The sequence below is a fragment of the Sycon ciliatum genome, chromosome 7, assembly GCF_964019385.1.
Source record: "Sycon ciliatum chromosome 7, ocSycCili1.1, whole genome shotgun sequence".
In the NCBI taxonomy this organism is placed as follows: domain Eukaryota; kingdom Metazoa; phylum Porifera; class Calcarea; order Leucosolenida; family Sycettidae; genus Sycon; species Sycon ciliatum.
Window position 1 is genome coordinate 28,752,915 of NC_088649.1, and position 72,089 is coordinate 28,825,003.

The window sequence follows — 72,089 nt, forward strand, 5'->3', positions numbered from 1 at the left end:
TCTCCACAGGCGAATTGTATCATATTTATCAATGAAAAATATCAATTGTGCACTCATAACCATGTATAGAAAAGCAACATTAAACGCAATGCACCTACAAACATAACGCTTGCGAAGCACATTATTCAGACATTCAGTCTGATCGTGAGTGTATCTCCGTTTAAAGTAGTTAAATAACCGACGAGGACGGGCAAGCGTTATGTTTGTAGGTGCATTGCGTTTAATGTTGCTTTTCTATACATGGTTATGAGTGCACAATTGATATTTTTCATTGCTATTTTACGACTGTTGTCTCCTCGTCGGTTATTTAAATGTATCATATTTGTTTATGAATGGCTGTTACGAGTAGATCTACTAACGGTTACATGTGTTTTTGTCCTAGTACTATTTTCGAGTGCTGGCTTCAGTGCTTCAACAGTGTTCACGCCCCAGTTTGCTTGCAAGCGGAAGTTGCCTGGTAACTTTGTGTAGTCTAATTTCTCTATCTCCACTGCTCATTGCGTAACCAAACCGTGTATTTCCTCTGTTTCACGCCATGTTGCGTGTATGCGGTGGCTGCTGCAGCGTGCAAGTGTTTGAACCAGGGTCAGTGTGACGACAAAGGCAAATGCATCTGCCCGAAGGGATTCACTGGAGACAATTGCCAGAAGGGTAAGTAGAAGCAGGCGTCCATAACCCCAAGAGTTTGCAACTCTGTACATGGGGTCCGCGCGGCGGAATTCCAACATTACGTACACGTTCGTTGCGCTTGTACTACTCCCTGGTGCCAAACAAAAAATCCAAGCACCGCGGAATGCAGAGTTTTGTCCTCTGTCCCTCAGTGGCATGACGTTATGTTGGAATTTCGCCACGCAGTGGGCCTGCAGCAGCCAGACAACCAGTTGCACACCCTTGGGGTTATGGACTCTTGGTAGAAGTGAATTTCCTTACCGATCTGAACACTTCTTCTTCTTCTTTTAACATGTACGCTTCACATTCACATCAAGTTCTCTCGCATGTTTGTCACTATTGTAATAATGCATGGTTAGTACTCTTGGTTGCCATATTAAAGTTGCTGTCTCCGAAATGCTTGTTTGAATTTGTTTACTTCAAGTGTTTCCTTTACATTGCATGCAATTCTCAAAGTATACCTTTCGTGTGAACATGGCCTCCCCTGACTGTGTGTAGGCTTTGGAGTTGTTCCGGTTGGCCCTGATTATGTAGTCCTTGTTCTAGTTTCTATTTTGAGTGAAAGTCGACAGAAGAAGTATACCGGTTCATCAAGCTCTTGCTAGGAATAAGAACACAGAACACATGTGCATCAGCAAACCTGCTATTTTTGTGCGGTCAAAATGCTCATCCGTCCGCAATGTGTTACATCTCCCTGGTCAATTGTCCAGTCTCTTGCCTCTTGGAGCTGCATGGGAGCCTTGACCCTTGAGGGGTGGGGTATTCCTATAGATGTGGAAAACTCGGCCTGCAGCCGAGTGGCACGCAAACTGTGCATGTTTTTCCTCTTATACTAGTAAAATAAAGAATTTGATAACCGCAATCAGTAATACAAGCTGGATGGACATTTGTGTACACTTTGTTCATGTAATGTAAAACTGTGGAGACAATGTGCAATAAAACGATGAAAATGTGAAGAAATTGTGTAGAGGAAAAAACGAAAGGGACTCAAACAAGTTTTCGTACAACACTCATCAGGAATCTTCGTTGTACTAAAGGACACTGAAAACTGCATTGAACTATTATAGAAAATGTAAGTTAGAGAAATAACACTAAGAACAACAGCAGTGAATTTTACAAACACAACAAAGACCGAAGCGAGGGCGACCTAGAAAACAACCGTTACCTACACAACTTGCGGATCCTGGCTCACAGACTGTGCTTGCTCCGCCGTCGCTGGTGGCTGTGGTGGAGGAGGGTGGTCGTGGTGGCTCATCGGGCCGGCTTGTGTCGCCGCCTTTGCTACTGCCGTCGGTGGTTCCTTCACTGGTGCACCCGGCTGCTTTGGCTGGGGTGGTGCCGCTTGCGGTCCCGGTCCCACTGCCTCCTCCTGATCCTCCGCCGTCGGCTCTTGCTGCGGTGGAGCTTGCCAGTGACAGACCGCGAGCAACACCGGCAGTGGCGTTACCACTACAATTGCCTACCCAAAAAGACCCACCTTGCGTATCAGCAGCTCCCACACCATCACCAACAATGCAATCTACAGCAACCACAACTAATCCACCATCCAAGCCCACTATTGAAAGACCAAGACGATCAACAGCCAACTACAACAGAAGCTACGCACTCAACGGACAAGGGCGTAAGGAGGGACGTGACAGCAGGGTGACGGCCGAGTCACGTTCAATGGACCAAGTCAGGCGGGATAACAGAGAGAGCGCAGAGAAAGCGGATGATGGGACGGACGGTGAAGGGAGCAGAGAGTCGGAGAGCGACGATTGTACTGATCGTGAGAGTGCCGGTGAGAATGTTAGTGTTGTGCGTAGGTTTCGTGGTAGCAAGTCTTCAATGTACAATCATCTGTTGGCTAGTCCTGATTGTTGCAATTCGTATTCCGACTCTTCTTTCACTTTATTGTTCCGTGGTCGTCATGGTTATAGATTACAGTTAAAAGTTTTTAGAAGCCATCTGTCAGCGTCTGTATAAGCCTAATTTGTGTGTACAGAAAGATAGTATAATTGGGTTGAAATTGTTCAAGTAAAGTGTCATGTTTGGTGCGGCCAAGCTTGGCCGTTAATGTTCTAGGTGTAATGTACTGCTGTTATTTGTTATCACTTTGTCCTTCATTCTTTCTTTCTCTTCTTTTTTTCGTATTTCAGTTGCAAGTTTAGTGTTGGTACACACATTCGTTATTGCTCTCGCTTTCATTGTTAAAATTCACTCTTGTAAATTTCACTGCTGTTGTTCTTAGTGTTATTTCTCTAACTTAGATTTTCTATAATAGTTCAATTTTGTTTTCAGTGTCCTTTAGTACAACGAAGATTCCTGATGAGTGTTGTACGAACACTTGTTTGAATCCCTTTCCTTTTTTTTTCTCTACACAATTTCTTCACATTTTCATCGTTTTATTGCACATTGTCTCCACAGTTTTACATTACATGAATAAAGTGTACACAAATGTTGATCCAGCCTTGTATTACTGATTGCGGTTATCAAATTGTTGTCTCCTCGCCGTTTGTTCAAAATAAATAATAATAAATTATTTTTCCCTCTGTCTACTTGTCTGTCCTTCTTGTGTCTGGCTAATCTCTGGCTGTTCTCCCTCTTTCTTGTGATATGCGATGCAGTTGTGTGCACACATCCCTGGGTGAAAAAGAACAAAGTATGCGAATGTAAACCCAGACTAAATGGACCTAACTGCACAGAAGGTAAGGGCTGAAGAAAGCTGCTGTAATATATTATGTGCCGGCGTGTCAAAGAATGTATGACCCATGGGAACATACATGCCGTTATATTGTATTTGAAGCCAAAGATACACTTCCGAGTTTGTATGCCGGATTGCCCAACGTACTGTGACCGTAAAAGTGGCTGGAATTTTGTTCTATCCACGTGCAATACATGATACAGTCATGTGGGCATCGGTTGGATATACGTGGGAGTGTTGTAATCTGGCTGTTCATGTAGCTATGTACTGGTGGGTACAGTGTCATGATGATCAAGATACATGTAACAATGTCTCGAGAATCCCATATGCTATGTTGTTCTGCCACTATTCGTTTGTTTTTGGAAAATATGTGCATCCAATCACTGCTGCAGCATGCAATTGCCTGAATAATGGTCAGTGTACTGAAGACGGCATCTGCGTCTGTCCGACCGGATTCCGCGGAGAACAATGTCAGGACAGTAAGTGTCTCTGTTTGGTTTTGATTAGCTATATTTTTCTTCACCAGAAGCACAGGCAAAATCTGCCTTCTCACTGGGCGTGTTGCCACAGTTGCAAAATGATGAAGATAGTGATACTGATAAGAAAAAGAGAAAGAGGAAAATGCAATCATGAACAAAGCCCAAAGAGAAGACGGAAACAAATCAATGAGGGTATCTGCAATGTGAAGTGAGTATGTAACACCACACCTGCATACATTCACTTAAAAACACACACACATACACACACACACACGCACACACACACACACACACACACACACACACACACACACGCACGCACACACGCACACACACACACACAAATACACACCGGCATTTGCACAATTACTCTACCCGAGCAGAGCAGTAGTGCTGGACTACAAGTATTGCTTTTCAGCAAACTCACAGTCAAAGCCGTTTTCTATTTTTTAAGAAGAACAATGGCTTTGCCACCTCTCTGTAGATGCTTGGAGCAAAAGGTTCCTTCCTAAGGGCATGCAGACTCCATTGTAGGCACTTCATATTTCACACAGTTAGTATTATAGAGTTATGCTAAAATGATGTGACGTTATTGGACTCATTTACCCACTTACCTACTGTTTACACAAAAATGGGATTAACTGATTCCAGTGCATTTGTCTCCACAGCATTTGATCATAGTGGTCCGGAATTCCAGAAAGAGAATTGATATGTACTCACCGTAGTGTCGTGTATTACCGCCGAGCGTATTCCTGTGGAAGCCGATTTCAGGGCTAGGCTTCTATTCAGTATTCATATCAAGCTTCTATTCAAACCAGGTATTTATATGTGCATCAAACACTAAAACCAGGCTTGTGTGCCAAAAGTGTTTTCTGAAAATCAGACCTCTATTCACAACAGGCTTCTATAATTATGATAACCGCTATCAATAAAATTAGCTGAACCGACATTTGTGTGTTTTATTCATGCAATGTAAAAAATACGGTGGAGACGATGTGCAATAAAACGATGAAAATATGAAGAAATGGTGAGGAGAAAAAAATCGATTCAAACAAGTTTTCGTACAACACTCATCAGGATTCGTCGTTGTACTAAAGGACACTGAAACAAAATTGAACTATTATAGAAAATCTAGGTTAGAGAAATAACACTAGGAACAACAGCAATGAAATTTACAAGTGTGAATTTTAACAATCAAAGCGAGAAATTAACAAACAAGAGAAAGAAAGAAGGAAGGACAAAGTGATAACACATAACAGCAGTACATTTCACCAAGAGTTCATGAAAACCAGAGTGTGCAGCTCGGATGGGTGGCTGTCACTGCAGAATTCCGTGATTACATCATTTTAGTGATGTAGCAGGATTCAAGCAGGTCTCTTTCTGCACAACTGCAGCTCAGTTGTACGCATTTCCCGCCTCAGATCTGGGCTAAATATGATGTAATCACGGAATTTCGCCGTGACAGACATCCATAGCAGAAAAGGCCCCAAGCTGCACACTCTGATTTTCATGTACTCTTGATTTCACTTAGAACATTAACGTCCAAGCTTGGCTGAACCAAACACGACACGTTACTTGAACAATTTCAACCCAATTATACTATCTTTCTGTACACACAAATTTGGCTTATACAGACGCTGATACATAGCTTCCAACACTTGTAACACTTGTAACTAGTTTCAGTGAATAAAATACACAAATGTCGTTTCAGCTAATATTTTTGATTGCGGTTATCAAATTATTTTCTCCTTGCCGTTTGTTTCTATATGAGATAGGCTTTAATACAAGGCACTACGGTATATCATAATTAGTACAAGCCTTCATCCTGTTGGTAAAAAGGCATAAATGAGAATGTGTGTGACTTTCACAGGCCCCAAATATAGAGGATTCGTTACCCACTAGCAAAATAATGGGATTAACAGCTTGTCGTTATAGTGCTTCAACCTTGAAAATTTGAAAAACAGTCGGACAGAAAGGGTTTTTTGGCCATCGTAATATTTTTCTCCTGTACCTGAATCTGTTGTACATGTCTGTGTGCTGTGCTGTGTTCAGATTTCAGGACAAAGTGCCTGGGTACGGACAAGGTGATGTACACCTGGACGGCTCTCGCCGGCTTGCCGTGTTATTCAGGCAGCTGCCCGAAGATAACCAGTTGGACGAAAGCCAGAGACGCATGCAGTGATAGGGGATATCAGCTGGTCGACTTTAAAACCTTCACCTTGCTTGGCTCAAAGCTTGGTGTGCGTGGCTGCGTAAAGTCATTGCTCCACGAGATGATGGTGAACAGTAACAGCAGCCCGATCACGATATGGACATCATCCGAGTACAATCGTCGGCGTATTATTTACAAGCAGGACAAGAACAAATCGAGTGGTGCAATATTTAGTGTTCATGGGTTCGGCCGTCACAATGTCATCTGCGAAGGTAAACAATTGCTTGTTTTAAAGCGATATCATTGGACGGGCAAATGGTGAGAATGCTGAGTAGCACACAGTGCATTATGTCAAATGATAATGACGGGACAAGAAAGTATGAAACAAAGAGACAACAAGAGTGCAACCACCTGGGTTTCTCACATCAATGGCACACCTACCGTTATAGCCAGGGTCAGACCCACACATGCGTAACCAATTGATTTCACCTGCGAAGAAGCATTTCATGCGAATGCTTGTGTCATAACTCGGTGTTATACTACTCCCTTGGTAGAACCGCTGAATGGTTTGCAAATGTGACACGGTACTGCTCTATGAAGTCTGGCGAGCCCCAGGCCTGTGAACATTGAACTACTCACTAGCTCTGGGCACTTCCGTATCCAAGAGATCGGGTGTCATCAAGCACGATATTAAATTCACAATAGCGAGAATTTCAGTTGTCTGAGGATTGCTTTAGGGGGCGTTCGTTTTTGATCTACAGGTTTGGGTAGAAACTACTTCTTTCGGTAGAGTTTTTCGTTTTTGAAAAGAAATTCGACTCAAAAGGGTAAATTCTACTTTCTTCTACCGGCTCTACCGGGAAGAAGTTGGTTGAATCCGGTAGAAGTTGGTAGAGCCACGGGATTTCCAGCAAGATCAAGGATTTGTACACAACTCCATAAAAAAAGAAACATTTCACGTACACATCGTGTAAACTACTAGATCTGGTAGAACAGCGTTCGTACACTTGCCTCTACCATCTACCTCTATGGCCACACATTTTTATTTCTATGTTTCTCGTCACGCACGCGCATACGATTTAGGAGTCTTGAAGAAAAAAAGAAAAAAACTGTGCTGCACTGACTGTGCATGTGGGGACCAGCACACTCATGCACATGTACATGATGTGGCGTGGCCTGTGCGACACACAATGCGAGGTCGGCATTTGTTGTGCGCAATCTAGCTGCACATGCACAGATTGTGATAGAAGCGCCTACCACATACTAGTTGCTAACTATGGATGCTATTTTGCATGGTGTATTGGTGGATTTTAGTGTGAACAAAGGTCTAATAAACTTTTTTTTATTCTTCGGTCATTTTTTTATTTTTCCACCTCTCGCAAACATTTTTAGATTTTCAGGTGACGAGAAAACAAGAAATAGAAACGTGTGGCCTATTGGTAAAGTGACTCTATTCTACTAGGTAGCTAAAAACGAACACAGCTTTGGCCTTGCTATTTGCACGAAACGCAGCGTTAAAGCAATAATGATGCCGCTTGTCTTAGTTCTCTTCCGCCTATTTTTGTTTCTACCCGCAACTGTATATGCCCTTGTGTTGCAGCTCAATGGCTCCATGCAAACGATTCTGTATACGCCGCAGCAACTCCAGCACTCGGACCCAGCGTGACTGAGCAGTGCGCAGAGGACGCATGTCAGCAGTACGGACTTCGCCTCATAACCAAAGACTGGTTACAAGAACATGGCCATGTGTTAAGAGAACGCTGGCTAGAGAGATTGGCTTTAGATAAGTCCGACGGATTAGGTTACCACGTCGCGCCAATCCTGGTCAATGGTCAGTCCCTTTACAGAACAGTAAAATTTAGCAGACAACATGTGACGTTTAAGAACGAAACAAGCCATGAGGATGCAAAGATTCTCTGTGTCAGTAAGTGAGAGAATAATAAGTGACTGTCTTCTGCAATGGCTGTCCATGCACAAGCTATGTTTGGTCCCTGTTTGTGCCGCTAACTTGATGAATATAGTTGTGCGTTTGTTTAAAAGTGTCCCGTCGCTACGTGCACTGTATGAACAGGGCTTATGCCAACAATGTGCCCACTTGCAATGTGCAAACATGTCGTCTCCCAGCATTTCTTGCACCCACGGTGAATCACAACATTGAGAACACTCCGAGAACTGAGATTCAGGCTGTGTTTCTTCGGTGTCTTCCCAGGGTAACTCCGAAGTCATTACAGCATGTTTTGATTCTAAGGATTTGTTTGGCGCAATATCAGTTTGTGGCAGAGACGGGGGAGAATTTACTCCGTGGATTCCAATTGCGAGGAATCAAAATGCATGACAAGCTGAAGTTCGACATGCCACCAGGGTTGAGAGAATTTACAGACAACTTTTTGTTCTTGTCAAGAAACAGGGGGAATTCCCATGACTGTCACCACGTGAGGAGGTGAAAGTTTACTACTTGACGTAAACTCCCCGGCGAGGGCTGAAACCCTACTATTTGCAGACGGAGCTAAGAACTTTCCTAGGCAAATAGACCTTTCGATTGCTCAATTCCATTCAGGGAAAGCCGAGTTCCGAACATTTGAGCATCTGCAGTATGTACTGCACAGTAATACGGATGTATCTATCGTACAGCAAGAGTTCAGAAATCGTGTTGGAAGTGTTATGGTGTCATGCATCCCGTTCTATGGTACCGTGCCTTGCTGCCATGCTTCCCTTCTATGGTACTGTGCCTTGCTGTCATGCATCCCGTTCTATGGTACCGTGCCTTGCTGTTATGCATCCCGGTCTATGGTCTATGGTACCGTGCTTTGCTGTCATGCATCCCGGTCTATGGTACTGTGCCTTGCTGTCATGCATCCCGTTCTATAGTACCGTGCCTTGCTGTCATGCATTCCGTTCTATGGTACCGTGCCTTGCTGTCATGCATCCCGGTCTATGGTACCGTACCTTGCTGTCATGCATCCCGTTCTATGGTACCGTGCCTTGCTGTCATGCATCCCGGTCTACGGTACCGTGGGATCCCGACATGCATCCCGTTCTATGGTACCGTGCCTTGCTGTTATGCATCCCGGTCTATGGTCTATGGTACCGTGCTTTGCTGTCATGCATCCCGGTCTATGGTACTGTGCATTGCTGTCATGCATCCCGTTCTATGGTACCGTGCCTTGCTGTCATGCATTCCGTTCTATGGTACCGTGCCTTGTTGTCATGCATCCCGTTCTATAGTACCGTGCCTTGCTGTCATGCATCCTGATCTATGGTACCGTGGGTGTAAAAGCCCAAGAACAACTCGTCTTGTTAAATACTGCGTGACAGGTTTTTTTTAGATAAGCTGTTATCCCCATTCTAGTGTTATAGCAGGGCTGCCACTTGCTCTGGTATTTTGGAAATCGTCCAATTTTTGATCCCCTGTCGGACAAACCGACCGATTTTATTTTGAGCACATTTTAGTCCAGTTGGCCATTCGGCGCTTCCAGGTCGCGTTTGTCCAGTCATTGTACATGTACATGTACATGTAGCTGTAAAATGTTTGTACCGTTAAAAATGTGTTCTGGGGCCACAACAGCAAGCCATTTTCCTAAATATTTTCAGCCGGGGGACACCCCAGACCACCGTCAGATTTTTCTCCCTCCAAGTGTGGCAGCCCTGTTATAGACTGCATAAGAGTAATCCAATATTGACTTTTATTGTCTTTTTCTGCACAGAGTCCTGTGGGGGCGGTGTTCTTGCACCAAACATGAGTTGTATATGTAACCGCACCATGGCCTACGGTGAAGAATGTGAAAAGGGTAAGACAGTAAGCCATTAGGTTTGTGTGCATGTGTGTGTATATGTGTGTATATGTCTGTATGTGCGCATATGCATATCTGAATGTGCGTGTATGTGCGTGTTTGTGTGTGTATGTGTGTGTAGGTGCGTGTATGTGTGGGTAAGCGATTACAGGGGCAAAGCCACTTGTCCGGTTGGTCCTGCTTTCACCGGACCACTTTTCGGGCCGATGTTTCCTTTTCTCTTTCTAGAGAGCTGATTGGAGTTCAGCGATCGATTGGGCACAGTACCATGTGCATTATGTACACAGCACCGTCTAGGGAGACCTGCATGTACTCTGCTTTATATGTAGGGCTCTCAGGGACAGACTGGCGGCACAGGGTTTTTTTTGCTTCATGTTGATCGAGAGTCGGAGATGGCTGCGAAAAACTTGAAAGCGTCTGTTCCTGAGATTTCTTTTATTCCCATAGCCAGCAATGTTTTTAGTTTCCAAAACAATTGTGCGAGGAAACGAAACCTGTAATGTGCGCTTCTAAGCCCTAATGGTTCACAATCTTGGCTTTCCTGGATTATGATAAGGGTACAGATTCAGTGCTTTGCCACACGACTGTCTATTCTTCCGGCCACAAACTCCACATTAGAGCGGTTATTCCGTGCATTTTGTCACCTGAAGACGTCACAAGGCCATCTCCATCATCATCATCTGATGGTTTTACAGTATCATCAAGACGGACGAGAAAAAAGTACTTTCTCCAAGTTTAGGTCATATCATCTTAACTGCAAGTTAAGGCCACTTACTACACAGGGACCTTCCGTGCATTATTTCTGCGTCACTCACTCCATGCATGTGCTTTTTTCCCTGCCTGTTGCAGCATGCAAGTGCTTGAACCAAGGTGAGTGTGATGCCAAAGGTGAATGCAGCTGCACCAGGGGATTAACGGGCCACCATTGCCAACTCGGTAAGTAGAAGTGAATTCGTTTTACTCATTTCATAATTCATATGGCTGGCGTGGGATTTTCAGAGCGTACATCCATGTAAAAGTGGGCTCCCCTTTACCTTACGTGTACGAGTAGGCTTCGCGGTAGTTTTAACAGGGGTGATAGAGAACTAGGACATGTATACTGGTCTTTTTGAGTACTCGCTTGAAATAAGAGTGTTGGGGTGAAACGAATATTCTAAATCGTACCGAATATTCTGTAAACGAATTGAATAAGTATTGCCGAAGTAGCACCAACCCTGTCTTCAAATTGGATACCGGATATTCTATAGTTTGTTTGTTCTCACATCCCTGAAGAATATGTAGACAGTTCTGTCTGGTTCAGCCTTGTGAGCCATAGTCCTCTTTCCCAGCATGCCAACCACCGCATTCTACTGCCATGTACTTGAGGTCACAAAATTTCAGAAATTTTCGGTGCTCAATATTTTCGGTATGAGGGCAACAGGCTAGGGTAGGTGGACAGAAAATTCGGTACAGAGAAGCAGTTCCCTATTGGATTATGTGTGTTAGTGTTTGTTTAGAGTCTTGAAATTTTACGTATGAAACAGACGCACCGAAAGTACCGAAAATAAAAGTACACAGAAAATTTGTTAAAATAACAGCACCCTAATAGAGAGGTTCGGCACTACGTAAAGCTGAGCAACTTTACGTTAGAGGTACATATTTAGGACTCTCTAGCCAGGTCGACCCGGTCATATACTACTGCGTTCCAAGCTGCCAAGGGCAGGTACGTAATTCGAAAACTCCATAAGGCGGAACACAGGTGCGCATGAAGTGGGACTCTCCATTCATCGACTAATTATGTTGTGCGGAACCTCTCTAATGTTGTAAGCTATAACCTCACACGGACCAAGTCAATGACTGCAATATTAGGCTGCGTTTACATGAAAATGCACGGCCAGTTTTCCATTTTCGGTCCCGCATTTCTTCTTTCGTTTTCGTGCGTTTACATGGTCAAAGCTGATCCGAGGTGGTCTCCGTTTGTATCGTTTTCGCGCGTCTACACGGGAGCAAAGGATCCGCAAACGTCCGTCATGTGCCAAGTGTTGTCGTGGAAGCACCAATCACACTCCAGGAATAGGCCACAAAACAACACTCGTCACATGACGAAAATTGTAAAAACAATTTTTTGGATTGCCAGATCCGTGTAAACGGCCGAAAACAAAACAAACGTGACGGAAAACGAGGCCAGCATACCGTTTCGACTGTTTACACACTCAAATTTATCCTGCAGAACATTTCCGTTTTCAAATTCTTCCACCTTGGCCAGCGCTTTGGTTTTCTTCCATTTTGGTCTACAACTTTTACGTTTTGCTCTTCGTACCGTGTAAATGAACCATGCATCCGAAAGGATTTTGTTGCGTTTTCACGCCCAGCTTTGTCGTGTAAACGCAGCCTTACTTGCACATGCAAAATGTCCAAAACCAAAACACTATGTATTCAGATCTGAACCGAATGCTTCGAATTGTTATCCAAAGGAACAATTCCAGAATATTCAGAATTCGTTTCACTCCTAAATGACACAACAAAAAAGCACGAACAGTTCTCCGGCCACACTCCAAAATAGCAATTTGTGCTACTCCTGAACTGTGAACTGTTCGTGCTGTCGTCTGCAAGTGCTCTGGTTTGGTCTGGTTTTGTCAAAATGAAAAACCTATTACCATCCTCTGTCTTAAGTTGGTCATGTCACGTTGTGCTTCTGTCGTCATTTTGTTTGTTAGCAAAGTTTCAATTGTCTGAGTGTGCCGCAGAGCAGTGATGATAATTGACGCTATATACTGATAGCACTGATTTGTAAACTGCTGCTTGTCATTCCTGCTTTAAGAGTGCTTACCTTCCAGCAGCAATTTTATCTTTTGGACGAAGGCCATTATGATCGAAACTCAGATTTATCCAAGTTTCCCTGGTCCAGCCTCTTTTACTTTATAATTGTCTTTAGTCTGCCTGACTCCGTTTCCGGCTGATTCACTCACTCGTGTTCTTCCTCTTCGGTGTGTGCTATGTGATGAATGCAGTTGTGTGCGAGGAACCCTGGGTGAAAAAGAGCAAAGTGTGTGAATGTCAACCGGGACTAGATGGACCCAACTGCACAGAAGGTAAGGGCTAAAGAAAGCTACTGTAATATGCCTGCGTGTCAAATAATGTATGATCCATGGGTTCATGCATGCTGGAATGTTGTGTTCGGAGTCGAGAAGAAGAAAAAAACTTCCGTGTCCTCATGCCAGTTCCTCCAACCATTTCTACCTCTTTATTCTATTCATGTGGAATAAATAATGCATATTTATGGGGAGTTGGTCACTCTCATGAGTTGAGCTATTTTGTTGTCAAGAGTTAATTTAACATCTCCATGTTATCATGTTCAAGGCCATGTCAAGAACCCGCTTTTCTGTTCCTCTCTTTGTGCTTTTTTGGAAATGCGTGAATATTCCCAATCACTGCTGCAGTATGTAATTGCTTGAATGACGGTCAGTGCACTGACGATGGCAGTTGCAACTGCCGGAACGGTTTCCATGGAGACAAGTGTCAGCATAGTGAGTATTATGCTGTATGAAGTGAATTCCAGTTTGCTGGCATATTTCTGTGAAATGTGGGAATACCTGTACACATTAAAGAGACGTTGGTTTTTTTTATCTACAGGTTTGGGTAGAAACTATTTCTTTCGGTAGAGGCGTTCGTTTCTTCTACTCAAAAGGGTGGGTTCTACTTTCCTCTGCCGGCTCTACAAGGAATTAGTTGGTTGAAGCCGGTAGAAGTTGGTAGAGCTACGTTTGCTGTGCATATTTCTGTGAAATGTGGGAATACCTGTACATATTAACGGGGCGTTCGTTTATTGATCTACATGTTTGGGTAGAAACTATTTCTTTCGGTAGAGGCGTTCGTTCCTTCTACTCAAAACTTCAAGTCAAAAGTGTGGATTCTACTTTCCTTTACCGGCTCTACCAGGAAAAAGTTGGTGGAAACCGGTAGAAGTTGGTAGAGCTACGGGATTTCCGGCAAGATCAAGGATTTGTACACCTCCATACAGAATAGAAACATTTCACGTACATATCGTGTAAACTAATAAATCCGGTAGAATAGCGTTTGTCCACTTACCTCTACCTTCTTCCTCTATGGGTAGAGTGACTCTACTTTACCAGGTAGCTAAAATCGAACGCAGTTTATAGCTGAGAGCTATTAGAATGGATATGCTAAGGTCTGATCCTTCCAACAAGGCCAAGATGATGAAAGGCTATCAAGGTGAAATGAGAGGACAAAATGTAATGTTTCGTCCTGAACTGTGGGTCAAACGATACCGGGAGAGAAAGTGCACTGGAAAGTCAGTTTGCGGGAGGAAATGGAGCTAAATGGGCGAGTGGTATTTGCATAGGTAAATATTTTTCAATTGAACTATGGTACCGCTGCTTAGGAAGTGTACATCTTGTTTATGTGTGCTTTCTACTTCACCTGACTGTGCCTTGCATGTGTACTGTGTTATGTTCAGCTTTCAAGACAAAGTGCCTGGGTACAGATAACGCAACGTACACCTGGATGGCTCTCGCCAGCTTGCCGTGTCATCCACACCTCGACCGTGACAGCTGCCAGAAGAAAACGAACTTGACGCATGCCCGCCAGATGTGCACAAGAAGAGGATACAACGTGGTAGACCATGATTCCTTCACCAATCAGACGCTTGGCGTGCGCGACTGCATGGGAGCATTGCTCAACGAGATGGTGACGAGCGGTTACAGCAACCCTACTTCAATATGGACATCGTTCGTGAAGGATGACCAACATCTCATATACCAGCAGGGCAAGAACAGTTTGACTAAAGAATTGTATGACAGTGATGGAACAAGCCATCATGATGTCATCTGCGAAGGTAGGCTGTAGGATTGTGATCAAATGAACCCGTGAGAGAGATACTCAGTAGCCAGCAACCATGTGATAGAAAGTAATACTATGCATGGTTAGCATTTTACGATTCACGCGATTTGCGACGGTCGACCTGTACCCGTTTGTTGTGTGTGTAGACATTTTTAGCATTTAACCGTTCACTCTAAATCCAACCGTACTCGTACCCAACACCCAAAATACCATTGGTTTGGCACCGTTTCGACGATAGAAAGCTCTGTTTAGCGGAAGAACGAAACGTTAGGATTCCAACTAGGGTACGTCACAAGTCGATCGTTGTGTCAGAAACCGAAATGCTAACCAGTGTCTAGAAATCACACACAAAATGGTACAGGCCGACGTACGGTCGAAGTCAATGTGAATGGTAAAATGCTAACCATGTCTATTGACAGGGCTAGAGGACTGACACAGAGAGGCGATGCCAAGAGTGATTACAACCTTCATTTAGGTTTCCCACTCCTATGGGAAAACCTACCCATCTAGCCGGAGTCGGACCCAGACGCGAGTTACCAATTCACCCCATCTGCTAAGAAACACTTCATGTCTATGCTTGTGTCATAACCCGGCATAACGGTGACAACTGGGACGTTCATGAATTAATCTTTGCATACTTTATTCCATTTGTTCGTTAGAAAAATAACATGTCGTCGTATGCATCTACGCCGGAACTATGTATTGAACGTTTTCGTTCCCTTCTTCTCAAAACACTACAGGATAAGAAGGAAATAAACTAAGGGCATGTTTGATTGGTGAATCCGGATTCAGATTAGAATCACTGGAGCAGTCAGAACACCAGTTACCGATCAAACAGAACGGCGAATATTTTTGCCTGAAATATTGTAGAACTCATGATAGCTCACCATGCCGCGAACTTCAAAATTTACACAGAGTTCAAAGATGTTTACATTGCTCAACATGCGAAGGCAAAACAAACTTGAAAGGCAACTACAACCGGAGAAGAAGCTTCGAAGACAGCCATAAAATCAATCATGGACGTGGGGACCGCCGTGTAATGTGCAAAATCACACTTGGACCTCCATGTACATCACCACGCCCTTTTGTAATCACTGACATGCCAAAATCTATTCGAATCAAAACAAAAAACGAAACTCATTGCGTAGTCCTGTCAGGTTCTCATTGGGCGTTGCAACAAGCTCTGGCTGCTCCAGCCTCTGGGGTCGGAGTGATCAGAACATGTTCTGAACACTCCAAACCTAGAGCAGACCAGTGCAGACCAATCAAACGCCCCTGTTCTGGATCCGACCAATCAAACGCGCCCCAAGAGACTACAACTATAAAGATACAAAGTTAATTTGTTCATCACATTATTATGTCGGCATCGTACGTTTTGTTCTTAGCTTGGTTAAAACTTCTTTCTCGGGGACTGCTTTAAGTGCAGTTGCGCTCGGTGAAAATAGACCCAAAGTGCAAAGCTGGCTGCCCTGGATCAGTTCCGATTACATCATTGTATTGTACATGCGTATGCGGCCGCATTTGTCCCACTTCCACGGCGTCAATGGCCGCGCAAGTTGAAGGCACTAAATCTGCACGCTGGGCCGGGTCTCACCGAGAGCAACTGTACTGGGTAGAACCACCGAGTGGTTTGCAACAGTGACGTACTGCTGGTCACTGAGGTCGGCCCAGCCACATGCAGCTTTAGGTATAGCCAGCATGCTGCTCATCGAGATGTTTGAGTAGCGACAACCTTCATTCTTCGTATGCATGGAACATTTTTTTTCACTTTAACCTCTCGCCCCGGTTTTCGACATCGTTCTCCTTGTGTGTGTGTGTGTGTGTGTGTGTGTGTGTGTGTGTGTGTGTGTGTGTGTGTGTGTGTGTGTGTGTGTGTGTGTGTGTGTGTGTGTGTGTGTGTGTGTGTGTGTGTGTGTGTGTGTGTGTGTGTGTGTGTGTGTGTGTGTGTGTGTGTGTGTGTGTGTGTGTGTGTGTGTGTGTGTGTGTGTGCCCGGCAAATACTCAGGGTAGGGCTGAAACGATCACTGCAAAGCGGTTATCGATTACCTTCTTTTTTTAGTTCATTCCACTGACACTGCCATCAGACAAGGTTTCATTGAGTACGACTATAGAGTCCAGGGCACCCGTTATTCGAGTATATTTCATTACTAATGTACCTATTATCTGCCCACTACTGTATGTGCCCTTGTCCTGCAGCCAAGTGGCTCCATTACAACGACTCGGTATACGCCGCAGCCACGCCATCACTGAAACCCAACGTGACTGAGCAGTTTGCAGAGGAGGCATGTCAGGAGTACGGACTTCACCTCATAACCTATGACTGGCTGCAAGCACATGGCCATGTATTAAGAAACCGCTGGCTAGATAGATTGGCCCTTCGGCACGCACCTTACCACGTCAAACCAATCCGAGTGAATGGCAACTCCCATTACATAACTGTGACGTTTAGAAATCGCAGTAATCCATTTCAAAATTCCACAATCAATCGCCACGCCAAAATCCTCTGTGTCAGTAAGTGATAATTATATTTTAGAGTGGTTTTATCAATGGCTGCCCCTGTGGAAGCAATATTTTATTCATCTGTGTCTGCAACCAGCATAAGGAAATAGCATATAATGTTGGTTGCGGATACAGAGGAATAAAACATTGCTTCATTTGAGCCTTTAATTTGCCTTATAAATGAAAGACCTCATCCCAACAAATGTTTCAAGAAGATTCCCAACCTAAATCACTTTTGCAGAGCGATTTCTTGGGTACTACCGGCCGGTGAGAAGGCATGCAATCTGTCGTTATGAAAATGCCTTGAGTGTCTACAGGTTTCGTCCAAACATATATGTGCCATCGTGACTTATACCAACATGCATTGTGGCAATGCAGATTGGGACAACAGTAATTGTGCCAGTATATCATATGCCAACATCTGCTAGGCCAATGTCTGCTGTGCCGAAATATAACTATAATGTAACACCCACAGCACCACCTACCTCCTCGACCCAGTCACTCAGCGTGGGATTTCTGAATGTGTGTAGTGTTCGGCGGAAGGTAGCAGAAGTTCAAACGTTCATCTCAACACGAGGCATTCACGTTCTCGCGATAGCCGAGACATGGTTGACCCCGGATGTGTCCCATCAGGAGTTGTCCATCCCGCACTTCGAGCTATACAGAAGAGAAATACCTGATCAGCGAGGTGGCGGAGTTGCTGTGTATTATCATGAGTCACTGGCTTTTCGACAACGGGCCGATTTACAGTGCGAGCTAGAGATGCTGTGGCTGGAGATTCTAGCCCCTGGTAGACATGGAACGCTCCTCGGCTGCTGTTATCGGCCACCAAATAGTTTTGCTGCCTACTGGACCACACTGGATCAGAACGTTGAGCAAGCTGTTCATGGATGTCAGCAGTCCACTGTGGTACTTGGCGACTTCAATGTTGATTTTAGCAATCCAACTTCTCCATCTGCATCCCCTTTGTACAACATACTTTCCCACTACAATCTCTGCAATTATGTTACATCTTCAACTCGAGTCACGGCAACATCATCCACGATGCTAGATTTGTTCCTCTCATCCTCCCCATTGGATGGTATCTGTGAAGCAATACACTTAGACATAAGTGATCACTTTGCTGTGCTGGCCCGGTTGAGCATTCACACACACCACCACGTGTCATCGTCAGTAAAAACCACCAGACGTCTCCATCGAGTAAACTGGGACAGTTTCAGTATCGACCTCCAGAGGAAACAGCAGCAAGACTTTGATGCCCACAGCAATATCCATGATATGGTTCATTCTTTCACTTCTTCTATCATGTCCACACTAGACCAGTATGCACCATTGGTACCCCAGCGTAAACGCACACGCCGCCCATGACTGATGAGCTTGTGGGTGCAGTTCGTAAACGTAATCATTTACACCGGCTCCTCATGAGAGATCAAGCGAATGTACAATTGCGTGATCAGCATAGAGAAGCTCGGGCCATGGCCCGTCGACTCGACAGGAAACTGCGCAACCAGTTCTTCACTGAACAATGCCGAACGAGTGACCAGCGCAAACTGTGGAGAGCGTTGAATGTTGTAACTGGCCGTCAAAAGAAAGTCCAGGTCCCATAGGCATCCCTTCAGGATCTCAGTGAAACATCTCGTAGTGTCGTACATGACCCAGCGCGTCCCACCACTCTTCAAGCTCCCTTGGGACCAACCCAACAATGTGGTTTCTCTGCTTTCCAGCCAGTCGCAGTTTCTGCCGTCGAGTCCTGTTTGAGTTCTGTGGACCCAAGTAAGGCGACTGGCAGTGATGGTGTGCCTGGCCTACTTCTACACAAGTTCTCTTCAATATTGGCACCCAATCTCACCAAAATTATCAACTATTCGCTCAGAACAGGCCAACTTCCTTCCACCTTCAAATCCTCACATGTCACCCCTCTGTTTAAGGGTGACGACCCAACCTCACCTACAAACTATCACCCAGTTTCCCTGCTACCCATCATCTCCCGTATTCTGGAGGCATTTGTAAAGAAACAGCTCACCACCTATCTCGAATCAGCCCAGCTTCTACCCACCAGCCAATTTGCCTATCGTAAACAACACTCCACAGAGGATGCACTTGTCCTCGCAGTCAACAGATGGTCTCTAGCCAAATCTCGACGAGAGTACACTGGAGTTGTGTTCGTAGATATGTCGAAAGCGTTAGATCGAGTTCAGCACGAGCGTCTTCTGACTGAACTCTTCTCTCTTGGCATATCTGGTACCCCACTCACTTGGTTTGCCGATTACCTCTCAGGCCGCTTCCAGCAGATCAGAGTTGAAGGGCATCTCTCTTCTGCCGTTTCTTGTTCTCGTGGTATCCCACAGGGCAGCGTTCTTGGTCCCCTGCTATTTGTCTTGTACACTAGCACATTGAGCACGATCCTGCCACCGACGGTAAACCACCAAGAATTTGCGGACGACATTACTCTCGACTGCTCAGACACCGACCCCACTGAAGTATGCCGAACCCTCAGCCACGCCATCACAAGCCTCGCCACGTGGTTAGAAGATATTGGTTTGCTGCTGAATGCAGCAAAAACTCAGCTTCTCTTCATAAAGCCCCGTGGCGCAGATGACACACAGCCTGAGGTGTGCTGCCATGCTGACAAACTTGCTGTCACACCTTCGGCTAAGTATCTCGGGGTAATACTCGATGAGGAGCTGTCCTGGAAGCCCCGCATTGCACACCTGAGCCACAAGACTGCTAGGACCATTGCCCAGCTCTGGAGGCATGGTCAAGGACTCAGTTTGCGCGCAAGACGCACTTGGTTCCTTAGCATGGTCCTCTCTCAGCTATGCTATGGTTCTAATAGCTTTGTTCCTGGGCTTTCTGCCCAGTTGCTTGGACGTCTGGAGAAGAGTTTGAAAGCCGGCATTCGTGCAACCTTGCAACAGCGCTTTCTCACCCCCACCGCACCGCTTCTGGCACTTCTTAGTATTGTCAGCCTGACACAGACATACACTCAGAAAGTTCTAATTTTTGTACACCGCTGTATGAATGGATATTGTAGCCCACTCCTACAGCAACTCTTTACAACGACTGCTCCAAACACTGTGCTAAACGATCAGCGCATCACTAGGGGCCAAGTTTCCAACTCGCTCCAAGTCCCTTTCCTTCGCGGGCCTGCTGGTCGCTCGAGTATGATATTTCACGGCAGTATTGCATGGAACGCCCTCTCGGCTGATGTAAGATCGATAACTGCTGCCGATCAATTCAAGAGAGTTCTATCTGATATTGACGTACTTAACTTGTAAACTCTATGCCAACAGTCCAACACCACTCGCTGTACTTCATGTTCTATGGACTGCTAAAAATTGTCCCCATCCAGCAAAGTCTGGCAATGTTCACACATATATTCTTATGAAATGCTTCCACTACATTTTATTTGTTATCACAATTTAAAAAATTCACATAAATTGAGTGTCAGCATACACACAATGTCATAACAAACATTTCTATAATAATAATTATACCGCTTGCATGTCTTTATCTCTATACATTTCCTCATAATTATAATTGTGATAATACTCATAAAAAGGACACACTTCAGGCTCATTACAAACATCTTGAAAGTTTTTGTCTTCACAAGTATACTTTCAAGCCTTCTCATCAGGTGAAATACAGGCAAGGGAAAAGGAACAGGAACAGTGGATTAAATACAGTAAGAAGGTGGTAAAACAGCGCAAAAAGAAAGAAAGAAAGAAAGAAGATAGCTAAAGTAAACAGCGAAAATTGCAATAATGACACAAAGGTGCAAATGCGAGAAAACTCAATAAGCGCGACATGTAGTGCGACAACAAGAGACAACCACTGGACATACATGTAACTAACGAGGTTTTGACGACCTACCTAACAGCCTAAGTGTGAATTTGATTTGTTTCTGCTTGCAAAGGTTGGGTTTCCTTGTGATGAGAAGGCTTGAAAGTATACTTGTGAAGACAAAAACTTTCAAGATGTTTGTAATGAGCCTGAAGTGTGTACTTTTTATGAGTATTATCGCATTTTTGTCTCAGAGGAAACTGTTCATATAATTGTCTTCATCTTTCTTTGAGAACCGGACCTATAGGCCGGTAAGAAGGCAATCATGCCTGTGCAATTGGTGAAGTAAAATAGAAGTCAACAACAACTGTGCCGACACGGCCTTCACCAACATAATTATCCTGGGTCAACATGTCCAGTCCCCACATGTCCGGTCCCCACATATCCGGTCCCCACATGTCCTGTCCCAACATGTCCTGTCCCAACTTGTCCTGTGCCAACATGTCCTGTGCCAACACGTCCTGTCCCAGCATGTCCTGTGCCAACATGTCCTGTGCAAACATACATGTGCCAACGTGAACTGTGCCACACCCGTTTTCCACAAAAATATATCCGGATAGGCGTGTTCAGAATGTATGTTGCACTCTCTGAATTTATATTAATTTTTATAGTCATGGCATGATTCACTTCTTTGCATTGCATTACACTGTACTCTAGTTTCTGCTGCAGGCATAGTGGGGTGGTCTAAGACCATGATTGAAACAGAGGGTACCAGGTTCAAGTCCTGCTTGGAAGCGGAAGGAATTTTTCCAGCCGTGCTGCTACCCACAGTTAATTGGGAACTGGTGGCCTGGCACGAGGGTAACATGGATGCAGCTAATGGGATTTCGGTCTTTGACCATTTGGTGGTGGGTCTGATCTACTCACCTCCCACCGTTTAGGCGCTGCATCTGCGCCTTTGATCCTAGAGGGTGGTGGCGTTCCCACGGCGGATGCGGAAAACTCGGCTTCCAGCCGAGTCTCACGCGAACCGTGAAATTATTATTAATTATTAGTTTCTGCTGTGTGCGGCACGTGCTAAACGGTTCTTTTCTTGCTCTTATTCGTGTGATGGCACGACACCCGCATCCATGTAATATATGGATGCGGGTGTCGTGATTATATCACGTGTTTTGTTGTACGAGCAGTGTGACCAGCTGATTGCGCATACTCATCTGGCCTGGAAGTTCGGCTTCCGAGCTGAGTCTTTTGCAGAGTTGTTATTCTAATGTAGTATTAATATCCTAAAATATTTTATCAACAAGGGCATGTTCGATTGATGTGATCCGGTTCCCGATCCCGATCTTGGATCACTCGGATCCTCCCAGCTCCAATCGAACGATGGCTAGCACAGTTGGTCGTCATAATGATGACGTACAAAAATGGCGATTGAAAGTTGCCAAGGTTGTCAAGGTACCGATCAATTTTTGTAATATATTTTGAAATTCAAATCTAAAAGCGTGAGCAAGCAGGGTTCTGCGATCATGTTGTCGCCTCCATAATAGGACCATTTCAAGTCCATAAAAAGCCGCTGTTCCACTTCCATTCCATTCCACGTGTAGCTTGTGAAGTTAGCTGTTGTTCTCCTTCCTCGCGAGGTCTTGTGCAGTTCCATTTTTCGGTAGCAAGCATCATGGAAGAAGGAGATAATAAGATTCGCCGACGGAAAATCTGTGTCGTAGTTGGCATTGTAGCTGTGGCAGTTGCCAGAATCCTGCAAAGTGAGGAGATACCGTCTGATTTGTTTGATGAGATTTGTGTACTGTCGCACCAACGTGGCTTCAATGGAGTCCTTGGATTTCGAACACCTCGACGTGTATCGGTTCCGCGGCAGAGGGTCTACGTCGAAGTTGTTGTGCCTCTGCAGTCTGATGCAGATTTTCGTGGACACTTCCGTTTGCACTGTGCAAGAGTAGAAATTGTATGCACGAAGCTATCCCATTCTGTCCACATGGCTGTGCAGGGCAATGGAGGTCGGAAAGCCTATACCCGTGCGCAAGCAGCTTTTGGTTACTCTTTGGTGGCTTGGCAGTAAGAGCACCATCGGAGAGGTGGCAGACAAGTTTGGTCTATCCAAATCGACAGTATGGCACAGCGTACGGCGTTTGTGTTTTGCCTTGCAGGACATGGCTCCGTTATTGATATGTTGGCCCCAGGGGCAAGGTGCAGAGAGGACGCAAGCAGAATTTCATTCAGCTCAGCACATCCACGGCGTCATGGGGGCGATTGATGGTTGCCATATCCCGATTGCAGCACCAAATGATGAGGCACCTGAGACATACCTGAACAGGAAAAATTCCATTCCGTTATTCTACAAGCAGTCTGCGACAGGAACCTGCTATTTACGGATGCGTATTGTGGCTGGCCTGGCTCTGTGCATGATGCCAGAGTATTCGAAAACAGTCCCCTGAAGCAGTTGGTCACTGAAGATGCTCGTCGTTTCTTTTCTGGAGAAGCCTTTATCGTTGGAGATTCTGCGTACCCATTACAGCCGAAGCTGATGACTCCCTTCAGGGATGATGGTCACCTCACAGCAAGTCGGACCAATTATAACTTCAGGCACTCGTCAACACGGATGTGTATTGAAAGAGCTTTCGCATTGCTGAAAGGAAGATGGAGGCAACTCAAGTATCTAAATATTTGTGAATGTTGAGAACGCCACCCATATCACCATTGCCGCCTGTGTGTTGCACAATATGGCCATCATGCACGAAGACGATGTCAGTGACTTTCTTCAAGACCTACCTGAAGGTGATGTACCTAATCCAACGTAGTATTTTCAACCAAACACCGGTGCCGCAGACAAGCGCAACCGAATTGTGGATCTCATTGCTTAACAGAGGAAGGCAGACTTTCACAATTATTGACTTTCTACTACTCACTTCGCATAATTCTGCTGTATTTGAGTAGGGTCCTCATTTCTTTCCACATTCTACCTTCCATGTAACTGTTCTCAAATCAAAGCATGTGTGAAAAGCTTTTGGGTGCCAGCTACTGACTGCAGAGAATGGCAAGGAATAGTGTTGTGCAAGTAGGCAGTAGTGTGTGATTGGTAGTCTTCCCTGCCACCCCATGCTTTAACGCAAACCACGTCACACATACACGCAACCAGAAGATGATACTCGATATTGCGTAGGTAGTACTTTCTCATTATAAGCAGTGAAATAAGCACAAGCTCGAGTATCTTGAATGATACATCATTGAGAGAGGGATACATAATAATTGTAGATGCAAAGACAGTATCATCACCGATTCATTGGTGTGTGTGTGTGTGTGTGTGTGTGTGTGTGTGTGTGTGTGTGTGTGTGTGTGTGTGTGTATGTATGTGCTATTCCCGCGGGTTGGGACCCGCCAAATGTGCAGTTGTCGGGCCAAGAAAGGTTGATTCGCAAAAAAGGATCCGTTGGATCCGGTCAACCCTGCTTCCCGAGGTGGGTTGACCGGATCCAAATCCAAAGGATCCGGATCCGGATTTGACCAATCGAAAGGGTGCGAATCCAGTGGATCCGGTGGATCGGGATCCCGATCCTACCAAACGAACATGCCCTAAGACAGTTTCAAAACTGGTTATCCTCGAAGCCTGTTTTTGTCTTGCTTGTCCGGAGGCATGTAAACTTTCGTATGTGCGTAGAATAGTTGCAAACAAGGCGAGGGAACCGGATAATCGAACACACCTACTGTATGTATGCACTGCATATGCTGTAAATCGGTAACCAACGATTTTCTTCCGGATTGCAAGGGATCCGGATAAAAGAGGACCGGATAAGCGAGGTCTGACTGTCCCAGCAATATATTCAAACTTTGGCACTACTTCATGAAAGGAGATTTAGGTTGTGTTTTTGTTTCTGGGAGAAAACAATTCTGTGCTATTCACCCTGCAGACGTAGAATTATGTGATACTGTGGGGCTCACAGCCTTACCGAGAGTATCATATACATTGGCATCACCTACAGCGCTATCTTAGCAGCAAATGAGTTAGCTTAAATCGACAATGACAAGATAACTCGTCACGCACATGAAGCATGGACCACTGTACAAACTGCTTTACATTCGATGGTGGAAGAAGTGGCAACATATTAATTTTAGTGTCCTTGCCGAACGCTTGCCGAGCTGACTGGGTGCTGACGTTGGATAAGGATTATCCGATTAGCGATGGACCTGCAGCTGCCACTGATATGGACCATTCAAATCAACACCCACAGTCCGATATGCCCTGATATAATTTTTTAACCGGACTTTCCACTCAATTGAGTGTGTTGTGATGCTGCGAACATTCAAGTGTAGCGAACTGTGAGCGAGGGCAATGGAGCCTTTTGTGTTGTCTTTTCTGCGCAGAGCACTGTGCTAATGGCGTTCTGGCCCAGGACCTGAGTTGCAAGTGCAACCGCACTGTCTTCTATGGAGAATACTGTGAAAAGGGTAAGACTGCAGGATAAAACTGTCTAAGTCTGTGTGGATTATACATGTACTACAATGGAAATAACCCGCTGGTGAACGGGGTATACTGATGTCTATATTTCAGGACCAACAAAATCCGCGTGTGGCTTATACTCAAGTGCAGCTTAATTAAGGCCGATTCACAACACCACTTTCTGCGACGCGACTCGCGACAGTTGCGACTAGAAACTGTCTGTCCCGAGCTGTCGCGTACAGTCGCAAGGCACCTGTCGAAGAAGTTGAAGAAAGTTCAACTTTTGCGACATGTGACGTTCGACATGCACAAATAGAGTACAGTTTCTACCCTGGGTGCTCATGCAGTGCACGTGCATAGTACTACTACACGGGTGTTTGCAGTGCATGAAATCTGGCCAGTCGTCCCCGTAAGCAAAATGCGTATGCATTCGGATCTACCGTACATTTTCTCGTGTTTTGGGCGAATCTGAGCGGTACGACGCGGTCGAATTGGGCCTGAATTTAACCTGAACCAGCCGCTATCGAAGTAAAATTAGGCATTTTGAAGGCTACACGGGAACGCTGCGGCCATGTCTTCTTTCCTGCGTCGTTTGTTTGAAAATCGGAGTGTTTTTGAGCTCGTAGTTTCGTCTACGTTGTGGAATGGCCGTGCGTACATTCTCCTTGGAATTACCAATAGACTGTGAGCCAAGTGCATGAATTCATGATTTTCGTTCCCACTTTGGGTGTACCGCGATTTTGTTCTTTTAGCATGTGGAGAGACCTAATAGAAGATCATTTTTGATTGTTGTCAGTTTGGGAAGCTTGCAGGGAAGTCAAAATAAGCAATTATCTTAACATACCCCGTTTCCATAGCAACTACATAGCAACTGACATAGCAACATGCTATTTTGAAGGTGTTTCTTACTTTTTTCAGCAGGCAACGGCACTGGACGAAGAAATGTATATCAAGCGTCATTGCAGCTGGGTTAAAATAACTATACGAGCCAAAAATTATAGAATTACGCATAAGTGCATTGTATAAAGTACGTGCACATTTTAAATATTACTCGAAGTGACGATGCACTGGTAGGTAAGTGCACATGAAATGGTGCCGACAACCACGAAATGCATTTCAGGAATGATAATGTACAGAACAAACAGGTGGCATTCAATATACAAAGCCCAGCAGCAGCGAATTCTCCAGACAACGGTTGGAAAAGACCATCAACAACAGCCAGGAGAATCTGGTTTAATCCGGTGGAATGCTCATTTCACCCTCTACATCTCTATAATATATACATGTACAGTATGGCAGAACAATGTTAAAGAAGTTGCTGGATACATATTTGCACTCATACATGTATAACTGATCAATGTAACGTTACTTCGTAAGTACTGCTGTATTGCTTCCTAACTTATAAGTGCGAAGGGTAGAGCAATGACCGTAACCAGTAACGTTAGAGGACCACAGGGGTATACCGGCAGATACAGATCTGTAGTTTATTTGAACTATAATAATAATTATTTTGAAACATTACCCATTGTATGTACAGAACACAAGCGGAAAGATACATGCATATTCATGTTAATCATAGTCTGAAGCACTTCAGTATAAAAGATCGAAACAGTTATTACTAATATTAGCTCTCCGGAGATAAGGTACATTGTACGTTCTACATGTATTTCTGCTCCAACACTGATTACAAAAACCTTTAGACTTTTAGTTTAGCTTGACTGATCAGCAGCAAGCATGCTAGCACACTGATATGATGGACATGATGATGTTCGTACTGCCACTGCGCTGCACTAGCACTGCACACAATACTATAGAAACCACGAAAAAACATCGTCATGATGCGGCTGGGTTTGCACCACCGTACATTTTTGCGAGGTCAGTGGTGCAACAGAAGACCGCTCCAGCTCTTGTGACCTTGGTTCTTGTCGATGGCGGCTATTGATTTGGCCAAAGTAGTTTCTCCCTTCTATTTGGGCATGTTCGTGCCTGATTTGGAAGTGACAACAAGCTGAATTCGTATCTAGTCGAGTAGATGAAACGAACTGGGGAAAAAAATTGCGGTACGCTCAAGGTCGGAACGAAAAATAATTCTAACAGGATTTTTGGTGCCTGGCTCACAGTCTACAATGTCACACCCCCGTTTATTACATTACTAGCAGTTTTGCTGGCAGCCACAATAGTTTTTATCCCTGGTTCCATATGTCCTTTCATTGAACAGCCAAACGAAACTTTGTGGCGCGGGGGTCTCAAGTTTGTCACTTTGAGTTGTACACAACAACCACATCAACACCTCAAAGAACCAAAAAACCAAGTGAGCAAAGTATTTCAATGTTTCGCTTTTGCCTGGCCTGCTGTGAAGATGGAGACTTCTACTCGGTAGCAGATACTCGTATCAATAAGCTGGGAGGGAGAGCGTGGCCAGTAAAATGTTAGGATAAAAAGAGCCACATTCTCTCTCGGAAAAGGTCGTCGTCCCAACACACTTGCTCTACCAAGATCTGTAGTAGGCTAGATTTTGCATGCATGTGCGAGATTCGCATCCGCCGCGCACATAGCCAGAGTCGAAATTTTTGTACTCTCGGATTTGCCGCCATCTTGACGAGTGGCCTCTGCACACTAGTGCATAAGGATTTCGCATACATGAAAAAAAGATTGTGAACTGTGTGTCGCTGCCACAGCTTGTCGCAGCTCGTCGCAGGTGTCACAAGTCGCATGTCGCGTTGCTAGAAGTTGTATTGTGAATCGGCCTTTATACTCGAGTGTGGATTTTACTCTGGAAAATACTGTACATAACCAGGTGCTGATATCACGACCGTATTTCCACACCCAGATTTTTGCCACGAAATGCAGCTACCTACCCTATAGTTTGGAAGCTTGCACATCATTGTGAACCTGATGAAGACAATTTGCCGAAGTGGAATAATTGTTGTGAAATGAGTTGAACTAATGCAGTGTTAATGGAAGAGAGCGTGTGGGCTCTACTGTCAACTGTTTATGAAAATGCAGGAAGCCTCCCCACTTTTACTACCATATCTATCGCCGTTAATTAATTTGACCATCGCAGAATAGGCCTCACCACTAATTTTTTTGGGTTGAACTAGTGATGTGTGGCTTTTATACTCTGGGAAATCTGGTGCTTGGACAGTCTGGCTCAACCACTGGTAACTTGTTTGTGGTTCAATTGCTCCCTTCATGCTTCTCATTGCATAGCATGCCGTGATGCTTTTCCTTGCCATTCCCTGCTCTTGTTGCGCATGCATGAACATATCGTATCTCTACAGACGACTGCAAGTGCTTGAACCAGGGTCAGTGTGACAACGAGGGTAAATGCATCTGCCCTACAAGATTCTACGGAGAACATTGCCAACTCGGTAGGTAGCAAGATATTCATTTTTGTCAATGCAAACAGTTATTTTCACTCATTGCATATAAGGCTGAGGTTGTGATCGTTTCTTCATACTCTGATCCAGATCCAGACCCACTACTACTATTATCATTCCGTTTGAATGTGGTGGATCTCCCCCAGTGCACCTGGGGTGTTGTGTAATCTGGATGTTTAAAAAAACTGCTTTGACGTGTCGCACCCGATGATGATCATGAATCATGTACTAACCATGCTGTGCTGTTCTGTTGCTATTTTTGTTGTGCACTGAAACAATATGTACGTCATGCACTGCACACAATAACTGCTGCAGAGTGCAGAACATGTCTGAACCAGGGTCGCTGTAATGAAGACGGCACCTGCACCTGCGCTGAAGGATGGACTAGTGACCAGTGCCAGACTCGTAAGTGTCTACTTAATGAAGCGAATACGCTGCATTCCTTCGGCGTGCGTACTGCATGTTGCAGTTACATTTCTTTCGCTTTGTAAATCTATGTCCAGTGAAAGTAATGCCATGTGTTCGGATTACAGTCCGCATTTTAAACACTCCTAATTTACACCCCCAAAAAATAAAAGGTCTGTGCACACTCAAAGTAATACTTTACTACCCACTCTACTCAGTGTCATTACCTTCATTGGCCTTTTATAATTTATTCTCCTTTTTAGTCGATATCATGTAATTAGGCAAATTTGCCTGTTTGTTCTTCGACTCTAAATAAACAAACAAACAAACAAACTCCAGTGGTTAAATACAACACGATGTAAAGGGTGGATGGGTATAATCTGGGCACGGATAATACTCAGGTACGGCGATTACTCTGGAAAGTATGGTACATTGTAGTAGTTGATTTGCCTGTCGTCGGTTGGACTAGTTGAGCCAACTTGCATGCATGAATGGCGGTCATCGGCCCCAGCAATTTCTGGTCTCCTGGCTTGTTGCAAAATGCCCATTTTGTGTCACCCGGGAAACATAAGCGGGACTTGATCCCAGCGGATTTTGAGAAGTGGAGTGTCCCTGTCTCATTAATATCATCAAGAGTCCATAATTCCGCAGAGTGCGCAACTAGGATGGGGTTGTGGGACGGCGTAATTCGTGATTTACGTCATGTTTGGGTCGGACTTGCGTCATTGCGTCGACGCGGTCAACCACGGTTCACACTTTCCCTACTCATGATGTCACACTATGACGTTCAACACGGATTTCGTCTCAGATCTGATCAGTGAAGTTGCGCTCTCTGGAGGATTATGGATTCTTGATATAATGGTTTGACCTTGCTTGCAGCCGCCGTGAATGGTTTGTCGATGATGTAAGCCGAGTAGATTTATGTCAGGGAAACGCAAATTTTCTACTCCACTGGCCGGGTGGAGTGAAGAAATTAAAGGGGCACTCCGGGAATATTTTCGGTGGTTTGTTCTCTTCATGGGTGCCTTGTATGCCCCCAAGGAATGGGGAATCGCGAAAACTAGGCCCAAAAAGTCGATATATGAAGCTAGGGAGGGCCAAGTTTGTCTCCTCTTTTGATGGTTTTGATGACGTCACGTGTGATTAGTATTCAAATTCTCTGCATTTGAAGATCTTAGTGGTTTGAATTTTCTGGTGATGAAGAACGATGTTTGGTCAACATTCCCAAGCTTCACAACTGCGACCATACTCTAAGGAACCTGAAGGACCTCCTGAGGTGCCACTGGTAGAAGCGCAGCCTGATGACGGCCAGGAAATTGGAGCGGACGACTTCACGGGTCGACAAGGAAATAACGATTGGTGTTCCTGCCAGAAATGTGGGGTGATGCAGAGGGCAGTCGATTACCTTCGCTGTCGAGAGAGCGCTGCAGCTGTTAGCATTGACAGCCCTTTGACGTGCGTTACACATCACCCCGACTTCGTGTCAGCTTGTCTAAAAAAAACTGTTCTGACCATATGCCTCACGGCATATAGAGAATTTCGGGATCCTCGTACGCGGACCAGTGAAGTCGTCCGCTCCAATCTCCTGGCCCTCATCAGGCTGCGCTTCAACCAGGGGCACCTCAGAGGGTCCTTCAGGTTCCTTAGAGTGGGTCCGCAGTTGTGAAGCTTGGGAATGTTGACCAAACATCGTTCTTCATCACCAGAAAATTCAAACAACTAAGATCTTCAAATGCAGAGAATTTGAATACTAATCACACGTGACGTCATCAAAACCATCAAAAGGGGAGACAAACTTGGCCCTCCCTGGCTTCATATATCGACTTTTTGGGTCTAGTTTTCGCGATTCCCCATTCCTTGGGGGCATGCAAGGCACCCATGAAGAGAACACTCCACCGAAAATATTCCCGGAGTGCCCCTTTAAGCTTTCCCCAGTGGTCACTAGAACAGGTTGGAACTACAGGCACACTACATCGCCTGATGTGAGTTTTCGCCATCACCAGACCCCATAGAACGGGTAGCCAGGCCGTTGTAGATGTTGGATGGGATGTGTTCTGGTCCAATGGATTGAAATAATCAGCTCCTACTCAAGACCGTCCAGCATCTCGACATAAAGAACAGTATTGGCCGTGGATTTACAAGCCAAAAGTCTGCTCCATCTGTCATGCCGTGCCCCTCAAAGACCGTGAAAGTCCCTAAATAGTACCTCACATCTTTTTTTTCTCAATGTCTGCTGCGGGCATAATTTGCATGCTGCACACGTTTTTCTTTGGGAGGTTTGTAGACTGATTTCTTACTGTTATGCCAATGTCTGGCATACTGACCAATGTAGTTGTTGTGTGTTGGTTTAATGTAGGGTGTGCGGACACGGACCCATGCTGCGTGAACAAGCGCATCGTGACACGCCGGGATCAGGTCTGCCGCGCCGCCACCAGCGACTGTGACGTGGCGGAGTACTGCGACGGCGAGAATGCCACATGTCCACAGGACCTGACCGCACGCAACGGCTGGCCTTGCTCCAATAGTCAAGCATCCTGCTGGAGTGGAGTTTGCCAATCACGAACTGGCCAGTGTCAGAGTGTCTGGAACGATATGGATCAAGGGTCAGCTCCTGAGGATTGCTTCGCGATCATGAACGTATTTGGAGAACGTACGGGTAACTGTGGTTTCAAATCGTCCAATTCCACCCCAGGAACCTATGCAGCCTGTGCGGCTGGAGATGCCCTATGTGGTAGTTTGTTCTGCCTTCCAGTTGCTCGAAAGAACCAACCCAGTAGTGGCGTTCTGTCCCAAACTATTCCCGTACGCGGTGTTGGCGGTGTACTCAGGTGCAATGGTTTGTACGCGTCTCCGCCAAGAAACCATGATGACCCATCGCTCGTGAAGGACGGAACACGCTGTGATGCCAGCGGCGCTAACAAGGACCTTGTGTGCCACAAGCAACGCTGCGTGGACCAGTCTCGAGTCACCAGTCAGTGTTCGGTCGATGCTGACAGCGGCAAAGAGTGTGGTGGAGTCGGTGTCGGTACAAATGTAACAACCTGCCTTTACCCACCCACACCTGGTAAGTTTTTGTTTTCACTGAATACCACAGAACCATCAGATGCTGCACAGCGGGGGCGGTGACATATTGGATGGAAGTGGGGGCGGGGCAAAAGTAACTCCTCCAACCAAAGGTCTCCGAATCATCTTTACTAAGTTATCCTCATAGTGTGCATTTTAAATTCATTTTTAGTTTCTGTACGTCCACGGTGCGTTTGGTTGGTACGATCTAGAACAGGATCGAACAGCTGGTGCACATGGCGCAGCCCCATGCCAAATACACGGTACTCCAGAAACAGAGCACATTTTTGTGAAAAAAAGATGCCAAACTTAGTACATACTTCAAAATGTGTATGTGTCACCATGGTGACTGTGTACAGTACGAAGAGTCCAACTCCAAAGTGTGTGCACGTGATCATTTGGGACCAAAATCGATGTTCCCGCCAGGTTTCACAGTGAAAAAGTGAAACTGCTCGGTTTGCTCCGGCCTCGAGGCCGGAGCAAGCAGAACATGTTCTGGCCGACCCAGAACAGGTTGCAGTGCCAACCAAACGCGCTGTTCTGGTGGATCCTGTTCTAGCTCGTACCAACCAAATGCGCCCCCAGTTGGCATATGGATGCGATGTGCTACAGATCTTGGCTCTCAAGCTATTGCTGCTACATGCAATGTACAAGCAACAAAATAGCCGTCATGCCTTTTTGAGAGCTGCCTTACTGCGTGCGAGCAAAACTCTGTATCCTTCAACCAAAATTTTCATCGGCGCACGTACTCAACGTAGAATGGTCATTCAAAGTCCTCAGATTCCTGAGGCTCAAGCTATTCTGACCTCTACTTTGCACGAGCCATGCAACTATGACCTACAGGGAACGTCCCCTTTCTTGGGCATGCTGTTCACAGACGTGCTCGCCTCACACGCAATTTGTAAAAAAAATGGTCGTATCTGTGGTTCGCTCTTTCGCGCTATTACTGTCCTCGCAATTGGAACAGGCCCGGCCAAAAGCGGTATGGTTGCCAGGTATACTAACCACTGAGCTTTGGATATGGTTACGTGTGGATACACGGAATTCGCAAAACAACTTCGTAGCACGTCCTGTGGTACCGCGCTGTAGGACTGTTTGTCAGGATGGTTCATGTGCAGTGCGAGCGCAGAAGGACCGGAAGTTGTGTGCGGATTGGTTCACGTTTCCCAGTTTGAATTTTCTTCACATTGCTGGGAAGGCAGAAGAACAGAGGTTCGAATATTCAGGGGTTTTCAGCCCTAACGCAAACCCAGATTTTGCAATTTCACGAGAGATTAAAAGCCTCAGTACAGCTCCTGAAAAGAGTTTTTTGAGTAATAATGATAAGGTGGCAAAGACATACCTTTAATACCCAGAGAAATGGTGATAGCTACTAGTTACTAGCAAGTGTAGATAAACAAGAGTGCGCAACTCCGGATGTCTCCTGCACAATCTGCAAATACCCCCGCCCACGGCAGAATTTTTGTGGGCGTCACCTTTTTTCAGAGAAACGCCCATTTTGCCGCAGAGCAGTGCAGAGTAGGCAAAGCCCGCTTTTGCCAGTAAAGCTTCGATATTTTGCCGCAAAATTTTGCTTTCTCATCGTTAATATTAAAATTTTTGCTTTCATTTTGCCAGGCCACTCGATATTTTGCTCCCTTTTTGCCCCCAAAAAACAATTGTGTCACATGTGGGAAAAGTGACCGAAAGTGGGTCAAGTGTTGGCAAAAATGAGAAAAAGCGAGTCACGTGTTGCTGAAACTGTGCGAAATTGAGTCACGTGCACCGTGTAAGTGTATAATCTCCAAATTTCCAGCGGACACACTGATATTTTGCTCCGTTTTGCTAGCAAATTCCCTTTCAGAATTCTTCGATATTTTGCTAGCATAATTGCTAGCAAAATCGGGCTATACCTAGTCTGGGGCACGTGCTGGGCACTGGCCTTGTAGTGTAAGTCCGGCCAAGAGCACGAGGAAAACATTCCGAAGGACTCGCAGCGCGAGAGTTGTCGAAAAGATTACGTCAACAAAAAAATCTGCAATGGGCCTACCCATCCGCGAGTTGCACACGCTTATTAATCAACTCTTGATAGCAAGCGGACCGAGCTCGGGACAACCTTCCGGGTTTTGAGCTGACTGCATAGGCAGGAGCACCGGTGACCTCAGAGTTGAGGAAATTACTAATTTTCGGTGCCATCTGTATCGTAACTTGTTAGGGCACACATGCACTCGGAAGTAGTGGATCCGCTGAAGCGACGTCGCAGGAGCGAACAATACCATGGCAACGGCGAAAAGCAGAACTTCCGCCTCGGTGGAAACTCCAATCCGCTTCCTCCAAAATTTTCCAACCAAGACTGTCGCTTCTGCGGTTTCGCTTCAGCGGAAAGCACCACGGTCTGCAGTATAAGGACTTACTACAAGAAATTTGTATGCGTATGATGCCAAATGCAACAAAAATGCGTGCAAGATGGTCATTGACCTCGTCTATTCTCCGTACCGTATGCACCACAGTCCACTTTATTCTCATTTTCCGCCGAAGTAGGAGTTTGCCTTGTTTGTATGCGTGACCATACACACGTGGTGTCGCTGGAGCGACACCAGGCTCGCTGTCGCAAAACCTCCACGCCGAAGCGAACCCAAGTGCACGTGGGACCGGGCCCTAAGTGTTCCCCTCTCAAATATCACCCTGAGCACTATGAGTTCAGGAGAGCAATATGGAACAAAAAAGTGAAGATCTAAAGTCAAAATGTTGGTGGGTTTCCATAGTAATTTTTGAAATCAGATTTTGCGAAGAGGAGATGGTATGCTGTTGTCTGCTTTGCTGAGATGCTTGTGTGTGTCCTCTCTGTTTCTCCGCAACAGGGAGCAACGAGTCCGCGAACACTACCCAGGCTGCTACACCCACGACCAGTTACTCAATAACCAAACCAACAAGCGACCCAGCCACAACTACTCCAACCGAAGTCGTCTAATAGAGTGATGGTGATGAACAGTGCAGTGCATGAAGTGTCAGTAATTGTAACTAGTTACGCATAAACCGGGGGGAATACTGCCGGCAGGACTGACCTGGTGCCCTTCCACTTACCCACCCATCTTCCATAGCATCCACAATTCGGTCCAGGAAACTCGACAGGCACATGCAGTGTAACTCCAACAGAACGTTTCCAGGACGTGAAGAGCCCCTGCTAACCAAGTGTGTTTCCAGTCCTGATAATTTCCTCCCATTGTAAATTTCAAATCTGCTATTTCAGATCAGTGGAAATCTGAGGCAGACCGATATCCCATAACCCGCTACGGCTGAGTAATTATGTCGTATTTTAATTAGTAATTATGCATCTATTATTTGCAAGATGATGAGGGTTTATCTCGACATAGCATACCTTAACTGGTTTAGTTTTGTTGTTGTGTATTGTACTAGCACATATACATAAGTCGTCTACATTACTTATTTATAAACAGATGTTCTCAGTTGTTACTTAGTCTTTTAATGTGTTCCCCAAGTTCTTTGACTGAAAATCTGGCAGTTTGGGCTCAAGTCATTTGGCTCCATTTTTTTTCTTTTTTCATTTCTAACTCTTGTTTCTAAGTTGAGGAAAAGTTCTCAATCTTCGGACTTTGTGTGGTCACAACTGGTGCGTGTACGCGTGAAACCATGCGTTTGTGCGTATTTTGCTGGCTTTTGGTGCTCCATGCGTACGGAAACGCGCCCAAATGGAAATTCCATTATGTTGGAATTTGCAGCGCGCATCAGGCGCGTACCAGCCTACATGCCATTCACTTTGATTGGCGGGGTCAACAAATTAGTACTCGAAGGTGTCGCACGCGCTAAATACGACACAGATTGCTGTTTGTAACAAAGCTTAGCAAAAGTACATAGCCCCCCCCCCCCCCCCCCCAGAGTGTGCAACGCCTGTTCCAGCCCTGCATAGTCCCTGATACCAACTCTTGCTGATACTGATAGGGTCTTGGTTGAGCCAGGTTTTACAAAATTAGGACAGGTATACCAATGCAAAATGTGTGGAGAAGCAGATCCCAAACCCAGGTTTTGGAGATTTAAAGTGGGTTTTTGATCCTCAATTCGGCCCAAATTGGACTTGCAAAAGCCAGCGGGACTGTTTCCGATGAATGGACTGTAGTACAATCCCTTAATTAATCAGGCTGAGAAAATTTCACCGAAAATGAGACTGATCGAAAAATCGCTACGCTTTTCGCCGATTTTGGAGGGTTCCTTTGACAATCGCCGAAAATCGACCAACTCTTCTAATAATAATTTCACAAATTTTGAGGCCAACATGCCAACAGTTCTTTTAGCCGATTTTCCAATATATTCCAGTTTTGCAGCCGATTGTCAAACAATCAACTGATTTTGCAGTCGAATCTGATGTATTTTTGACCCGAACGAAAAGCCGAACAAGCGGAAAAAACGGGCCGGTTTGGGGAAAGCCTACACAGGGGACCTTTCCGAACCTGAGCTTTCCAAGTTGGAAGGTTGTTGGTTTGCGCCTTGGAGAAGTGTTGGACCCAGGTGTCAGGTCGCTGAATGTCTCAGTACTCCCGGCCTTGTCAGTTTTGTGCCATTTTGTCGCACTCGCTGACTGAAATAAAGATCTGGTTACGTTGGTGGACAGTTATCATAATATAACAAACAAACAAAAAACTAACTAACTAATACTGCGACAAGAATACCATGTAACAGGAGATGAGCCCTTGCCACGGAGAACGGTTTTGGGAAGCAAAGATGCAATGCGCTTGAGAAAAGCCGAAGCCTTGACTCGACCACCCGTGCCAGAAAACAGCAATGGTGCTGGGATTCATGCTGCCATGGAGAATCATAATCAGTAAATTGATGTTGCTGTTTTCTTTTTCTTTTTTTCTTTTTTCTTTTTGGTTTCCCGTTCCCGGGGCCTTCTATTCGCTGCTCTTTGTAGTTGTACTTCTGTACTGTTTCATGTTGAGCTACATGTATCCGAATTCCAATAAACACCAAAAAAAGAACAAAAGAAAGAAAAAAACAGTCACATGTACCCATATATTTGGCGTTCCCCCTGAGCTACCCAAACAAATATTGTGCTTGACCGCATTACGGCACGTTCGGTATCTCCGCCTTCTCCGTTAAATCATATTTAAACAAAACGGTTCTGCGCTCCGGCTCTCCGTCTTCTCCGCGAACACAAGAAAACTAGAGGAAAACAAATTGAAGAAGCAAGAATGACAAGAAGGGCAGAAAGTATGAGAACATTATATTGTTATAAGCCAGCTAAATTTACCCCAGATCTCCAGTTTCAATTTCCAAACAACCCAGCACGGGAGTCTTCTGCAAGCTGCGCACTCTGCTCAAGCACAAGTCTGTGGGCGGGGGTATGCATATCACGAACGGCATACTGAGAGAAGTGGCACCCATGATCATGCAGTCCCTGTGCCAACACTAGTTTCCGGCTCGGGCAGCTACCTAGTGACTGGAAGTTGGCTACAGTCTTACCTATCTACAAAGAGAACGGCAAACATGTGTGGCCAGCTTACTACAGCCTACAGGCCTATCTCTGTATGATGATGTTGTTGTTGTTGCTGCTGCTGCTGGTGCTGCTGCCGTGGCTGTCGTTACAGTCCCTCTCGTTGTCGGGAAATGTTTGCTTGTGCCATTCTTCAACCAACCGACTTCAATTGTCACATGACTGACTCACGGCTGCCATCCAGAGCACACGAGAAGTCCATCGAACCGTCCACTCGGCAAACCTGCAAGAAAGCACCACTTCCTGCTCAATACACAGTGTTTCGGGGAATTCACCCCTCATCAGTTGAGCTTGAGTAGGCTGAGGAAGATTGTGCCTGAAGAGCACCACTTATATAGTGCTCTCTAGGCAAAGACATCACCAGGGATACAAACTTACAGAGACGCTCCGTTTCCAGCGCGAAAAACATCTCGTGAACACCAGATAGCAGCGTGAGTCAGTGTCGCTCGTGGAGGTGCTGAACAGACGCTGAGGACCGTTTGTGCCATTTTGTCGCACTCGCTGACTGTATAAAGATCTGGTTACGTTGGTGGACAGTTATCATAATATAACAAACAAACAAAAAACTAAGAAAGGTTTGCTCCCCACACCGGAGCTCGCGCTATTCCGCCGACTTTACTTGACACTTGACTGACTCACGACTGCCATCCAGAGCACACGAGAAGTCCATCGCACCTTCGACTCGGCAAACCTGCAAGAAAGCACCACTCCCTGCTCAATACACAGTGTTTCGGGGAATTCACCCCTCATCAGTTGAGCTTGAGTAGGCTGAGGAAGATTGTGCCTGAAGAGCACCACTTATATAGTGCTCTCCAGGCACAAACATCACCAGGGATACAAACTTACAGAGACGCTCCGCTTCCAGCGCGACAAACACCTCGTGAACACCAGATAGCAGCGTGAGTCAGTGTCGCTCCTGGACGGTGAGACAGACGTCGAGGACCCTCGGTCATTCGCAACGCTGTCACCTCCAAACCAACTAGTCGCCAGCCCGCGCTGGGCACAACAGTACGAAGTAGTGGTTGCGACTTCGGCGATGATTTTGTAAGAAAGGTTTGCTCCCCACACCGGAGCTCGCGCTATTCCGCCGACTTTACTTGACACTTGACTGACTCACGACTGCCATCCAGAGCACACGAGAAGTCCATCGCACCTTCGACTCGGCAAACCTGCAAGAAAGCACCACTCCCTGCTCAATACACAGTGTTTCGGGGAATTCACCCCTCATCAGTTGAGCTTGAGTAGGCGGAGGAAGATTGTGCCTGAAGAGCACCACTTATATAGTGCTCTCCAGGCACAAACATCACCAGGGATACAAACTTACAGAGACGCTCCGCTTCCAGCGCGACAAACACCTCGTGAACACCAGATAGCAGCGTGAGTCAGTGTCGCTCCTGGACGGCGAGACAGACGTCGAGGACCCTCGGTCATTCGCAACGCTGTCACCTCCAAACCAACTAGTCGCCAGCCCGCGCTGGGCACAACAGTACGAAGTAGTGGTTGCGACTTCGGCGATGATTTTGTAAGAAAGGTTTGCTCCCCACACCGGAGCTCGCGCTATTCCGCCGACTTTACTTGATACTTGACTGACTCACGACTGCCATCCAGAGCACACGAGAAGTCCATCGCACCTTCGACTCGGCAAACCTGCAAGAAAGCACCACTCCCTGCTCAATACACAGTGTTTCGGGGAATTCACCCCTCATCAGTTGAGCTTGAGTAGGCTGAGGAAGATTGTGCCTGAAGAGCACCACTTATATAGTGCTCTCCAGGCACAAACATCACCAGGGATACAAACTTACAGAGACGCTCCGCTTCCAGCGCGACAAACACCTCGTGAACACCAGATAGCAGCGTGAGTCAGTGTCGCTCCTGGACGGTGAGACAGACGTCGAGGACCCTCGGTCATTCGCAACGCTGTCACCTCCAAACCAACTAGTCGCCAGCCCGCGCTGGGCACAACAGTACGAAGTAGTGGTTGCGACTTCGGCGATGATTTTGTAAGAAAGGTTTGCTCCCCACACCGGAGCTCGCGCTATTCCGCCGACTTTACTTGACACTTGACTGACTCACGACTGCCATCCAGAGCACACGAGAAGTCCATCGCACCTTCGACTCGGCAAACCTGCAAGAAAGCACCACTCCCTGCTCAATACACAGTGTTTCGGGGAATTCACCCCTCATCAGTTGAGCTTGAGTAGGCTGAGGAAGATTGTGCCTGAAGAGCACCACTTATATAGTGCTCTCCAGGCACAAACATCACCAGGGATACAAACTTACAGAGACGCTCCGCTTCCAGCGCGACAAACACCTCGTGAACACCAGATAGCAGCGTGAGTCAGTGTCGCTCTTGGAATGACCGAGGGTCCTCGACGTCTGTCTCACCGTCCAGGAGCGACACTGACTCACGCTGCTATCTGGTGTTCACGAGGTGTTTGTCGCGCTGGAAGCGGAGCGTCTCTGTAAGTTTGTATCCCTGGTGATGTTTGTGCCTGGAGAGCACTATATAAGTGGTGCTCTTCAGGCACAATCTTCCTCCGCCTACTCAAGCTCAACTGATGAGGGGTGAATTCCCCGAAACACTGTGTATTGAGCAGGGAGTGGTGCTTTCTTGCAGGTTTGCCGAGTCGAAGGTGCGATGGACTTCTCGTGTGCTCTGGATGGCAGTCGTGAGTCAGTCAAGTGTCAAGTAAAGTCGGCGGAATAGCGCGAGCTCCGGTGTGGGGAGCAAACCTTTCTTACAAAATCATCGCCGAAGTCGCAACCACTACTTCGTACTGTTGTGCCCAGCGCGGGCTGGCGACTAGTTGGTTTGGAGGTGACAGCGTTGCGAATGACCGAGGGTCCTCGACGTCTGTCTCACCGTCCAGGAGCGACACTGACTCACGCTGCTATCTGGTGTTCACGAGGTGTTTGTCGCGCTGGAAGCGGAGCGTCTCTGTAAGTTTGTATCCCTGGTGATGTTTGTGCCTGGAGAGCACTATATAAGTGGTGCTCTTCAGGCACAATCTTCCTCAGCCTACTCAAGCTCAACTGATGAGGGGTGAATTCCCCGAAACACTGTGTATTGAGCAGGGAGTGGTGCTTTCTTGCAGGTTTGCCGAGTCGAAGGTGCGATGGACTTCTCGTGTGCTCTGGATGGCAGTCGTGAGTCAGTCAAGTGTCAAGTAAAGTCGGCGGAATAGCGCGAGCTCCGGTGTGGGGAGCAAACCTTTCTTACAAAATCATCGCCGAAGTCGCAACCACTACTTCAAACAAAAAACTAACTAACTAATACTGCGACAAGAATACCATGTAACAGGAGATGAGCCCTTGCCACGGAGAACGGTTTTGGGAAGCAAAGATGCAATGCGCTTGAGAAAAGCCGAAGCCTTGACTCGACCACCCGTGCCAGAAAACAGCAATGGTGCTGGGATTCATGCTGCCATGGAGAATCATAATCAGTAAATTGATGTTGCTGTTTTCTTTTTCTTTTTTTCTTTTTTCTTTTTGGTTTCCCGTTCCCGGGGCCTTCTATTCGCCGCTCTTTGTAGTTGTACTTCTGTACTGTTTCATGTTGAGCTACATGTATCCGAATTCCAATAAACACCAAAAAAAGAACAAAAGAAAGAAAAAAACAGTCACATGTACCCATATATTTGGCGTTCCCCCTGAGCTACCCAAACAAATATTGTGCTTGACCGCATTACGGCACGTTCGGTATCTCCGCCTTCTCCGTTAAATCATATTTAAACAAAACGGTTCTGCGCTCCGGCTCTCCGTCCTCTCCGCGAACACAAGAAAACTAGAGGAAAACAAATTGAAGAAGCAAGAATGACAAGAAAGGCAGAAAGTATGAGAACATTATATTGTTATAAGCCAGCTAAATTTACCCCAGATCTCCAGTTTCAATTTCCAAACAACCCAGCACGGGAGTCTTCTGCAAGCTGCGCACTCTGCTCAAGCACAAGTCTGTGGGCGGGGGTATGCATATCACGAACGGCATACTGAGAGAAGTGGCACCCATGATCATGCAGTCCCTGTGCCAACACTAGTTTCCGGCTCGGGCAGCTACCTAGTGACTGGAAGTTGGCTACAGTCTTACCTATCTACAAAGAGAACGGCAAACATGTGTGGCCAGCTAACTACAGCCTACAGGCCTATCTCTGTATGATGATGTTGTTGTTGTTGCTGCTGCTGCTGCTGGTGCTGCTGCCGTGGCTGTCGTTACAGTCCCTCTCGTTGTCGGGAAATGTTTGCTTGTGCCATTCTTCAACCAACCGACTTCAATTGTCACATGACTGACTCACGGCTGCCATCCAGAGCACACGAGAAGTCCATCGAACCGTCCACTCGGCAAACCTGCAAGAAAGCACCACTTCCTGCTCAATACACAGTGTTTCGGGGAATTCACCCCTCATCAGTTGAGCTTGAGTAGGCTGAGGAAGATTGTGCCTGAAGAGCACCACTTATATAGTGCTCTCTAGGCAAAGACATCACCAGGGATACAAACTTACAGAGACGCTCCGTTTCCAGCGCGAAAAACATCTCGTGAACACCAGATAGCAGCGTGAGTCAGTGTCGCTCGTGGAGGTGCTGAACAGACGCTGAGGACCGTTTGCCATTCACAACGTTGTTGCCTCCAAACCATCTAATTCGCATGCCCGCGCCGGGGACAACTCTGTGAAGAAGAGGTTGGTGCGACTTCGGCATCCTCACTTGACTGACTCACGACTGCCATCCAGTTAAGAGACACGAGAAATCCATCGAACCGTCCACTAGGAAAATAATGAGGGATGAATTCCCAAAAACACTGTTTTTTGAGCAGGGAGTGGTGCTTTCTTGCAGGTTTGCCAAGTGGGCGGTTCGATGGACTTCTCGTGCGCTCTGCATGGTAGTCGTGAGTTAGTCAAGTGAGAATTCAAGTCGGCAGGAATAGCGCAAGCTCCCACGTATGGAGCAACACACAATTCCCCAATTATCGCCCAGGTAGCACCAACCTCTTCTTCACATTCTTCATCCAGTTGAATTTTTATGGTTTCGTAAGTTCGTATGCGCATTTGTTAATTTTGCTCCTGAAGTGTCCTCCTTGTTACTTTGCAACATTCCTCCTCCTTCCTACACCCCATTAAATATCACATTCGCTTCCATGTAATTGAGCTTGTAGCCCATGTGTACTTGCGAATTCAAATAAAAAATATACAATACAATCTCCCTGCTGCCGGCCGTAGCCAATATTCTGGACGCCATCATCGCCGAGCACCTCACCAGCTTCCTCAATAGGCAGGGATTAATTACCGACCGAAAAATTAATTACCGACCACCAGTATAGCTTTGTCTCCTGCAAGTCAACATTCGATCAGCTAATTGTCCTGTCTTCAAGAGTGGCTAAAGCACTCGACAAGAGCCCTGTCTACCACGCTCTGTTCTTGTATTTTTCGCGAAAGCGTTTGACAAGGCACCGCACCCTGTTCTTCTCCGACAGCTCGCTACTTTAATATCCCCTGAAGCCGTTCCTTGGTTCACCAACTACCTCGGAGACCGGTCCCTCTGTGTTAAAGTTCTCTCTGCCGACCCATCTAATTTCTGCAGGCGTTCCCCCAGAGTCTCACCTTGGCCCCATTGATTCTTTTCATTCTCTATTTAATGCCCTTCCTCGCACCATATCGTCTGATGTCACTACTGACGTGCTCTTATTTGCCGATGACACTGCTCTTGGTAGAGCAGCCTGAGAACCTAACCAACAACAAATGGTCCACCCCTCCAGGCCGCCACTGATGCCGTTCTGCAGTGGGCTGATTCAGTCGGAGGTTGCTTCAACCCCTCGAAGTCTTGCACCATGCAGTTCACTCCTAGAAGTCGTGCACAACATGCCCACCCTACTCCGACTCCGCACCTGAGTATGCAGGGTCCTGGGAGATGACGTGTCTGATGTAGCGACTCACCGACATCTTGGAGTCATCTTGGACTCTAACCTCGACTTCACCAGCCACACTACCATCACGACACAGTCCCGCCAGCGAGTGGTCCTACTGATCCACATGACCAAGCGTATCACTCCGTAATATATACACAGTAGATATCCTTAGCTAAAAAAACGCTAACGTAAACGCAAACCTTTCCGTACTTCGGATCGTTCAAGCTGACTTTTCCCTTAGCACAAAGTACGTTATAGTTGAGACGAAGTAGTCGTGACAACCATGGCGATATGAATTTTCGTGGAAACAGATGCGGGAAATTCAAAATTTTGAACCAGGGATTAGTTTGCTGTCGTTCCGAAAGAATACCTTGGCGAGGTCTTTTAGCAAAAGCACGGCGAACATGAGTTTTCGCTGTTCCCAGGTCCTTGGAAACCCTTTCCTAAACGCAGCACCGAAGACTGTAAGGGTTCTCCAGCTCCAGCACGTCTGGGAGAGGCCGATGAATTTCTTCCTCAGGAGTGCCGCGGAACTGGTCCTTTGTTTCCCAGATGGGATAGAGGGAGAACGGCACGAAGCAGAGGACGCAGAAATTGTCAACTGAAAGGCAAAACTCGCCAAAAAGCTAAGTGTCACAAGAGGAAGCAATCTCGACTCTCGATCTCATCTCGATCTGTACGTCGACGTGCTTTTTATCTCCCGCCAGTTACAAAAAATGCGAGTTTTTGCATTTTTTTGCAGAATTTCCATAACGAACGTCGGCCCGTTATTTTGAGCTCTGTAACGTTTTTCCGTTATCCGATAACGTCTTTTGTCACGGCTGGGAGTGAGTACCGTAAAAGTTAGCGTTATCGTACTTTTGCTAAGGATGTCTAGTAATCCGCAAAGACCGAAATGAGGCAGGAGGTGGTGTTGCTATTTGGGCTAAATCAGAGCTCTAGGTTACTCAGCTCACCCATGTCGCTTGCGGCTCACATGAGGTGCTGTGGGCATCAGTGTCCACGCACGACGGGCGCCGCACTGTCCGTGGTGCTATCTACCGACCAAGATCATGTGCCGAGACTGACACTTCTCTTATGGAGTACCTGGACAGTGTTCTCGACAATGTCCGGCACCTGGGGTCAAACGTAAATCTGGTGGGAGATTTCAATTTGCATAACGCTGGATGGCTGCAGAGCACTAAGACAACTCCTGCTGGAGAGTCACTTGAGGTGCTATGCGCAACCCACCAACTCGCCCAGCATGTGCCACGTGTCACTAGGGGATCAAACACCTTGGACTAATCATTTCAATTTTTCCACCCCAGTGTCTACTTCAATCCATGCTCCCCTCGGGAGTAGTTGTCTCTAACTTCCAAGCTGTAGACCCGAGGCGGGAACCTACCACCTCCCGCAAGGTTTCGCGCTATGCCTATGCCGACTGGAGCCGGCCGAGGGCACACTTCCGTAGGCTAGACTGGCATTCACTGCTATCCGATGACCCCAATCAATCGTGCGAGGGAGTGACTGCTGCCATTCTTTGCGGAATGGAGCAGGTTATTCCCTCCAAGGTACTCGTTACCCGGCCTTCCGACCCGTCTTGGTGGACACCAGAATGCAGCTCCGCTGTCGAGGCCAAGGAGAGATGTTGGAAAGCATGGAGGAGGAACCTTGCCAATAACGTCCTGAAGGCCTCCTTTATTGCCTCTGTCAGCAATGCTGTTCACACCTTGCAGTCAGACCGCACTGCCAGTGACGACCGTGTTCGGCGGCAACTAAGCTCCCGGTCCCTCAGTGACAAGCAATGGTGGTCTAATGCTAAGAAAGCAGCATGAATCTCCCGATCTTCAAACATACCCCTGCTGATCGATAGCGACGGAACATAGTATCACTCAAGCAAGGACAAAGCTAACGGCTTTGCACGATATTTTGCCGACAAATGCAGCCTCGGTCAAACTGATCTACGTCCCGAAGATCTACCTGACATGCAACACCCTGCGTACGAGGCTCTATCCAACATTTGCTCCCGTGTTCCAGAGGTTCGCCGCCGCCACGGCAAGTTGGATACCTCCAAAGCAACGGGCCCAGACGGGATACCAGCTCAAGTCTTGAAGCATTGTTCCATCGAACTGTCATCCATTGTCGCGCAATTGTTCTCACTTTGTTATCGCCATGGTGTCCAACCAACAATCTGGAAGCTACCACACGTTTTCCAGGTTTACAAGAAGGCCGTGCGGTCAGCACCAGCCAACTATCGCCCAGTCTCTCTCTTATCCGTTCTATCCAAGGTAATGGAGGCTATTATCAACAGTCAAATCACCAACTACTTGGAGAGACACTCCGTACTTGCTGACACCCAGTATGGTTTCCGTCCGAACGGGGGCACTGCTGATGTCCTCACGGCGCTGCACAATGAATGGGTCCGCACAGTTGCTGCTGGGGGCCATGCCTATGACCTACAGGGAACGTCCCCTTTCTTGGGCATGCTGTTCACAGACGTGCTCGCCTCACACGCAATTTGTAAAAAAAATGATCGTATCTGTGGTTCGCTCTTTCGCGCTATTACTGTCCTCGCAATTGGAACAGGCCCGGCCAAAAGCGATATGGTTGCCAGGTATACTAACCACTGAGCTTTGGATATGGTTACGTGTGGATACACGGAATTCGCAAAACAACTTCGTAGCACGTCCTGTGGTACCGCGCTGTAGGACTGTTTGTCAGGATGGTTCATGTGCAGTGCGAGCGCAGAAGGACCGGAAGTTGTGTGCGGATTGGATCACGTTTCCCAGTTTGAATTTTCTTCACATTGCTGGGAAGGCAGAAGAACAGAGGTTCGAATATTCAGGGGTTTTCAGCCCTAACGCAAACCCAGATTTTGCAATTTCACGAGAGATTAAAAGCCTCAGTACAGCTCCTGAAAAGAGTTTTTTGAGTAATAATGATAAGGTGGCAAAGACATACCTTTAATACCCAGAGAAATGGTGATAGCTACTAGTTACTAGCAAGAGTAGATAAACAAGAGTGCGCAACTCCGGATGTCTCCTGCACAATCTGCAAATACCCCCGCCCACGGCAGAATTTTTGTGGGCGTCACCTTTTTTCAGAGAAACGCCCATTTTGCCGCAGAGCAGTGCAGAGTAGGCAAAGCCCGCTTTTGCCAGTAAAGCTTCGATATTTTGCCGCAAAATTTTGCTTTCTCATCGTTAATATTAAAATTTTTGCTTTCATTTTGCCAGGCCACTCGATATTTTGCTCCCTTTTTGCCCCCAAAAAACAATTGTGTCACATGTGGGAAAAGTGACCGAAAGTGGGTCAAGTGTTGGCAAAAATGAGAAAAAGCGAGTCACGTGTTGCTGAAACTGTGCGAAATTGAGTCACGTGCACCGTGTAAGTGTATAATCTCCAAATTTCCAGCGGACACACTGATATTTTGCTCCGTTTTGCTAGCAAACTCCCTTTCAGAATTCTTCGATATTTTGCTAGCATAATTGCTACCAAAATCGGGCTATACCTAGTCTGGGGCACGTGCTGGGCACTGGCCTTGTAGTGTAAGTCCGGCCAAGAGCACGAGGAAAACATTCCGAAGGACTCGCAGCGCGAGCGTTGTCGAAAAGATTACGTCAACAAAAAAATCTGCAATGGGCCTACCCATCCGCGAGTTGCACACGCTTATTTATCAACTCTTGATAGCAAGCGGACTGAGCTCGGGACAACCTTCCGGGTTTTGAGCTGACTGCATAGGCAGGAGCACCGGTGACCTCAGAGTTGAGGAAATTACTAATTTTCGGTGCCATCTGTATCGTAACTTGTTGGGGCACACATGCACTCGGAAGTAGTGGATCCGCTGAAGCGACGTCGCAGGAGCGAACAATACCATGGCAACGGCGAAAAGCAGAACTTCCGCCTCGGTGGAAACTCCAATCCGCTTCCTCCAAAATTTTCGAACCAAGACTGTCGCTTCTGCGGTTTCGCTTCAGCGGAAAGCACCACGGTCTGCAGTATAAGGACTTACTACAAGAAATTTGTTTGCGTATGATGCCAAATGCAACAAAAATGCGTGCAAGATGGTCATTGACCTCGTCTTTTCTCCGTACCGTATGCACCACAGTCCACTTTATTCTCATTTTCCGCCGAAGTAGGAGTTTGCCTTGTTTGTATGCGTGACCATACACACGTGGTGTCGCTGGAGCGACACCAGGCTCGTTGTCGCAAAACCTCCACGCCGAAGCGAACCCAAGTGCACGTGGGACCGGGCCCTAAGTGTTCCCCTCTCAAATATCACCCTGAGCACTATGAGTTCAGGAGAGCAATATGGAACAAAAAAGTGAAGATCTAAAGTCAAAATGTTGGTGGGTTTCCATAGTAATTTTTGAAATCAGATTTTGCGAAAAGGAGATGGTATGCTGTTGTCTGCTTTGCTGAGATGCTTGTGTGTGTCCTCTCTGTTTCTCCGCAACAGGGAGCAACGAGTCCGCGAACACTACCCAGGCTGCTACACCCACGACCAGTTACTCAATAACCAAACCAACAAGCGACCCAGCCACAACTACTCCAACCGAAGTCGTCTAATAGAGTGACGGTGATGAACAGTGCAGTGCATGAAGTGTCAGTAATTGTAACTAGTTACTCATAAACTTGGGGGAATACTGCCGACAGGACTGACCTGGTGCCCTTCCACTTACCCACCCATCTTCCATAGCATCCACAATTCGGTCCAGGAAACTCGACAGGCACATGCAGTGTAACTCCAACAGAACGTTTCCAGGACGTGAAGAGCCCCTGCTAACCAAGTGTGTTTCCAGTCCTGATAATTTCCTCCCATTGTAAATTTCAAATCTGCTATTTCAGATCAGTGGAAATCTGAGGCAGACCGATATCCCATAACCCGCTACGGCTGAGTAATTATGTCGTATTTTAATTAGTAATTATGCATCTATTATTTGCAAGATGATGAGGGTTTATCTCGACATAGCATACCTTAACTGGTTTAGTTTTGTTGTTGTGTATTGTACTAGCACATATACATAAGTCGTCTACATTACTTATTTATAAACAGATGTTCTCAGTTGTTACTTAGTCTTTTAATGTGTTCCCCAAGTTCTTTGACTGAAAATCTGGCAGTTTGGGCTCAAGTCATTTGGCTCCATTTTTTTTCTTTTTTCATTTCTAACTCTTGTTTCTAAGTTGAGGAAAAGTTCTCAATCTTCGGACTTTGTGTGGTCACAACTGGTGCGTGTACGCGTGAAACCATGCGTTTGTGCGTATTTTGCTGGCTTTTGGTGCTCCATGCGTACGGAAACGCGCCCAAATGGAAATTCCATTATGTTGGAATTTGCAGCGCGCATCAGGCGCGTACCAGCCTACATGCCATTCACTTTGATTGGCGGGGTCAACAAATTAGTACTCGAAGGTGTCGCACGCGCTAAATACGACACAGATTGCTGTTTGTAACAAAGCTTAGCAAAAGTACATAGCCCCCCCCCCCCCCCCCAGAGTGTGCAACGCCTGTTCCAGCCCTGCATAGTCCCTGATACCAACTCTTGCTGATACTGATAGGGTCTTGGTTGAGCCAGGTTTTACAAAATTAGGACAGGTATACCAATGCAAAATGTGTGGAGAAGCAGATCCCAAACACAGGTTTTGGAGATTTAAAGTGGGTTTTTGATCCTCAATTCGGCCCAAATTGGACTTGCAAAAGCCAGCGGGACTGTTTCCGATGAATGGACTGTAGTACAATCCCTTTTAAATTAATCAGGCTGCGAAAAATTCACCGAAAATGAGACTGATCGAAAAATCGCTACACTTTTCGCCGATTTTGGAGGGTTCCTTTGACAATCGCCGAAAATCGACCAACTCTTCTAATAATAATTTAACAAATTTTGAGGCCAACATGCCAACAGTTCTTTTAGCCGATTTTCCAATATATTCCAGTTTTGCAGCCGATTGTCAAACAATCAACTGATTTTGCAGTCGAATCTGATGTATTTTTGACCCGAACGAAAAGCCGAACAAGCGGAAAAAACGGGCCGGTTTGGGGAAAGCCTACACAGGGGACCTTTCCGAACCTGAGCTTTCCAAGTTGGAAGGTTGTTGGTTTGCGCCTTGGAGAAGTGTTGGACCCAGGTGTCAGGTCGCTGAATGTCTCAGTACTCCCGGCCTTGTCAGTTTTGTGCCATTTTGTCGCACTCGCTGACTGTATAAAGATCTGGTTACGTTGGTGGACAGTTATCATAATATAACAAACAAACAAAAAACTAACTAACTAATACTGCGACAGGAATACCATGTAACAGGGGATGAGCCCTTGCCACGGAGAACGGTTTTGGGAAGCAAAGATGCAATGCGCTTGAGAAAAGCCGAAGCCTTGACTCGACCACCCGTGCCACAAAACAGCAATGGTGCTGGGATTCATGCTGCCATGGAGAATCACAATCAGTAAATTGATGTTGCTGTTTTCTTTTTCTTTTTTTCTTTTTTCTTTTTGGTTTCCCGTTCCCGGGGCCTTCTATTCGCTGCTCTTTGTAGTTGTACTTCTGTACTGTTTCATGTTGAGCTACATGTATCCGAATTCCAATAAACACCAAAAAAAGAACAAAAGAAAGAAAAAAACAGTCACATGTACCCATATATTTGGCGTTCCCCCTGAGCTACCCAAACAAATATTGTGCTTGACCGCATTACGGCACGTTCGGTATCTCCGCCTTCTCCGTTAAATCATATTTAAACAAAACGGTTCTGCGCTCCGGCTCTCCGTCCTCTCCGCGAACACAAGAAAACTAGAGGAAAACAAATTGAAGAAGCAAGAATGACAAGAAAGGCAGAAAGTATGAGAACATTATATTGTTATAAGCCAGCTAAATTTACCCCAGATCTCCAGTTTCAATTTCCAAACAACCCAGCACGGGAGTCTTCTGCAAGCTGCGCACTCTGCTCAAGCACAAGTCTGTGGGCGGGGGTATGCATATCACGAACGGCATACTGAGAGAAGTGGCACCCATGATCATGCAGTCCCTGTGCCAACACTAGTTTCCGGCTCGGGCAGCTACCTAGTGACTGGAAGTTGGCTACAGTCTTACCTATCTACAAAGAGAACGGCAAACATGTGTGGCCAGCTAACTACAGCCTACAGGCCTATCTCTGTATGATGATGTTGTTGTTGTTGCTGCTGCTGCTGGTGCTGCTGCCGTGGCTGTCGTTACAGTCCCTCTCGTTGTCGGGAAATGTTTGCTTGTGCCATTCTTCAACCAACCGACTTCAATTGTCACATGACTGACTCACGGCTGCCATCCAGAGCACACGAGAAGTCCATCGAACCGTCCACTCGGCAAACCTGCAAGAAAGCACCACTTCCTGCTCAATACACAGTGTTTCGGGGAATTCACCCCTCATCAGTTGAGCTTGAGTAGGCTGAGGAAGATTGTGCCTGAAGAGCACCACTTATATAGTGCTCTCTAGGCAAAGACATCACCAGGGATACAAACTTACAGAGACGCTCCGTTTCCAGCGCGAAAAACATCTCGTGAACACCAGATAGCAGCGTGAGTCAGTGTCGCTCGTGGAGGTGCTGAACAGACGCTGAGGACCGTTTGCCATTCACAACGTTGTTGCCTCCAAACCATCTAATTCGCATGCCCGCGCCGGGGACAACTCTGTGAAGAAGAGGTTGGTGCGACTTCGGCATCCTCACTTGACTGACTCACGACTGCCATCCAGTCCAGAGACACGAGAAATCCATCGAACCGTCCACTAGGAAAATAATGAGGGATGAATTCCCCAAAACACTGTTTTTTGAGCAGGGAGTGGTGCTTTCTTGCAGGTTTGCCAAGTGGGCGGTTCGATGGACTTCTCGTGCGCTCTGCATGGTAGTCGTGAGTTAGTCAAGTGAGAATTCAAGTCGGCAGGAATAGCGCAAGCTCCCACGTATGGAGCAACACACAATTCCCCAATTATCGCCCAGGTAGCACCAACCTCTTCTTCACATTCTTCATCCAGTTGAATTTTTATGGTTTCGTAAGTTCGTATGCGCATTTGTTAATTTTGCTCCTGAAGTGTCCTCCTTGTTACTTTGCAACATTCCTCCTCCTTCCTACACCCCATTAAATATCACATTCGCTTCCATGTAATTGAGCTTGTAGCCCATGTGTACTTGCGAATTCAAATAAAAAATATACAATACAATCTCCCTGCTGCCGGCCGTAGCCAATATTCTGGACGCCATCATCGCCGAGCACCTCACCAGCTTCCTCAATAGGCAGGGATTAATTACCGACCGAAAAATTAATTACCGACCACCAGTATAGCTTTGTCTCCTGCAAGTCAACATTCGATCAGCTAATTGTCCTGTCTTCAAGAGTGGCTAAAGCACTCGACAAGAGCCCTGTCTACCACGCTCTGTTCTTGTATTTTTCGCGAAAGCGTTTGACAAGGCACCGCACCCTGTTCTTCTCCGACAGCTCGCTACTTTAATATCCCCTGAAGCCGTTCCTTGGTTCACCAACTACCTCGGAGACCGGTCCTTCTGTGTTAAAGTTCTCTCTGCCGACCCATCTAATTTCTGCAGGCGTTCCCCCAGAGTCTCACCTTGGCCCCATTGATTCTTTTCATTCTCTATTTAATGCCCTTCCTCGCACCATATCGTCTGATGTCACTACTGACGTGCTCTTATTTGCCGATGACACTGCTCTTGGTAGAGCAGCCTGAGAACCTAACCAACAACAAATGGTCCACCCCTCCAGGCCGCCACTGATGCCGTTCTGCAGTGGGCTGATTCAGTCGGAGGTTGCTTCAACCCCTCGAAGTCTTGCACCATGCAGTTCACTCCTAGAAGTCGTGCACAACATGCCCACCCTACTCCGACTCCGCACCTGAGTATGCAGGGTCCTGGGAGATGACGTGTCTGATGTAGCGACTCACCGACATCTTGGAGTCATCTTGGACTCTAACCTCGACTTCACCAGCCACACTACCATCACGACACAGTCCCGCCAGCGAGTGGTCCTACTGATCCACATGACCAAGCGTATCACTCCGTAATATATACACAGTAATCCGCAAAGACCGAAATGAGGCAGGAGGTGGTGTTGCTATTTGGGCTAAATCAGAGCTCTAGGTTACTCAGCTCACCCATGTCGCTTGCGGCTCACATGAGGTGCTGTGGGCATCAGTGTCCACGCACGACGGGCGCCGCACTGTCCGTGGTGCTATCTACCGACCAAGATCATGTGCCGAGACTGACACTTCTCTTATGGAGTACCTGGACAGTGTTCTCGACAATGTCCGGCACCTGGGGTCAAACGTAAATCTGGTGGGAGATTTCAATTTGCATAACGCTGGATGGCTGCAGAGCACTAAGACAACTCCTGCTGGAGAGTCACTTGAGGTGCTATGCGCAACCCACCAACTCGCCCAGCATGTGCCCCCTGGCACTAGGGGATCAAACACCTTGGACTAATCATTTCAATTTTTCCACCCCAGTGTCTACTTCAATCCATGCTCCCCTCGGGAGTAGTTGTCTCTAACTTCCAAGCTGTAGACCCGAGGCGGGAACCTACCACCTCCCGCAAGGTTTCGCGCTATGCCTATGCCGACTGGAGCCGGCCGAGGGCACACTTCCGTAGGCTAGACTGGCATTCACTGCTATCCGATGACCCCAATCAATCGTGCGAGGGAGTGACTGCTGCCATTCTTTGCGGAATGGAGCAGGTTATTCCCTCCAAGGTACTCGTTACCCGGCCTTCCGACCCGTCTTGGTGGACACCAGAATGCAGCTCCGCTGTCGAGGCCAAGGAGAGATGTTGGAAAGCATGGAGGAGGAACCTTGCCAATAACGTCCTGAAGGCCTCCTTTATTGCCTCTGTCGGCAATGCTGTTCACACCTTGCAGTCAGACCGCACTGCCAGTGACGACCGTGTTCGGCGGCAACTAAGCTCCCGGTCCCTCAGTGACAAGCAATGGTGGTCCAATGCTAAGAAAGCAGCATGAATCTCCCGATCTTCAAACATACCCCTGCTGATCGATAGCGACGGAACATAGTATCACTCAAGCAAGGACAAAGCTAACGGCTTTGCAAGATATTTTGCCGACAAATGCAGCCTCGGTCAAACTGATCTACGTCCCGAAGATCTACCTGACATGCAACACCCTGCGTACGAGGCTCTATCCAACATTTGCTCCCGTGTTCCAGAGGTTCGCCGCCGCCACGGCAAGTTGGATACCTCCAAAGCAACGGGCCCAGACGGGATACCAGCTCAAGTCTTGAAGCATTGTTCCATCGAACTGTCATCCATTGTCGCGCAATTGTTCTCACTTTGTTATCGCCATGGTGTCCAACCAACAATCTGGAAGCTACCACACGTTTTCCAGGTTTACAAGAAGGCCGTGCGGTCAGCACCAGCCAACTATCGCCCAGTCTCTCTCTTATCCGTTCTATCCAAGGTAATGGAGGCTATTATCAACAGTCAAATCACCAACTACTTGGAGAGACACTCCGTACTTGCTGACACCCAGTATGGTTTCCGTCCGAACGGGGGCACTGCTGATGTCCTCACGGCGCTGCACAATGAATGGGTCCGCACAGTTGCTGCTGGGGGCCATGCCCAGGTGATAGCAGTGGATATCGCCGGTGCATTTGACCATGTGTCACATGCAGCGGTGTTCCACAAGGCAGCGGAAATTGGCCTTGGAGTGAAATTATTTCAGTGGCTCAAGAACTACCTCTCGAATCACACGCTAAAAGTAGTTATACACGGACAAGCATCAACATCGCTTGCAATCACAGCTGGTGTGCCACAAGGTAGTATACTTGGCCCCACGCTCTTCCTCCTTTGTGCTCCACTCGACTCGGCTTCAGCAGGTCCACCAACATAGGCACCTTGGTGTTACACTCCAAGACGATATGCGATGGGCCCAACACATCATAGAAATAGCCAACAAAACCAAAAAACTACTACAACTCCCCAAGACACGTGCACAATGAACGCTTCCAGGCTATTGCTAATATACACGACCTACATCTGACCCGTTCTCGAGCATGGCAGCCTTTCCCTCTCCAACACCACACAGCTACAGCGGGACACACTGGAGAGAATTCAACGCCGTGCTATACGCATCTGCCTTCGGATTACCCTTTTTGCACCATTTCACCACAGTTCCCTCCTCCCGTCATGCAAAGCTCCCCACCCTTAGCTCACGACTCCTTGTTAAACAAGTCCTACTAGCATGGGACATCCACCACCAAACCTCCCCACCACACCTGCAACAACCACATCTTGCAGCACAACGTTAACACTAACCATGCACCCTTCGACAGACAAGGACCTACTCCATCGGACACGTACACACAAACAGGCGCCGAGATTCCTCCATCAACAGGCTGCCGAGCGGGCGGATTGCAAGTTGCGGCTTCTCGTACACCGCATACTTCACGGCAATGGCAGTTTGCTGTTCAAATCACGCCTGGAATACAGTCCACTGCCCCGATCCACCAGAGGTCAGGATGCCTGCAATCTGACCCTTCCCAACATCCGCAGGACTTCGGGATCTAACAGAACAGTTTTTGCTGCTGCTAAGTTGTGGAATCTTTTGCCCTCGTCCTTAATTAAAGTCATGCCCTACCACATGCCGATTCAAGCGTTTATTGAAAGTTTACTTTCATGGCTAATGCTAGGATGTTCCCTATCCTGAGAGTTCTCCATACTCACTGTTTTCTTTACTCCACCTATCCAGGTTATCTTAGATTTTATCCGTTTGGGGATGATTGCCCTTGGGTTTCCAATGCATTCATAAAACAAACACAGAATGGATGTACTTCGGAATCTCACAGCCTAGCATTCCCCTCTAGTTGGCCTGACCTAGCACATCTCAACTCTCACGTCCATTGAAAGTCTACTTTCATGACCAATGTTGATGATCTAAGGAGAGATTCCTAGACGCACCGTTTTCTTCACTCCCTATAATCCAGGATAACTAACCTTGTTCTTAATCTTTTCTCCCTTTCCATCGTCATCATAACATTGGGCATGATTGCCCGTTTGACTTGCGATGTAAAATAAAAGCAAAACCAAGCAATACAAACAGTGCCCTTACCCTCTACAACTCTCTCCCTATCGACATCACACATCATGCTTTTTTGTAGTAAAGCATCAAACAGGACAATGGCATCATCAACATCAGAATGCCGATGAAGTAATGACCAGTCCAACCTAGACAAGTCTTCATTCACTACCTGCCAGACACGGGTAGGCACTTTTTCATACCTGTACTGAGCCTGGGATGGAGGGACGATTTAGCAGCCGCTTGTGGTACATCCACACAATGTTCACTATCCTGAAGTCGTGCGCAAATATTCAAAATCATTCACCGAACACAGATAGGCGCACATACCGTAAGAGCAACCCACCTTGATTTTGCCGCGACAGATTTTACAGCCAGTGTTGTGAACCCTCTGGTTCTCTAAAGTATCAGGAACGAACGACCCCACACGGCACGAGGACAACTATTTATTCTCAACAGTATATTTCACTTCCATCGACTAATGATAATGAACAATTATTATTATTATTATTATTAGACACAATCTCATAGCATGTGACAAGCATGGCTAATGCAGGGACAGAATCCCCTGAGACAAGGGCGTTGAGCCAGCCACGGCAATAGTAAGCTAGGAAAACAAAGCAAATATGAATTAAAGCAGAAAATGAATGGAAAATTACAAAGAAAAACGATTAACGGAAGTGAGCACTATCAAAATTCATGCATCACCCAGGTATTCGAGAATGTTCTTCGATGATAATTATTGCGTCTAGTTCAGTTGTGATAGTAGATCTTTAAACTGACCAATAGAAGAACAAGTTTTCAGACCGTATGGTAATGATAACCAATTAGAGTAGCCGGAAAACAAAGGGGACTTTAGATACTGGGCTGACTTAACAAGAGGCAGGATGAGCGCGTTACGGGTTGAGCTTGTCAAAAACCAATTGTACTTCATCATGTGTGAAGGGGTTTTATGAAGAAATATTTTATGAACCAGTGTACAGAGATGGTGCTTATGACGAACGGAGAGAGGAGAAGTGTGTGCAAGTCGATAAAGAGCATCCGAAGGAAAACATTGATCCTTGCTTTAAAGAATTTTAAGTATAAATCTATGGTGGACTTCTAATTGGTTCAGAGTTGTGTCAGAAAGGCCACACCAAGCGGTATCGCAATAGTCGAATATAGGGAGAATATAGCACTGATAAAATAATAGTTTACACTGGATGGGCAAATGAGTGCAATGTGGTTGTAGTACCCCTAATGCTGAACTGGTTCGCGTGCATACACAGTTGACATGTGCAGCCCACGAGAGTTCGCAGTCAAACATCACACCTAGATGTTTGTGCTGAGTAACAACACGGATAGGCATAGTCGAGTCAGGGAAGTATAATGGTTGATCAGGAGGGGATGAAGAAATATACATGGCTTCTGTCTTGTCTAAATTGGGCTGGAGTTTCCACGTTTGCACCCACATGACAGCGCTGTTGATGCGATGCTGCATGGTAAGGAGTAATTGTGCAGGGGAGGAATCAGAACAGATAAGGCCAGTGTCATCCGCATACAAACTAACATCGGGGACAACTGAAGGTAGGTCATTAACGTAAAGCAAGAATAACAAAGGACCCAGAATGGAACCTTGGGGCACTCCAGACGTTACAGGGAGGGGATCAGACAAGAAATAGAACAAGCGAACAGCCTGAGAACGAGCAGACAGATACGAGGATATCCAACGCAAGGCAGCATCCTCCACCCGGAAGGTGACCTCCAACTTGACAAGTAAGCCACGATGCCAAACAGTGTCGAATGCCTTAGCCAAGTCGAAAACACCATTCCCACGTGCTCCCCACAGTTCCTCTTTGTCGCTATGTCTTTTTTTTACTAGAGCCACGTAAACCCGTCATGTGTGAGCCATGAATAAGGGGAGTGGTGGCGTGGTCTGGGATGCTCTGCCGACCTTGGGTCTCGGCTTCATCACAACCAGGCGCGTCTTGGACAAGTCGAGTCACCTGGTATTGAGTTGAGTCACCACGGCAGAATCCCGACTGAGCTGGTGAGAGAGCCGGAGCGATGTGCAGGTAGAGGGAATCGAATACAATACGCTCACAAAGTTTGGAAACTGTGCGCAGCAGAGAGATGGGGCGGTAGTTTGCCGGGCAAGCACGGGAGCCTTTATTCTTGTAAAGCGGTGTCACGATGGCGGATTTCCAATCCTGTGGGAATGTACCAGTTCGAAATGACATATTAAAAATAATGGCGAGAGGATAGGCTATTGATGGTGCAAGAGACTGCAGCACTTCATTCGGGATCCCATCTGAGCCGGGAGACTTTCCACATTTCAGGCGCTTCAGATATTTCCGAACTTGAAACGTAGTGACAGTGATTGTACGGAACGGAACATATATGAAAGGGGACTGGGACAAAGGGGGAATGCGCCACGAAGGATCATCAGGTAGCCCAAATGAGGTGAACTGAGTGTTCAGAACATCAGCTATGCTCTTGGGGGACGTGGCGACCGTACCGTCGGATGCTATCATCGTTTGGGGCATGACACGGCCGGAAGTGTGCCGCTGTGCTCGCACAAACTGAAAGAGTGTAGGTCGATTCGGTGACGTTAGTGATGCTTGGATGGAGCGTATATATTGACGATGTGCTTGCCGAGACAGGTGCTTTACAGCATTCCTTTGTCGGTTATAAGCTGCATGATTTACTGCTGTCGGATATTTTTTGTACACACTATATAGATCACGCTTGCGTTTTACAGCAGACCTGAGCTCAGCAGTAACCCATGGTGGAGATTGCATGCGGGGTCGTGGAGATGTCACAGTGTGGGTGGCTCCGAGTGAGGTGAGGTGACGACGGAAGGTGGACTGGAGCTCACAATCAAGGTGATGAAGTGCGTCATTAACATCAGTGTACGAGTTCAGAGAGGACCAGTTGTAGCCAGCTAAATCAGCGTTTATTAATTGCCAAAAGTGCGAAGGTACTTGTTTGAAGCGATACAGTGAAGAGGGAGGACCAGTGGAAGAGTTGGGGAAGTAGTTCGAAATAGGGGCGTAACATAAAGTGCAAACACTCTGCATATGGTCAGACATACCCAAGGGAGGTGCTTGATCAATTGAGCGCACGAGGCGTGGTCGGTTGGTGATCACCAAGTCCAGACATGAAACAGAGCCATTAGGCGAGGAGAATGAGTGGGGAAGTCAACCATCTGGTGGAGCCCAAGAGCAGCAAATACTGTGCTAAGGAGATCACCAGCCTTCGAGGTAGAATCGGTGGGACACCAGCTTGAGTTGTGGGCGTTGAAATCGCCAGTCACTAACAGATCATAAGAATCTAAACAGACTGACTGTAATGCCTCAACAAACATGTCACTGAAGTACGACAATTGCATTGTGCTCTGTGAGGGTGGTCGATACATGCAGCATAGTAAGATGGGATTCTGATATTGAGTAGAGGGGGAGCCAAGTTCAAGCCACACAGACTCGCAGCCAGGGCGTTGAAGGTCGGCACGAGGGGAGACGTACGGAAAGGAGTCCGAACGGACAAGTACGGCAACACCCCCATACCCACGGCTACAATGTGCTGACCGATTGTCTTCCGGAGGTCGATCTCTGCGGATGCAGATATAGCCTGACAGTGAGAGCGGGTTCGAGGGACAGACCCACGTCTCTGTTAGGCAGATTATGTCAGTCTTAGCATATTCGGCAAGATTTACACCCAAAACAGCGCAACCATAAACGGCGCGTGTTCATATTAGCACCCCCAGTACAGCGCGACCTAATGTGACACTGTGTCACTACAGCTCGTCTCATCTCTTGCACGCCCCATTTCGGCGCGACCAATTACGTTAACGTCCGAATATAAGCCAGCTCATTACACACGTGACCCATAATGTGCAGGCTCATGTTAGCAAGAGTACATACCGTATTATCTCTAATATAAGCACAGTCTCCAATAATAGCACGTCTCCAATAATAGAACACTTTGGGGCGGCATTCAAAAAATAAAGTGCTCAGTCTCCATTATAAGCACACTGTGTAAATTCATTATCTGTACCGGCGAAAAAACCCTGAAATGTGTGTGTCTGACATATAAATTTGGCATGGCAACATGCCTCTGAAATGAGGTTGAAATAATAATGGAACAGTCTCCAATAAAGGAACGTCTCCAATAATAGCACGGGGCGGAGGTACATTGAAAAAATAAAGTGCTCAGTCTCCATTATAAGCACACTGTGTAAATTCATTATCAGATTCTGTACCGGCGAAAAAACCCTGAAATGTGTGTGTCTGACATATAAATTTGGCATGGCAACATGCCTCTGAAATGAGGTTGAAATAATAATGGAACAGTCTCCAATAAAGGAACGTCTCCAATAATAGCACGGGGCGGAGGTACATTGAAAAAATAAAGGACCGTGCTTATATTAGAGATAATACGGTAACCAGTTTTATGTCCTCTTGATGTTAGTATTACCATGCATGGTGGATATCAGGAGCAAACCCGTTCCTAAAAAAGATATGCAAAAAAGAGAAGAAACACATGAGAACGAGTTGTGCAGCAACTATCCACGACTGTAACAAGATGATAAACAGTCAGAAAGTGACTGTGCGATAATAGGGCACGAAACTGACAGGCTAGCACTGAGACATTCAGCGGCCCAAGACCTACATGTAGCTCTAACACATCTCCAGTGCGCATAAATTGAGTCCAGGCAATATCGCCCTTCTGACTGGCTGGCCATTTCGAGTTGATCATGATTTGAGTCTTTGACAAGTCGAGTGTCCGTCTTTTGGGTTCGAGTGTAAATGAGTCGACCTGTATTGAGCGTGCGCGCTGACGAGGTGGTCTGTTTTGGGGATGTCCAGTTATGGGGATGGGGCTTTTGGGGGGCGCTGAAGTCAACGGCGCTGTTTTGGGTCGCGCTCATGTGAGCTCAGACAACTTGTTGACAACAGAGCGACAATTCAGAGATACTAGGGTTAAATCACGCTGGGATTGAGGGAAAACAGGGAACGCTGATGGATTTAGCGCTGGACATGCAATGTGTGCGGGTCGGCCAGAGGAGGGCTGAGCGGGGTAGAGCGGGTAGGCTAGTTTCGATCGTGGGGTGAATACAGGGGCGTTGGGATTTAGTCGTTGTTGCTGCATCGTTGTGTATGTTGGTTTGTTAGCAAGACAGTTCAGGATTGATCATCACTGCCTCGCCGCGAAGTAGAAGACGACTTGTTACCTTGGGCATCAGCAAAGCGCCACTTTCGCACTGTGTGCTGGATGGTGGCCGGCCAGAATTTGGAGTCTAGAACTTTGTCCTCGTCCGATGCTGCCACGGTTACGCGAGCATGGCAAGTACCCAGGTACGTGTTTTCTGAAATCGAACACAAGTATCTCCCTCTCTCTCTCTGGTTGTGAGCCGAACAGTAATGTTTCTGTCCTCTCTGTAATCTACAAAGTAACATTAATTATGACACCAGATTCAATCGTTCGAAGTTAGTTCTAAATTCACGAATCCAGACTTTTGTATAGAATTACGTAGCGCACTGCTACAGATCCTTCAGAATCAACCGAACACTTTTTTGCGGACCTTGGCTGTTGCCATGTTGACGAAGTAAAAAATGGCGCTGACAGGTCACCCAAAAAAGGCACAAGTCGTACTGATCGCCCGCGTCGTACGAAAAGTCAACAAAAGTCCCCTAGACGTACGACAATGAGTATTAAACTGATTTTTACCCACCATATACGCACAAAGGTCACATTTGGATCCGATGGATCCAGTCAACCCTGCTCCCCCAGGGTTGCTCGGATCCAAATCCGAAGGATCTGGATCCGGATTCGACCAATCGATCATTGCAGATCCAGTGGATCCGATGGATCTGGATCTGGATCCGACCAAACGATCACGGCCCTAGTTTGTAGGCATTTTAGTCGTTCTGGTACGCATTCAACCTTCATGCTAGTTTTCTACAACTATATTGACCTGGAAAAGACCAAAATAGTATGGACCCGCTGGGGTGGGCGTTTGCAGCGAATCGCGAAGTGGGTGTTTGCTGCGGACTTTACGGTAAACGCTCACCTCTTTTGTCTATCGTACAGACTTTCAACCCGGGCTGAACTCGACCCGGGTTGAAATTTCTCATGTAAACACAGCCTAAGGCGGTGTTTACATGAGGCGTTTCAACCCGGGTTGAGTTCGACCCGGGTCAGCTTTCAACCCGCCATGTGCATAAAATGAATGGTGCGTTTACATGACGCATTGCGCTTGACCCGGGTTGAAATTTCGCCCCGGGTTGATTTCAACCCTCCCCCCAAGGGGAGGGTTGAAATCAACCCGGGTCAAGAAAATCGTACAAACGTACTTCTGTGCGTATCTCGCGCCAGGTTTGAACGGCACTGCAGATGCAAATTTCGCGCGAACGGATTCACGTTACCATACAGGACTGTAGAAGTGGACTTTTGGCGGCATATCAGTATTTGACCCGGGTCAACTGTCTTCATGTAAACGCTCACCTCTTTTGTCTATCGTACAGACTTTCAACCCGGGCTGAACTCGACCCGGGTTGAAATTTCTCATGTAAACACAGCCTGAGGGCCTGGTCACACATGCATTGGGGTTTCGCTTCGGCGACGAGGTTCAGCGGCAGCGAGCCTGGTGTCGCTCCAGCGAAACCACGTGTGTGTGGTCACACATGCAAACAGGGCACAACACCTACTTTGGCGGAAAATGAGAGTAAAGTGGACTGTGGTACATACGGTACGGAGAATAGACGAGGTTTCGACTATCTTCCACGCATTTTTGTTGCATGGACATCATACGCATACAAATTTCTCGTAGCAAGTCCATACAGCAGACCGTGGTGTTTTCCGCGGAAGCGAATCCGCAGAAGCGAAAGGCTCGCTTCGAAAACTCGCTGAAGCGTATACGCTACTTTCGAGTGCATGTGTGACCGGGCCCTAACAAGGCGAGGACGCGTAGTGCTCCTGACTATAAGTACCGTAAAGTACCGCCAGAGCGCCCCACCATCTCGTCCTTTCGTGGCCGCCTTGTGGAGGTGGATTCCTGTCTGTAGGTCATACGACACGGACCTTGTACAAACATTGCACATTGTGCAGTCAATCCGTACCCAGTTTACCTTCGAGCTCCACATAAAAGCATACCAAGTGTGACCTTAGTACACGAAGGTTCTCACATCGTACAAACTTAGTAGCATTCTGCCATACGATTTTCTTCCCTTGGCTGTAAAATCAAGGTGGGGCGCTCTCGCGAGACGGGGCGCTCTGGCGGTACTTTACGGTATAACCAAGAGTAGATAAACAAGAGTGTGCAACTGCCTGCACAACCTCTATGCTGTGCTGCGACGGCAGAACTTCACATCACGTGACATGGTTCAAAAGGTTATGCTGGCAAACAGTGCAAAGTGACCACAAGAGAGTTGTACCCAAAGCTGGGCTGCGTACAACCCAGTATCTATCGCTATCATGCACTAGAGTGCACGGGTTCATCACGTGATGTGAAGTTCTGCCGTCGCAGACCCCATAGCTGGAGTTGCACACTCTTGGGTTATGTACTCTTGGTATAACCAAGAGTAGATAAACAAGAGTGTGCAACTCCAGCTATGGGGTCTGCGACGGCAGAACTTCACATCACGTGATGAACCCGTGCACTCTAGTGCATGATAGATACTGGGCTGTACGCAGCCCAGCTTTGGGTACAACTCTCTTGTGGTCACTTTGCACTGTTTGCCAGCATAACCTTTTGAACCATGTCACGTGATGTGAAGTTCTGCCGTCGCAGCACAGCATAGAGGTTGTGCAGGCAGTTGCACACTCTTGTTTATCTACTCTTGGTATAACCATAACCTGATTGGCAGAGTTTTTTTTTTTTTTTTTTTTTTTTTTTTTTTACTATGTTCACATTCCCAGCTCGAAAATAATAAGAAAGACAATGATACTGAGACTAGGACGAACGTGACAACTATTGAGCAGGGGCTGCAGCGAGACGCAGCAGTGATGGTGGGGCATTGATGGCTCTGCCGACCTGAGGTCTCGGCATCACGGCCAAAAACACGCACCAAAAACAAAAGATAGAGCTGTACGAGTCAGCAAAATGAAAAGAAAGGAAGGGTTAACATCAGCGAGTGTGCGGGAGAAACTGTGAGACTATTAACAAATTACAAGGGCTGTTACTGAGATGAGCATCATCATGGCTGATCATGGTGAGTCGGTTGTCTGAGCCAGTTGTGGTGCATAGATAGGGATAGAGGAGAACGACGAGAGCATCATCATACCGAGTCGACTGCCCAGAGCCAGTTTGTGCTTCGCAGATGGCGATAAACATTAGTTTTGAATGCTTGTATTCCCTTGCTGTGGGGAGGCTGGGACAGAAGAGCGGCGGGGAGGGAGTTCCAGTCACTAATACTGCAGTGTGGGAACGAGCGCTTTAATGCCAGCGGGACAGATGCAAGCAGCTGGTGTTGGAGCTGGTGATCATGGCCAATGACGCTAACATGCTCGCTGCGAGTTCTGGGGCTGGATGAGGGGAAATGGCGAGGTGGCAAAACAGAGAGTAGCTGCGGAGGGCCAGGCAGGTAATGCAGCTTGTATAGGCAGGCAAGCGAGGCAACAGTACGACGGATGGCCAGGCTAGGTAATAGTGCACCTGGACCGATGATTCGCAGAGCACAGCGTTGGATATGATCCAGGCGTTGCAGGTAGCTGGGCGGAGCACCTATCCAGATGAGGGGGGCATACTCCATCACTGGTCGAACAAATGCCTTGTATACTGTGGTGCGGCCGGCTGGAGAGAGAATGTGCGCTGCACGGCGCAGGAAGCCCAGGCGTTGTTTGGCTCGAGTGGCAACCTTCCGGAGATGAGTGCTGAATGACAGCTTCGAGTCAAAGGTCACTCCAAGTAAAGAGAGAGCCTTCTCCTCAAGGACAGGAGTGCCGCCGAAGACAATGCGAGGCAAATTGATGGGGGTTCTGCGGAGAGTGGCGGTCATGGCTTGGGACTTCGACGGTTCGAAGGAGATGCGCCATCTGCGGCCCCACTGATGCAAGCGATCCACAGAAGTCTGGAGGCTCAATGCTGCGTCGGCTGGGGATGTGTCGAGGGATATCAGGCTATACAAGGTACTATCGTCGGCATACGCCTCCAGGTGGGCTCCGGGTGACAGGGTCTCTGAGGCGTCGTTCACGTAAATCAGGAAGAGTGTAGGGCCGAGTATGCTCCCTTGGGGAACTCCTGCTGATATGGTATACAGCGATGAGGTTTGGCCGCCCACCAAGCATTGAATGGACCGTCCACCTAGGTAGGAAGAGAGCCAAGTATGCAGGGGGCCGCCAATGCCAAGATGGCGGACTTTGTGGAGGAGGCCAGCATGGGACACACGATCGAATGCTCCGGCAATATCCACGGCTAGAATACGTGCTGCACCGCCTCGTCCGACGGCTGTGATCCAGGCGTGGGGTAGAGCCTGTAGCGCATCTGAGGTCCCGAGGCGGCGACGAAACCCGAACTGGTGGGGTGTCAGGAGTTTGTAACGCTCAAGGTGATTCATGAGCTGACGATTGATAACGCTCTCCATGATCTTAGAGATTATGCTCAGCAGTGAAACTTGACGATAATTCCTTAGGGCGGATCGTGAAGATCGCTTGTGGATTGGAACCACGCTGGCAGTCTTCCACATTTGTGGCTGGACTCCGTGCTGGAAGCAAAGAGCAAAGAGCTGACACAGTGGCTTGGCAAGTTCTCTAGCGCATTCCTTCAAAACACGAGCGGAAATACCGTCGTATCCATACTGACCTCCTGAAAATGCCAGGAAATGTTAAATTTCGAATTTTCCTTTGTTCAAGCACTGCACTTGCAGGTAAATGAAACGTCATCAAAAAGTGTGGAGCACGACCGCGGTACCGCGAATGGTGAGTGTCAGTGGAACCGCGCTGCTCCGCTGCATGTACTGCGGAGCCGCAGTGGAACCCGGGCCTTAAGGCCGATTCACAATACAACTTTCTGCGATGCGACACGCGATTTGTGACAGTTGCGACAAGAAACTGCCTGTCGCGAGCTGTCGCAAGCTGTCGCAATGCACCTGTCGCAGAAGTTGAAGAAAGATCAACTTTTGCGACATGCGACACGCGACATACACAAATGGAGTACAGTTTCGACCCTGGGTGCACGTGCAGTGTACGTGCAGTGCACGTGCATAGTACTACTTGTGCATGAGGATGTCGCAAACATGAAAAATATTGTGAACCGTGTGTCGCTGTCGCAGCTCGTCGCATGTGTCGCAAGTCGCATGTCGCGTCGCAGAAAGTTGTATTGTGAATCGGCCTTAAGGGTGTGTTAACCCTTTAAGAGCCACAGGAAATTTTCAAAATTGTGCATTTTTTCGTGTTCTTTGGATCATAGCTTCAGTTCTACTCACTCAATCCTCACAATCTAGGGCTTCCTGGAAAGGTCTCCGCGAGAGGAAGAGAATGAGGTCGATCATGATAGACAGCACACCGTCTATCCAGCGCTAGATCGCAGCGACAGTACGAAAAATGCCCCAAATGCGTCCAATTGCGTCCCGCTCCAGATATTTCATTTTACTCGATCGTGGAGTTCCATTTTTTTCGCTGTGTACTCTTGACAATATCAACAGTGAAACCCGTGCAAATTCGAGTAAGCCAGCTTGACGAAAAGTCTCAAAATTCTCAATACTAAAGTCCCACTGCGCGCTTTTGAAATTGCCGCGATCGCGGCTCAACTTACGAGTGATTTATCTCAGGAACCGTTGCTCGCAGCGCTTCGCGGATTGTTCTCCCGACAGGTGAGAGATTTCTCTTCGCCCTGGATATTTCTATCACTGGATTTGAGCGAGATTGGACTGAGTTACGATCTTTTGAAGTTTTGCATTTGAATGCGTCGTTTACGACGCATTCAAGTATGGGGCGGCTCTTAAAGGGTTAACATGAGAATTTTCAACCCGGGTTGAAAGTCTGTACAGTCATATATGGTGGAAAATTAGATGCGTGCTTACATGTATATGAAGTGAGTTAATCCGGGGCAATTACTGTACTGATATGCCAACAGAAGCCTTGTCAGTTGTGGTCAGTTTTGTGTGTGGTCCTTCATGAAGACGGTTGAAAGTAATAATAATTAAATGCGATGCACTAACTCCCTTACTTACACCACACACTACCATCCTCTCGACTTTCACTGATTTGAGACTGAAAATAAATAAATCCAAGTAATATTAGTTACTCATCTCTCACAGACCTTCCTCCTCTCTTATCACGGCCAAGGTGACCAGACATATCATGCGAGTGGCATGGATGCAAGATCTCCTTTTGTTGGCCGTCGTCTGTGATCCATTGTGGTAGGCCTTCATCTGTTTGGCGAAAAAGGACCCACGATCCAAGGCGAAGTCGTCTGCAGGAAACGAGGCAGGCGTTTGCAAGCAATGCTTGCAAGACTTCGTCGTAACACGCCCCATTACCACCAAGAGAAGACATCTTCAGGACGTTTTGAAGATAAAAAACCGAAAGCACAACTCATGATTGGGAACTGATTTCGAGGATGCATATCGATCTGCGAAAACGGTCCATAGATGCAGGAAATGTGTGGAACCGTTTCCGCGGAGGAACCGTTTTCGCGGTGAGACCCCATCCGCGAAAACGGTTCCAAGAGGGCCATAGATGCAGGAAATGTGTGGAAGAACCGTTTTCGCGGAGAAAACTGTTTTCGCGTTAAGGGTGGAACGGTTCCAGGGGGTAACCGATGTATGCCTGGAACCATTTTCGCGGAAGAACCGTTTTCACCGGACATGTCGTCGACAGCACAGGGTCAGCAGATCCACGTTTGTAGGCTGCAGACCCGGCAGACGTTTTGATCAGCCCGCCTGGTGGTGAGATTTTGGACCCGGGAGAACTAAAAAACTGCCCGCATCCCAGGGTGCTCAGTTTCGCTCTACCCGCGCGATTTGCGACAGTTGCGACAAGAAACTGCCTGTACTGTCGCGAGCTGTCGCAATGCACCTGTCGCAGAAGTTGAAGAAAGTTCAACTTTTGCGACATGCGAGATATGTGACACGCGACATACACAAATGGAGTACTGGTACCCTGGGTGCACATGCAGTGCACGTGCATAGTACTACTTGTGCATGAGGATGTCGCAAACATTAAGAATACTGTAAATCAACAAATTTTGGCCGGTGAGAAACTTTGGCCGATCTCGAAATGAAACTTTTGGCGTCATTTAACTTCGGCCGATTGGGGTTCTCAAAAAAGAAATCGATTGGTATTTGTTGCCCTCACATGCAGGCATGGCTCAATAATCATTTGCTTCTATGACAAATTTTGGCCTGCGATTTACTTTGGCCGGTTGGTACCTTGTATAATTATATTGCCCAGGTTCATTCAGCATACGTTATTCTACTTTTTTCTTTATGTTCACCACTCATCCCCCTTTGTTATCTAAACATTCGAACATTTACACTGATGTATGAACATGTACACTGATGTGTATACATTGTTTATTTTTATTTATTTATTTTTTCCGTCCCATCGGCCTCTTCATATTTGTGCAGCTGCACTGTTGAGCTTCCGATGTAAAACAAATAATAATAATAATACTCAGCGGCGAAATCAGCGAAATTAAATTGCCAGCGAAAATTAGTTGATTTTACAGTATTGTGAACCGTGTGTCGCTGTCGCAGCTTGCCGCATGTGCAGTGGATAAAAAATTGTCTACAGTCGTATTATAAATGCAATGGTATTATAATTAAAAAATAATGAGGCACCCATTTTGATAACCCAGGGCATGGCGCACAGTTGGTAAAAAGAATGAAGTTGTGGAAAAACCACGGAGTAGTAAAATACCTACGTACATGTACTGGGAAAATAAAAAGGGGGGAAAAATGCGTCGCATGCGACACACGATGCTACAGGCGCGAAACCGGGAAAACCCCAAATCGCAGTCATGTCGCACTCCACACAACTGCCGCAACTGGGCCATCGCAGGCCATCGCAGAAGTTGAGCTTGGCTCAACTTTTGCCAGTCCGTGCGCCAAATTCAAAAAAGTCGTCTAGAAGTTGCACTTTTATTTGCAACCGCGGGAAATTTGAGAGGTCTGGAGAAGAAAATTCTCAATGGGACTCAAAATTGACAAACAAGACGACGACCAGCGCTCGAGCATAGTACCTTTTCGCCATTCCTTCGTGCATGATACCTATTCTAATTGATAAACACTACCCTCATGTTTCGTTTCATGCGCAACGGACGAAGCGAAGTGTCTTTTTTCGTCCACGAAAGAAAGGTAAGGAAATTGTCGTCTTCGCGACACCCTTCGGATTATTTAGTGGGGCATTGTGGGCCAAGGATATTTTTTCTTTTTCTTTACAACTGTCCCCAGGTACTGAGACGGCGCTGATATCCTAGGAGTTCTGTTAGTGCAAAATGCCAGGTTACTGACTTATGGCGAGGTTTGTCCACCCAAAAATATGGGAGATTTCTTGGATAACATACACACATAATACAGTGAATGGTATTGCAGTGGGCATCCAAAACGGTTGAACCAAACAAATATGGTATGATACCTAGAGGCTAGGCACACAAAAATCACTCAGGAATTGGACGCAAGTCCCGGGACCTTGGTGCGTCATTACACCCGGACATTGAATGTTTGCCGGCACACGGCTTTTGCTCCACCACTTCATACAAGTTAACCCACTCACTCAATTCGAAAGACTGGAACGAGACCAAACCGAATATGACAACTAAGAGCGAGTTGTGCATTTGTTGGAACAACGTTCGGGCATTGCGAGAAGGATATCAGCAGGGTCCAACAATGGCAGCAACAGCACCAGGTGATGATGGAGTACCAAGGAGCTTGTATCATGCACATTACAGTGAGCAACAAGAGAAACCGTACTGTGGTACGTGAAATCAGAGCCTGGGCAGGATGATCGACACTGTACACTGTGCTACAGCGCCTCAATTGTGCGAGAGAAAACAAACAGACCAGCAAGCACAGATCATGAACTGGTACACAACATTGACAAAGCACAAACCGCACAGCAAAGTTACAGGGCATAGCCGAGCGTTTTGTTGCGAATGAATTGCTTGAGAAGGGAGCAGTATTCCTTGTAACATTGCATGGAGTAAACGAGAACGCAGAGTCAGAACCAGGCGTAACAAGGCAAGACGGCTACTGTACAGGGGCAGGCTTGACGATCACTTGCATACTCGCAATTTTGGTACAACCAGGAAATTAGGCATCACGTCATACCGAAGTGGCTTCAACGCGCTACATTGCATTCATAGCTGTACGGTGAACCTGTTACACGAGCTTCTGTGAAACAGACAGCATGCCAATGACCTGCAAGCACCAACAAACGCAGCCGGTAAAACAAACGCAGCCGGTAAAACAAACGCTACATAACTGCCCAACATAAACTTGTACATGCTGATGAGAAGCAAGAATGTGCTTGATGTTGGAAGTTATGCTCGCATATTCAAAAACATGCATGGAAAAAACATCAATGACATTGTTCACGAATACAACAGAAACATCATACAGGGAGAGTAAGTAATCCTTCCTCCGTTTTGTATACGCGCACGCGCGCGCGTGTGGTAGATAAATCCGTTTGGCATGACTTTCGATCGAGGTTGCGTTCACCGTAGAGATAGGTGAACTCGAAGCCAACACCTCTCACTTTCGCTCTACTGCCCCTTTGGGGCCGATGCGATCCTTGTGCTAAGTTGTGGTAGTGGCTCAACAGAACAGGACAGGTGTGTGTGTGTGTGCACACGCGCGCGTGCGCGCATGTGTGTGTGTGTGCGTGCGTGTGTGTGTATGTGTAAGTGTGGTTTCTGAACTTTTCTCACAATCGTATAAGTTTCAAATTGTCGTGAAAACCCAGCTACACTGTGACCGGTACAATCGCATGTCGTTTACTAGTATCTGGCGGTCAGTCACATGGCATGTCGGGTATCCAACAGCACCGCACTGACAGCTTATAGACCTTATATTTAGTATATAGTCCTACTTCAAGTAAATGTAGACAGTCAGCATCATGAAAGTTGCCATTACGTAGAGTTAAATACAAGCCAGTCTCTAGAGATGAGCACGACTGTCTCAGGGTAATACTAGTGATAAATACAGGTACTTCGAAGTACTGTCTTTTTTATCTGTTAAGTTAACACAAGATGGCTTTGTAGCTTCAGTCGTCCAGAATATTCATTTTATTCCGCGGTTGCCGCATAATCGACACGCAACTGTACTTGTGCAAATCTCCAAACGCTACGTAATTGGCCGACATTTACTTGTCCACGGTGATGAGAAGCACGGCTCTCCTAATTCTTAAATCATGAAAGGATTACATATGCAGGTACATGCATACAATGTGCACTATCCTGAAGTCGTGCGCAAATATTCAAAATCATTCACCGAACACAGAGAGGCGCACATACCGTAAAGTACCGCGAGAGCGCCCCACCTTGATTTTGCTGCGACAGATTTATATAATACAGCCAGGGAAAGGAAAATCGTGTGGCAGAGTGCAACGAAGTTCGTACGGTGTGAGCAACTTAGTGTACTAAGGTCACACTAAGCAGGTTTTTGTGTGGAGCTCGTGTCCGCTCGAAGGCACAGATTGTCTGCAGAACGTGCAATATGTGTACAAAGTTCGTGTCGTATAACCTACAGACCGGAGACCACCCCCACAATACGACCCCGAAAGGACGAGATGGTGGGGCGCTCTGGCGGTACTTTACGGTACATGTAAATACGAAGGAACCACATGCGCAGCAAGGAGATTAGTCATTACTTTACTTATGAGTTGATGGATAGAAGTTTCCTTTCAGCTGACCATTACCACTCATGAAAGCAATAGTGAGTGCTGTTGTTCTGATTCACAGGTATATATTCGGCACTTAGCGCAATGTGTTTTCGAAGCTAGGCACACGATTTGCATGAGGAAATCATGCAAAGATGTGGCATAAGGCCCTACAAACATGACCTAGGTAAAGGGATGCTATTATTTGCATTTGCAGTACTTTGCCATAGGATAATTTGTGTATGATTGTGTTGATCAATTTCACATAATTTCACGACAGGTCATAGTTTATTTAGTGGGGTGTTGTGGGCCAAGGATCTACGACCATGTCTTTTGCATTTCGAACAAGTAGACACTTTCAACAATTCATACAAAAAATGCCTTCAGTGCAAAACATACCGTTCGGACACACCAGGCAGTCCTTTCCAGCCTTGATTTTCAAGTGCAGACGTATCCACGATGACCTTCGAGTGAACTGCGGCTTGGAACACTTTGAATACGAACCACACACTCAAACTAACTAGACCACCGCATAGCTAGTGTATTCACGGAGCCAAAGAAGTCTCCTTCTGCCCCCACAGGGTCTTGGTTAGTTCTCTAGAAGGGACGAGAGCCATACCTAAATTCAATAAATTCTCCAATTCCAAAAGCCTCAAATGAAGGCGTCTTGGTGACTTCGTTTCC

At 46.8% G+C, this 72,089-nt stretch overlaps 1 protein-coding gene and 2 long non-coding RNA genes across 3 annotated transcripts in view; 2 read left to right on the top strand and 1 right to left on the bottom strand.

The window, feature by feature from the left end:
• Positions 1-563: 563 nt before the first annotated feature.
• LOC135821896 (uncharacterized) lies at positions 564-3,816 on the top strand. Its single transcript, XR_010554398.1, has 3 exons — positions 564-651; positions 3,276-3,356; positions 3,745-3,816. It is a non-coding gene; the product is annotated as an uncharacterized LOC135821896 (long non-coding RNA).
• Positions 3,817-9,743: 5,927 nt separating this feature from the next.
• LOC135821793 (neurogenic locus notch homolog protein 3-like) lies at positions 9,744-35,744 on the top strand. Its single transcript, XM_065334789.1, has 12 exons — positions 9,744-9,779; positions 9,896-9,911; positions 10,624-10,710; positions 12,765-12,845; positions 13,194-13,280; positions 14,231-14,608; positions 16,810-17,124; positions 25,270-25,353; positions 28,627-28,716; positions 29,041-29,130; positions 31,487-32,194; positions 35,034-35,744. The coding sequence occupies exons 1-12, from the start codon at positions 9,744-9,746 to the stop codon at positions 35,141-35,143; spliced, it is 2,082 nt and encodes a 693-aa protein (XP_065190861.1). The 3' UTR covers positions 35,144-35,744.
• Positions 35,745-69,345: 33,601 nt separating this feature from the next.
• Positions 69,346-72,089, bottom strand: part of LOC135821280 (uncharacterized) — a 2,780-nt gene continuing 36 nt past the window's right edge. The window contains exons 1-2 of the long non-coding RNA XR_010554327.1: positions 71,805-72,089; positions 69,346-69,946 (exon numbers count right to left, since the gene is read on the bottom strand). The exon at positions 71,805-72,089 is cut by the window's right edge and continues 36 nt beyond it. This is a non-coding gene — a long non-coding RNA (uncharacterized LOC135821280). The remainder of the gene's footprint in view (positions 69,947-71,804) is intronic.

Bases quoted from the DNA above. Each gene is read 5' to 3' on its own strand.
- LOC135821793 (XM_065334789.1), top strand. From the start codon at position 9,744: ATGGCCTACGGTGAAGAATGTGAAAAGGGTAAGACA. The intron at 17,125-25,269 runs GTAAGTGATAAT...TTTTCTGCGCAG, and splicing joins CGCCAAAATCCTCTGTGTCA to AGCACTGTGCTAATGGCGTT. The intron at 32,195-35,033 runs GTAAGTTTTTGT...TCTCCGCAACAG, and splicing joins CCTTTACCCACCCACACCTG to GGAGCAACGAGTCCGCGAAC.